The sequence below is a fragment of the Hypanus sabinus genome, chromosome 16 (assembly GCF_030144855.1).
Source record: "Hypanus sabinus isolate sHypSab1 chromosome 16, sHypSab1.hap1, whole genome shotgun sequence".
In the NCBI taxonomy this organism is placed as follows: domain Eukaryota; kingdom Metazoa; phylum Chordata; class Chondrichthyes; order Myliobatiformes; family Dasyatidae; genus Hypanus; species Hypanus sabinus.
The window spans coordinates 8,372,447-8,444,535 of NC_082721.1; the positions used below are offsets into that span (position 1 = coordinate 8,372,447).

At 43.4% G+C, this 72,089-nt stretch overlaps 1 protein-coding gene across 2 annotated transcripts; it reads left to right on the top strand.

Annotated features, from left to right (window-relative positions):
- Positions 1-12,891: 12,891 nt before the first annotated feature.
- On the top strand, positions 12,892-56,752 carry tbxa2r (thromboxane A2 receptor). 2 transcript variants are annotated; one of them, XM_059991069.1, is made up of 3 exons: positions 12,892-13,007; positions 37,524-38,359; positions 53,665-56,752. In XM_059991069.1, the coding sequence occupies exons 2-3, from the start codon at positions 37,568-37,570 to the stop codon at positions 53,914-53,916; spliced, it is 1,044 nt and encodes a 347-aa protein (XP_059847052.1). In that variant the 5' UTR covers positions 12,892-13,007; positions 37,524-37,567; the 3' UTR covers positions 53,917-56,752. The 2 variants fall into 2 exon arrangements, with proteins under 2 accessions (XP_059847052.1, XP_059847051.1); XM_059991068.1 differs by having other exon boundaries at positions 12,939-13,058.
- The last annotated feature ends 15,337 nt before the right edge of the window (positions 56,753-72,089 follow it).

A 72,089-nucleotide genomic window follows, 5' to 3' on the forward strand; every position in this document is an offset into this window, starting at 1 on the left:
CAAATTAAACAATTAATTAAGCTTCCTTTTAGAATTTGACAGACCCAGAAGGTTGTCTTGTGCAAAACATTAGAAGATGTAATAACTCTGCTCTACTCACAATGGCCACTTCATCGGGTACACCTGCTCTTTAATGCAGATATCTGATCAGCCAATCACATGAGGAAAGCCGCATCCACCATTGAGATTCCCACCACCCAGGTCATGCTCTTTTCTTGCTGTTGCTATCAGAAGGAGGTACAGGATTCTCAGGTCCCACACCAACAGCTTCAGGAACAGATATTACACCTCAATCATCAGGCTCCTGAACCAGAGGGAATAACTTCACTCAACTTCACTCACCCTACCACTGAAGTGTTCCCACAATCTATGGACTCACTTTCAAGAACTCTTCGTCTGATGTTCTCAATAGTTATTTATTTATTTATCTATCTATCTATCTATTTATTTATTTGTTTGTTTGTTTGTTTGCCCTGTTTGTTGTCTTTTGCACATTGGTTGCTTGTCTGTCGTTTGATGCGTCCTTTCATTGATTCTATTGTGATTCTTGGATTTACTGAGTATGCCTGCAAGAAAATGAATCTCAGGGTTGTATATGGTGACATATATGTACTTCGATAATAAATTTACTTTGAACTTGGAATAACTCAATGCATAAAAGCATGCAGGCATGATCAAGAGGTTCAGTTGCTGTTCAGACCAAACATCAGAATGGGGAAGAAATGGGACCTAAGTGACTTTGACCGTAGAATGATTGTTGGTGCCGGATGGGATGGTTTGTGCATCGCAGAAACTGATGATCTCCTAGCTAGAGCTTTCACACCCAGCAGTGTCTAGAGAAGAGGGTTACCAAACTTTTTTATGCTCTTGTCCAATACCATTAAGCAAGGGGTCTTTGGACCCCAGGTTGGGAACACACGGTCTAAAATTTACAGAAGATGGTGTGAGAAACAGAAAACATCCAGTGAGCTGCAGTGGACAAAACACCTTGTTAATGAGAGGTCAGAGGAGAATGGCCAGACTGGTTCAAGCTGACAGGAAGGTGACAGTAACTCAAATGACCACACGTTACAACAGTGGTGTGCAGAAGAGCATCTCTGAATGCACAACACGTTGAACCTTGAAGTGGATGGGCCGCAGTAGCAGAAGACCACGAATGTACACTCAGTAGCCGCTTTATTAGGTTCAGGAGGTACCTCATAAAGTGGCTACTAAGTGTTTAGCTCGTGTCTCTAAACTTCTGATTATCCTTATGAAACACTGTCTGCTTGGAATTAAAGCAACAGTAATTATTGTGTACTTGTATCACAATACAATCATTTAACAAAACTACATATTCAGTCTATTGCATGACAGCCATGATACATTTTTTTTACATATTTTGAAGTGGTCAGTGCATTTCTTGTGTATGGTATTCAACTCTGTTTTAACAGGAACCAGATCTCTGCTCTCTATACTACACACAGTTTGCACCTTCTCCTCTTGACTACATGTGCTTCCCCGGGTTTGGATCCCACGATCCAAAGACATGTGGATTATTACTACTGTGATAACCCACACGTTGAGTATGATGTCCTCCTAAAAATGGGAGGCAGTAGAGACCAACTGGGGATCCACAGCTTCTGCCGCAGTGTGGGCACTAGTAAGTGGTGGCTTTGGTTAATGCTTGCATCTTTTGGTTGTTCATTTTCTCCTTTTGTACTTGCTTCTTGTTTTCTGCAGTACAGCAGAGGCCGTCCTCAGGTAACACAGCTTCCTCTTGAATAGATTTCTTCCAGGCATATCTATTGAGTTTAATGTCTTGTCAGCTGATGCACCATCAATAACTCACACTGAGACGTAAGGCGAGATATCGGCTTTTATTGACTGGAAGAAGGAAACAGGAGTGAGTGTCCATCATACCATGTCCTGGAGACTGAGGCCGAGCGTCAGGCCTCAGATCGCCTTTATACAGGGGCCTGTGGGAGGAGCCACAGGAACATTCAGCAGGGGGCGTGTCCAGACAGGCACATAGTTCACCGCATCAGCATCTATAGGAAGAAGTACAGTTGACATTTCAGGCCGAGACTTCGTTAGTCCTGACGAAGGGTCTCAGCCTGAAACGTCAACTGTACTTCTCCCTATAGATGCTGCCTGGCCTGCTGCATTCCATCAGCACTTTGTGTGTGTTGCTTGAATTTCCAGCATCTGCAGATTTCCTTGTGTTTGAGTGCAATGTCTTCCCTGTCTTTAGAAATAGTGTTAAATTTCTACAGGCTGATTTGATATGATGTTTGAAATGTTTTCTTTGCCCACCAGGGGCTTTCCTTTAACTGGGATTAAAAGATTTTTTGGGGGAGATGTGAGTTAGGCATCCAATGGATGGGTTGCACTTGAATCCTAGGGGACCAATATCCCGGCAGAGAGGTTTGCTAAGGCTACTGGGCAGAGTTTAAACTAGGATTGCTGGGGGGTGGGAACCAAACTGATGAGGTGGAGGAAGAGGCAGTTGGCTCACAAATAGAGAAAGCTTGGAGACAATGCGAGAGGGAGCATAGGCGGGTGACAGAGAAGGGACGCAGTCAGTCTGATGGTTTGAGATGTGTCTATTTTAATGCAGAGTATTATGAACAAAATGGATGAACTTGGAGCATGGATCAGTACTTGGAGCTATGATGTCATGGCCATTACAGAGACTTGGATGGATCTGGGGCAGGAATGGTTACTTCGAGTGCCAGGCTTTAGATGTTTCAGAAAGGACAAGGAGGGAGGCAAAAGAGGTGAGGGTGTGGCACTGTTGATCAGAGATAGTGTCACAGCTGCAGAAAAGGAGGAAGACATGGAGGGATTGTCTATGGAGTCTCTGTGGGTGGAAGTTAGGAACAGGAAGGGGTCAATAACTACTGGGTGTTTTTTATAGACCACCCAATAGTAATAGGGACATTGAGGAGAAGATAGGGACACAGATTCTGGGAACATGTAATAATAACATGGTTGTCATAGTGGGAGATTTTTATTTCCCAAATATTGATTGGCATGTCCCTAAAGCGAGGGGTTTAGATGGGGTGGAGTTTGTTAGGTGTGTTCAAGAAGGTTTCTTGACAAAATATGTAGATAAGCCTACAAGAGGAGAGATTCTACTTGATCTGGTATTGGGAAATGGACTTGGTCAGGTGTCAGATTTATCAGTGGGAGAGCATTTTGGAGATAGTGATCAAAATACTATCTCCTTTACCATAGCATTGCAGAGGGATAGGAACAGACAAGTTAGGAGAGCATTTAATTGGAGTAAGGGGAAATATGAGGCTATCAGATAAGAATTTGGAAGCATAAATTGGGAACAGATGTTCTCAGGGAAATGTACAGCAGAAACATGGCAAATGTTCAGGGGATATTTATGTGGAGTTCTGCATAGGTACGTTCCAGTGAGACAGGGAAAGGATGGTAGGGTACAGGAGCCGTGGTGTACAAAGACTGTTGAAAATCTAGTCAGGAAGAAAAGAAGAGCTTATGAAAGGGTCAAAAAACTAGGTAATGATAGAGATCTAGAAGATTGTAAGGCTAACAGGAAGGAGCTTAAGGAAGAAATTAGGACAGCCAGAAGGGACCATGAGAAGGCATTGGCGGAAAGTATTAAGGAAAACTCCAAGGCATTCTACATGTATGTGATAAGCAAGAGGATAAGATGTGAGAGAACAGGACAAATCAAGTGTGACAGTGGAAAAATGTGTATGGAACTGGAGGAGATAGCAGAGGCACTTAATGAATACTTTGCTTCAGTATTCACTACGGGAAAGGATCTTGGTGATTGTAAGGGATGACTTACAGCAGACTGAAAAGCTTGAGCATATAGATATTAAGAAAGAGGATGTGCTGGAGCTTTTGGTAAGCACCCAGTTAGCTAAGTCATCAGGACCGGATGAGATGTACTCCAGGCTACTGTAAGAGGTGATAGATGAAATTGCTGAGCCTCTGCCAATGATTTTTGCATCATCAGTGGGTATGGGAGAGGTTCCGGAAGATTGGAGGGTTGCAGATGTTGTTCCCTTATTCAAGAAAGGGAGTAGAGATAGCCCAGGAAATTATACACCAGTGAGTCTTACTTCAGTGGTTGGTAAGCTGATGGAGAAGATCCTGAGAGGCAGGATTTATGAATATTTGGAGAGGCATAATATGATTAGGATAGTCAGCATGGCTTTGTCAAGGGCAGGTCATGCCTTACAAGCCTGATTGAATTTTTTGAGGATGTGACTAAACACATTGATGAAGGAAGAGCCGTAGATGTAGTGTATATGGATTTCAGCAAGGCATTTGATAAGATACCCCATGCAAGGCATATTGAGAAAGTAAGGAGGCATGAGATCCAAGGGGATATTGCTTTGTGGATCCAGAACTGGCTTGCCTACAGAAGGCAAAGAGTGTTTGTAGATGGGTCATATTCTGCGTGGAGGTCAATGACAAGTGGTGTGTCTCTGGGATCTTTTCTGGGAAGCCTACTCTTCGTGATTTTTATAAATGTCCTGGATGAGGAAGTGGAGGGATAGGTGAGTAAATTTGCTGATGACACAAAGGTTGGAGGTGTTGTGGATAGCGTGGAGGGTTGTCAGAGGTTACAGCGGGACATTGATAGGATGCAAAATTGGGCAGACAAGTGGCAGATGGAGTTCAACACAGATAAGTGTGAGGTGGTTCATTTTGTTAGGTCAAATATGATGAGAGAATATAGTATTAATGGTAGGACTCTTGGCAGTGTGGAGGATCAGAGAGATCTTGGGAACACTCAAAGCTGCTGCGCAGGTTGACTCTGTGGTTAAGAAAGCATATGGTGCATTGGCCTTCATCAATTATGGGATTGAGTTTAGGATCCAAGAGGAAATGTTGCAGCTATATAGGACAGTGGTCATACCCCACTTGGAGTACTGTGCTCAATTCTGGTTGCCTCACTATAGGAAGGATGTGGAAACCATAGAAAGGGTGCAGAGGAGATTTACAAAGATGTTGCCTGGATTGGGGCACATGCCTTATGAGAGTAGGTTGAGCGAACTTGGCCTTTATTCCTCAGACCGACCGAGGATGAGAGGTGACCTGACAGAGGTGTATAAGATGATGAGAGGCATTGATCATGTGGATAGTCAGAGGCATTTTCCCAGGGCTGAAAAGGCTTGCACAAGAGGGCACTGTTTTAAGGTGCTTGGAAGTAGGTACAGAAGAGATGTCAGGGGTAAGTTTTTTACGCAGAGTGGTGAGTGTGTGGAATGGGCTGCTGGCGACGGTGATGAAGGTAGATACAATAGGGTCTTTTAAGTGACTCCTGGATAGGTACATGGAGCTTAGAAAAATAGAGGGTTATGGATAACCATAGGTAATTTCTAAGGTAAGGACATGTTCGGCACAGCTTTGTGGGCCGAAGGGCCTGTATTGTGCTGTAGGCTTTCAACGCTTCTACCTATCTATCAGAGTTGGTGGTGCTTTATGGTGGTGGAGATGCTGTTCATGGCCTCCTCCAGTCTTTTCGTTCTGGTGTGTCTGCCCTTCCAGCTGATCCTCAAAATTTTTCATAAGGATCTGTTGTGGTGGTTCAGTCCGAAGTCCATGGTCCGGCCCATGGACTCCGGACTCCGGGTTTTCCGGCAGCCCCTTGCTGCGGTTGGACTTAACTAGAAACACCTGAGGCTCATATTGGAACTGGGAATATGTGGCCCTGGTATTGAGTGTGGTTGGGGGTTGTCTTGTCAAGATGTTCATGGCTGGTGGAAAGCTAGAATGGACATGCCATCTTTGGGGCCGCGTTGGAGAACCATGGCTTCTGGGAGCCTTGCTGGTAGTAGTTGGAGTGGTCATTGTGGTAGGGATTCAGCTGTTTCCCGGGCCAGCTGGGTGGCTGTCAGCCACTCTGAGCTAGGTAGGATCCAGTTGTTTCTGTAGCCAGCCAAGGCTGCTGGCCATAACGGCTACTCGGAGCTACCCCGATGCAGAGGTGAAACCGTCTGCCGTTCTTTGGTGTTTGTTTCTTCCTGTCCTTGCCCCTGTGGGATAAGTCAAGCTGTTCTGCTGTTGCCTGTGGGAGGATCTGTCATGTCTTTGCCTCTGTTATGTAGGTCAGGCTGTTCTGCTGTTACCTGATGGATGGTCCTGCCCCACCTTGGTGTAGAGTTGTAGATGAGTCCTGACTTGTTAGTGGATAAGCCCTGGCTCCATGTTGATGTACAGTTCCTAGTCTGCCCCTAGCTCCAGCCTCTGAGTTCCCCAAGGCTGCAGCCTCCACCCCCAAGCCTTGAGACCCCAAGTCCCTAGCCAAGCCTTATGTCCTTGCCTGGGTTTGGGGGTCTGAGCCTGAGGCAAGACCCAGGTTCTGGGTCCTTGTCCAGTCTTGGGCTCGGAATCCACCCCAGGCTCCTTGTTCCCAGTCCCTTGTCCTGGTCCTGCTTTCCCTGCCTAGACTGCATCCTGACCCATCCTTGGGTTTTGTCTCATCCTGTTTCTGGGACTCCAGTGTCTATCCTGCAGTTGGGTCCTGATTCAACACCTGACATGACATCTGTGGAGTTATTGTTCCAGGGCTTTCAGGTCCTTTTAATGGGTGGTCCATGATTCTACTCTATATGAGTTGTTAGGTCAATTGGTCACTACAGTGTAATTGGGTGGTGTGGGCTGATTGGGCCAGAAGGGCCTGTTACTATGCTGTATCTCCAAAGAAACTGAACATACCAATGTTCTTATTGTTGGAAGGTGGGAAGAAACTGGAGCACCCATGTATTTACTGAGGGAATGTGTAAACTCCACACAGACAGCAGACTCTAATTAGGCATACATTCACAGGGCTCAGTGGAGGCTCATGAGAGTCATCCCTGGAATGAAAGGGTTGATATGTGAGGAATATTTGATGGCTCTGGGCCTGTACTTGCTGGAGTTTAGAAGAATGAGGGAGGTTCTCATTGAATCCTATTGAATATGAAAAGGCTTAAATAGTGGGCATGGAGAAGATGTTTCCTATAATGGGGGAGTCTAGGACCAGAGAGCACTCTCTCTCACACAATAGAGGATAACAGACATGAGGGGGAATTTCTTTAGCTCGAAGGTAGAGACCATGTCAGTGGAGTTTGATAGCTGTGTGATTAGTCAGGGTGTCAAAAGTTATGGGGAGAAAGCAGGAGAATAGGGTTGAGAGGGATAGAAAATCAGTCATGATTGAATGGTGGAGCAGACTCAATGGGCAGTGGTCTAATTTTGCTCCTTCTGCATATCTTATGGTACAAGTGCCATGAATGTCAGCTTTCTGATGTTGCTGTACTTCGGTGTGTATCTGGAGATGTCCTGGATAACAAGAAAGAGGGTGAAGCTGGGACATACACAGTTGGTAAATCTCCCTGCCCTTTATGTTGAGATTAGAGTTCAGCAAAAGAAATTGTTATGCTTGGGTTCATTGTTTTGACCATAGAACACTACAGCACAGTACAGGCCCTTCAGCCCTCTATGTTGTGCTGACCCATACGAGATTCAAGATTCATAAAATTGTATTGTCATTCTACTGTACATTAGCTCTGCAGGGCAGGATGAGACAGCGTTTCCCAGGAGCAGTGCAATCATAACATAACAAATGCAACACTAAATAATAAACATAACAATAAATAGTAAACCATAACAGCCACATGTTGGTTAAAAACAAGTTGTAAGTGTCCAGTGTAAGTTAAGTGTCCAAAGCAGAGTCAGGTCGAGCAGCTATTTAGCAGTCTGACTGCCTGTGGGAGGAAATTGTTTAGTAGCCTTGTGGTTTTAGTTTTGATGCTCCTGTAATATTTGCCTGATGGCAGAAGAACAGACAGTTCATGGAGAGGGTGTGAGGGATCTTTAATGATGTACCGTGTCTTCTGGAGGCATCAACTCTGAAAGAGGTCTTGGACAGAAGGTAGGGAGATCCCAATAACCTTCTCTGCCCCCCTAACCACCCTCTGCAAGGCTTTTTTGTTGGCAGCACTGCAGCTGGAGTACCAGGTTGTGATGCAAAAGGTCAGCACACTCTCAACCATGCCTCTGTAGAATGTAGTTAAGATGTTAGTGGGGAGTGATGCTTGTTTAAGCTTCCTTAGAAAGTGCAATCTCTGCTGGGCCCGTTTCACAATCCCAGTGGTGTTCCTGGACCAGGTGAGATTGTCCGAGATCTGCACCTCGAGGAACTTGATGTTTTCCACTCTCTCCACTGTGCTGAGGGGTGTGTGCTCAGGCTGAGACCGTCTGAAACCGACGATCATCTCCTTGGTTTTGGTGACATTAAGCATCAAGTTGTTGTCACTGCACCAGCTCTCTAGGTGTTTGACCTCCTCCCTGTACATTGTTTCATCATTTTTGCTGATGAGCCCCACCACTGTCGTATCATCAGCAAATTTAATGATCAGGTTCTCCTTGAATCTGGCTGCACAGTCATGTGTTAGCAGTGTAAACAGCAATGGGCTAAGCACACAGCCTTGTGGGGATCCAGTGCTCAGTGTGATGGAGTCAGAGGTGTTCCTGCCAACACGGACTGACTGTGGTCTCTCTGTCAAGAAACCCAGAATCCAGCGACACATGGCAGTGTTAAGGTCAAGCAGCGACAGTTTCTCCACTAGTCTCTGCGGGATGATGGTATTGAATGCTGAACTGAAATCAATGTACAGGATTCTGGCTTAAGTGTCTTAAATAATAATAATAATAATAATAATAATAATAATAATAATAATCCTTTAAAATAATCATCATAATAAAAATAATAATCCTTTAAAAAGTACTAAGCCCACACTACCCCATAACCCTCCGTTTTTCTTTCATCCATGTGCCTGTCCAAGAGGCTCTTAAATACCACTAGTGTTTTAGCCTCCACCACCATCCCTGGCAAGTCATTCCAGGCACTTACAACCCTGTGTGTAAATTTAAAAAAAACAAAAAAAAAACTTACCCCTGATGTCTCCCCTAAACTTCCCTCCCTTAATTTTGTACATCTGCTCTCTGGTGTTTGCTATTGGTGCCCTGGGAAACATGTACTGACTATCCAACCTCTCCATGCCTCTCATAATCTTGTAGACCTCTATCAAGTCCCCTCTCATTCTTCTACTTTCCAAAGTGAAAAGTCCCATTGCTGCTAACCTTGCTTCATATGACTTGTTCTCCAAGCCAGGCAACATCTTGGTAAATCTCCTCTGCACCCTCTCCATAGCTTCCACATCCTTCCTATAATGAGGTGACCAGAACTGAACACAATGCTCTAAGTGCAGTCTCACCAGAGATTTGTAGAGTTGCAACATGACCTCTCTACTCTTGAACTCACTCCCCCTGTTAATGAAGCCTAGCATCCCATAGGCCTTCCTAACTACCCTATCAACCTGTGCAGCAACCTTGAGGGATGTATGGATTTGAACCCCAAGGTCCCTTTGTTCATCCACACTCTTAAGTAACTGACCATTAATCCTGTACTCAGTCTTCTGGTTTGTCCTTCCAAAATGCATCACCTCACACTTGTCTGGATTGAACTCCATCTGCCATTTTTCTGCCCAACTCTGCAGCCTGTCTATATCTTCTTGTAACCTTCGACAACCTGCAGCTCCATCCACAACTCCTCGAATATTCATGTCATCCGCAAACTTACTCACCCATCCTTCCACCTCTACATCCAGGTCATTTATAAAAGTCACAAATAGCAGGGTTCCCAGGACGGATCCCTGCGGCACTCCACTAGTCACCGATCTCCAGGCAGAATATTTTCCTTCCACAACTACCCTCTGCTTTCTACCTTTAAAACAATTTTTTTTTATCCAAACAGCCAAGGTTCCACTTATCCCATGCCTCATGACTTTCTGGATGAGTCTCTCATGAGGGACCTTGTCAAATGCTTTCCTGAAACCCATGTAGACCACATCCACTGCCCTACCCTCATCAATTTCTTTTGTACCTCTTCAAAAAACTCAATCAGGCTCGTGAGACACGATCTTCCCTTCACAAAGCCATGTTGAATATCCATGAGTAGACTGTACTTCTGCAATGCTGGAAAACAAATCTTCTCCAAAGTCACAATTCTCTTGCAGACTGCATCAGGTTTTCCCCCAGGATTTCCCTGTATTTTGCTGCACTCATTTTACCCTCTACCTTCACAAGCCTTCCAGGGCCTGCTGCAGTGAAGCATCCCCACAGCACAATGCAGCCACCACCATACTTCATGGTAGGAATGATGTGCTTTTGATGATGTGCAGTGTTTTGCTTATGCCAAACATAGCATTCTGTCTGATTGCCAAAAAGCTCAATTTTGGTTTCATCAGATCATAGAACCTACTTCCAGCTGACTTCAGAGTCTCCCACATGCCTTCTGACAAACTCTAACCAAGATTTTATGAGAGTTTCTTTCTACAATGGCTGTCTCATTGCCACTCTCCCATAAAGCTGTGACTGGTGAAGCACCCGGGCAACAGTTGTATGTACACTCTCTCCCATCTCAGGCACTGAGGCTTGTAACTCCTCTAGAGTTGTCATAGGTCTCTTGGTGGCCTCCCTCACTCGTCCCCTTCTTGCATGGTCACTCAGTTTTTAAGGACGGCCTGTTCTAGGCAGATTTACAGCTGTGCCATATCGTTTCCATTTCTTGATGATTGACTTAACTGTACTCAAAGGGATATTCAGTGAATGGAAATGTTATTGCATCCATCTTCTGCGTTGTGCTTTTCAATAACTTTTTGGCAGAGCTGTTTGGAGGGTTCTTTGTCTTCATGGTGTAGTTTTTGTCAGGATACTGACTCACCAGCAGTTGGACCATCCAGATACAAGAGTATTTTTTTTTACTACAATCAATTGAAACACCTTGGCTGCACACAAGGTGATGTCCATTTAACAAATCATGTAATTTCTAAAATCATCTAAAATGGCTGCCAGTGATGATTTGTTGTGTCATATTAGGGGAGCATGAATACTTACGCAATCAATTATTTTGTGTTTTATATTTGTAATTCATTTAGATCACTTTGTAGAGATCTGTTTTCACATTGACACAAAAGGAATTTTTTCTGTTGGCCAGTGTCAAATCCCAAATTAAATCCATTGTGATTCAATATTATAAAACAATAAACATGGCATCTTCCAAGGGGGTGAATACTTTTTATAAGCACTGTATATAAAGTTAAATTAAATAAGTAGTGCAAAAAGAGAAAAAAATGCGGTGAGGTAGTGTCAATGGGTTTAATGTCCATTCCTAAATCAGATGGCAGAGATGAAGAAGGTATTCCTGAATTGTTGTATGTATGCCTTCAGGCTCCTGTGCCTTCTCCCTGATGGTAGCAATGAGAAGAGAGCATTAATTAATATTCCAATTGTGTTCTTTCTGATTAAAACTGTGTATTTTTTTGTTTTTTGTAAATGCTATTTATCTGATGCCATGTCTGTGATGCTACTGCGAGCAAATTTTACTTGTCCTTCTGTATATGAGAATAAACTTGACTTTGACTTTTAGACTATATCACATTAAGATTAGAAATTATTCAGAATTTCTCAAATATGATTGATATTTCTTGACATAATTAACAGATATTCTCATGTTAGTCATCATTTGATTCCTCAATCTCCACCCAGTGGTAAATGATGTGTGTGCTTTTGTCACATGTACTGAGATACAGTGAAAAGCTTGCTTAAGCACCATCTGAGAGGTATAACGAGGTTTGCAGAAACCAATGTGTACAGGATAAAATACGTCTAATTATTGGCAGTTGAGGTAAGATGTGAGATTTGAAATTGCAGCCCCCACAGGCTTGAAATCAAGAACAGAAAGTTGTGAACTCAGTTAGCTCCATCATGGGCACTAACCTCCCCAGTATCCAGGACATCTTCAAAAGGTGATGCCTCAGGAAGGCAGCATCCATGATTAAGGATCCCCATCACTCAGGACATGTCCCCTTCTCATTGTTACCATCAGGGAGGAAGTACAGGAGCCTGAAGACACACAAAGTTTCAGGAACAGCTCCTTCCCCTCTGCCATCAGATTCCTGAATGAACAATGAACCCATGTACACAACCTCACTTTTTTTGCTTTCTCTTTACACTACTTAATTTAATTTTTGTATATATTTCTTATTGCAGTTTTTAGTTTTTTTATTATTATGAATTGCAATGAAAAGATTTCACGACATATGCCAATAATATTAAACTTGATTCTGATTCTAAGTCTGAATATGAGGACGGAGCCATTTTAATTTTTGTTTTAGACCATAGGAACACAAGGCATTGGTGCAGAATTAGTCCATTCAGCCCATCGAGTGTGCCTCACCATTTTGTCAGGGCTGATTTATTATCTCTCTCAACCCCATTTTCATACCTTCTCCCTGTAAACTTTGAAACCCTTACTAATCAAGAACCTATCAACCTCTCCTTTAAATATACCCAGTGACTTGCCTCCACGGCCGTGTGCGACAATGGATTCTGTAGATTCACTATCTTCTGGCTAAAGAAATTCCTCCTTATCTGGGTTCTGAAGGAACGCCTTTGCATTCTGAAACTGTGCCCCCTGGTTGTCAAAGGTGACGGGGAGAAGGCCAGAGATTGGGGTTGAGAGGGAGTGGCAGAGCAGACTCGATGAGCCCGGCGTTCCCCTGTTCCTCGAATGAATAATTCACTTTGGCTAGACAACCGCGGTAGGGTTCTGAGCAGTTTGGAAAGTTCTGACCGCAGCGTTTCCGAACTCTACCGAGAAAAGGCAACAGAAGATTTAAGCCACGCGTGCGGATGGATACCGGCGAGCCGTCCCCATATTTCGAAGGGTTCAGCTTGGCGACGAGGCTCCCTCCTCTCCTTCGCGAGTGAGCGCTTTTCTCACGGGCTCCTTCCCCCCGGTCTCGCCGAGCCACTCGGAAGGGGCGGACAGGAGAGGGGCGGGCGTGGGATGGGAACCGAACTCTTATAGGAGGCTGGCGGCGGGCTGGGAGTCAAACCCTCTCCCATTCCCTCCTCGGACACGCACCGTGTGGATCGTCACCCAACGAGGCAAGGAGTTCGCGTTTTGGAGCAGAGATCCTAACGCTGAGGTAAGATCTGCAGACATCGTCCCTACTCTGTGCACCACACCAGGAAAAGCGGTAGGTTTCTGAGAAACACTTTACTTGTACCCAATGTCCATTTACTTAATACGCATTAGGGTAGGGTGCGAGCGAGGGCTTTGGAGCGAAGGAGGGCGAGGGGCAACTGAAAGAGGTGTCTCAGATGATAGGAGGCATTGATAAGGAGTGGACAGCCAGCGCCATTTCCCCCCAGGGTGGCAAAGCCTGGGACCCGAGGACGTCCTTTTAAAGTGAGTGGAAGTTCCGTGGACCAGGTGCCGGAGGAACTCAGCAGGTCAGGCAGCATCTATGGAAATGAATAAAACGGTCGACGTTTCGGGCCGAGACTTGGGAGCGAGGAGCTCCGTGGAGAGGTGCGGGGTGTTTTATTTTAAACAGAGTTGGAAGTCACTGTACGAGGGCGGTGATCGATAAATTAGGAACTTGAAGAGACTCGTCGGCAGGCACAGATAATGGGAGGAGAGGGTTAGACTGATCGTGGAGACGGCTTTTATAGGACAACACAACATCGTGGCCGAACGGCCCTACTGTGCGGTACTATTCTGTCTATGTTCTATGATCGATACGAGAGGTTTTTTGGATGCTGGTGGCGCTATGGCCGCGAATTTAAAGGCTGCTTCTGTTACGATGCAAGGTGCTACTTCTTAAAGTTCAGCCAAAGTGCCGGAGGAAAAGACAATCTGTTCGTTGCCTTCGATTGCAAGATCTGCAGTCTCTCGTGTCTCCGTTATTTCTAAGCTGTCTGCGGTCTAGCAGTTGCTAGAAGTTAACATTAGTCCAGACATCCCATCATTTAATTTGTTACGGTGGTGCTGGGTGCTTGGAATGCGCTGCCTGGGATGACGATGGGAGCAGATACACCAGAGGCGGTTAAGAGACCTTTAGATAGGCACCTGAGTGCCAAGAAATGGAGGGTTGAGGACGTTGTATAAGAGGAGGGATTAGTTCAGTTAGGCGATGGCAAGATTCAGGAATGTTTAACGTCAATCCCAGTACACAAGTGTAAAGGAGAACGAAATAATTGTTACAACAGATCCGATGCAGCACAAAAAAACCACAATGTGATAAAGAACACAGTAATAATAACAGCACAATAAATACATAAAATAGCTTATATACATTGATTGTATGTCTATAAAATGACCCTGGTCACAGGAATGTCTGTACATAAAGTGACTCTGACAGGAAATGATGAAGTAGTGGTGGTTGGGATATGGTGCTTTCATGTTTGCTGTGGTGTGCTGGGGCAGCAGGCTGAGGGTAGCAGACACCAACAGAATCAACAAACTCATTCGTAAGGCCAGTGATGTCGTGGGTGTGGAACTGGACTCTCTGACGGTGGTGTCTGAAAAGAGGATGCTGTCCAAGTTGCATGCCATCTTGGACAATGACTCCCATCCACTCCATACTGTACTGGTTAGGCACAGGAGTACGTTCAGCCAGAGACTCATTCCACCGAGATGTAACACTGAGCGTCATAGGAAGTCATTCCTGCCTGTGCCCATCAAACTTTACAACTCCTCCTTCGGAGTGTCAGACACCCTGAGCCAATAGGCTGGTCCTGGACTTATTTCCACTTGGAATAATTGACTTCTTATTATTTAATTATTTATGGTTTTATATTGTATTTTTCTACACTAGTCTTGGTTGGTGCGACTGTAACGAAACTCAATTTCCCTCGGGATCAATAAAGTCTGTCTGTCTGAGAAGTGGGTGGAGGTGTTGATCAGCCGTACTGCTTGGGGGAAGTATCTGGTTTTGAGTCTGGTGGTCCTGGTGTGCATGCTACTTGTAGTTTCCTCCCTGAGTGGAGTGGGACAAACAGTTCAAGAGCTGGGTGAATGGGATCCTTCATGATGTTACTAGCCCTTTTCTGGTACAGTACCTTTCTGTATGTATGGCCTTGAAGGCTGGTAGTCTGGTGTTGGTGATGGGATGGGCAGTTTTGACTACCTGTTGTAAAGTCTTCCTGTCCACAGCAGTGCAGTTTCCGTGCCAGGCAGTGATGTGTCTTGTTAGGGCGCTCTCTACTGCACATCTGTAGAATGATGTGAGTATGGATGTGCTCTCTTCAAATTCCTCAGAAAGCAGAGGTGTTCGTGAGCTGTCCTGACCGTGTAAGACTAGTTCTCAATCCTACTCCTGCCTGTGTAATTAGAAGTTTCAGCCAAAAATAGACTGGCTGCAGATGCTAGAAATTTGAAACAACACAAGGGTTGCCACCTGATCTGCAAAGTTCCTCAGTCATTTTGTATAATTTCTACTTTAATTAGTTTTGTACAACATTTCGGGCTGAAGGGCCAGTTTCTGTTCTGTACTATTATGTGTCCTATATTAAGTTGTCATGGTACAGGGAGGAGCACATGTTGATCCAGTGTTGTGTACTCAGTTTAAGTTTCAGTAATCACTTTCACAAGTCAGCACTCTGTGTGATGTAGCAACAATAAAAGGTCACATCTGGGCCCCTTACCTTGAGTGGCAGAGTGGTGATATGTTGCTACCAAAGGGTTGCTACCTTACCTGCTCCTTTCCTCTGCCTAGCTCTGCACCTCTCCTGCAGGCTGGCAGAGTATCTACCAGCAGGTTATAAACAGGATGGCAGATTTGGGCAGAGACATGGCAGATGGAGTTTAATTGGGGAAAGAGTGAAATGATACATGTTAGAAGATCATATTTGAAGGCAGAATACAATGCTAATGACAAGATTATTACCACAAGGAAGAGCGGAGGGATTTTGGGGTGCAAGTCCATAGATCTCTCAAAATTGCCATACAAGTTCACAGTGTGGTTAAGAAGGCATGTGGTACTTTTGGTAGCGGGGTGGAGATGTGTCACTACCAATGGAGGTGTAAGGCACTCCTTCCCTCCGCTAGCCTGCAGCTCACCCTTGGTGTAGCACCTGTTTAGCACCCCCCCCCCCAATCAGGGGGGCAGGAGGATGGTCATATGAGCAGCCTGTTATGGTCACAAGTCCTGGTTATGCAACCACTGATGCCAGGCAGATAATCTCTGAAGATTATCAATAACAGCTGGGGTCACCCGTCTTGTAAAGACACTGCCCAGAAGAGGAGGGCTAATAGGCAGGTGAGAAGAGGTGGGAATGGAAGAAGAGGGGAAAGGGAGGGATTTTTTTTTACCCCCAAAGGAGAAATTGACTAAGATCATGAGTTGTAGAGTGATTGAACCTGAGTCCATAGGTTGTGGAATCTGTTTAGAGTTGAGCTGAGTGATGTAATCCATGTCAGTTCAAGAGCTTGATGGCTGAAGAGTAATAACTGTTCCTGAACTTGGTGGTGTGGGACCTAAGGCTCCTGTACCTCCTGCCTGATGGTAGCAGCGAGAAGAGAACATGGCCTGCTTCAGACTTCCAAATGATCCATGAATACTACCTCATTGTTCCTATTTTTGGCACTATTTATTTATGGTAATTTTATGCTTTTGTACAGTATTGTTGCTGCAAAACAACAAATTTCCCGCCACCTAGGTCAATGATAATAACTCTGATTCTGATTGTTAGAATTATTAACGTTCCTTCCTTCCTTCCTGGGTGTTACAGTGTTCATTCCCAACTGAGAAAATGAAAGATTTCAGGAATGTTTGTATTCAGGAAAAAAAATTTTTGAATATCCCATGCAAATTACAGTCTTGACTATTTAATTGCTTGCAGCACCCGTGGGAACTTTGAATCTGTCCTTGGGCTTGCTGCGTAGTGCAGTTGGCAAGAATATTAAATCTGGCAGCTTTTCTACCTGGTAACTAAGATAAGAAATCCGTTGGTGAGTCTAAATCTGGACTGTGAGGGCAGAAAGCATGCTGCTTTGAATTCAGATGGTAAATCACTACTATTCCAAATATACTTGTATGTACATGTTTTATCGAGTCAAGTCAAGCTTATTGTCATTTAAATATGTACATGAACACCAAATTGGACAATGTTTTGCTGGACCAGGCTGTAAAGCACAGTAATGCACATAACATGTATGATGCCCTGGGAAAGGTTTCCCTGCTAATGTAATAGTTTTTCTGTAGCAGTGTTGTTTGGGTTAAGACTAGAGATAACAGGGGCTTTGGAATGTGCACTGTCCAATGAAGGGAGCTTTTTTTTCTTGTGTGCCTGAGAGCGAGGTGATCTGAGTCTTTTGTTCAGCGAGAGATGAAGAGAGAATTTGTGAGAAAGGGGAGGTCGTAGATAGCCGGACGGAGTGGACTTACAGATAAATAGAACGGATTAACTGGTGACACTTCGAATGCGATGCAGCACTGAGTTCAGAAGCCTGATGTTTCCTGTTTCCTGTCCTGACCGTTCTTGTTTTATGCATGGGAGTCTACTGCCTGATGGTAGAAAGTCAAAGAGGATGCTGGATGGATAGGTGGGATCCTTGGTAATACTAAAGGCCCTGCATATGCAGTTCCTAATAAGTGTCTCCGCTGGATGGTAGGGAGACCCCGATGATTCCCTCAGCCGTTCTCACAGTCCGCCTTAGGGACTCCAGTCTGATGCTCGGCAACTCCCATACCGGATGGAGATGCTCTCTCTCAGTGGTAGGGGTAGGTCTTTTTCTACATCAGGAATGGTGAGTGTGTGAAATTCCCTGCTTGGGTTGCTAGTGGAGACAGAAACATTAGGGGCATTTAATAAACTTTTGCATGATAGAAAAACCAAGGACTATGTAGGAAGGAGGGGTTAGATTGATCCTAGAGTAGGCTGAAACGTCGTCACAGCATCACGGGCTAAAGGGACTGTACTGTGCTGTAGTGTTCCTGTGATAATAATAAACTAGCTCTAATACCAAATTGAGTTAAATAAAACCAGACTGAAATGTTAGTGATGTATGCACAGGACTGGCGTAAAAACCCATCTGATAATAATTCCCACCATGATCTGGTCTAGGTTATACATAACTTCAGACATACCAGTGCAACTGATGCAGAACCCAGTGGGCAAAAAACAATTGTCAAGTGTCATTCTTTCTGGTGACGTTCTCTGCCTGAGAATATCTGGCCCATTCCAAACATCGACTACACTTCATCTAACAAAACATTTGGGATGACATCCATGTGCTATTTTCTGATAGACGAATGAAGGGTTAGATTGATCTTAGAGTAGGTTAAAAGGTTGGCACAACATTATGGACCAAAGGGCTTGTATTGTTCTATGTTCTACCCACTGCCTTCCTGTGGAGCAGACTTGATAGGCCGAATGGCCTAGTTCTGCTTCTATGTCTTATGGTTTTTATAAATTGGTAAATTGTTTTTTGTTGTTACAAGTATTGAGGTACAGTGAACTACTTTGTCTTGAATGCCATCCATACAGATCTTTCCAAGACCATGATTGTTCTACAGCAGTGGTTTGCCATTGCCTTCTTCTGGACAGTGTCTTTGCAAGACGGGTGACCCTGGCCATTATTAGTACTCTTCAGAGATTGTCTGCCTGGCATCGGTGGTCACATAACCAGGACTTGTGATAAGGATCAGATGCTCATACGACCATCCACCATCTGCTCCCATGGCTCCACATGACCCTGATCGGAGGGGGGGGGGGGGGCTAAGCAGGTGCTACAGCTTGCTGATGGTAACCTGCAGGCTTGTGGAGGGAAGGAACACCTTACACCTCCTTTGGTAGAGACATATCTCCACACCGCCACCCAAAAAGAGCTACAAATTTCAATAAGTATTTGAAGATGTTAAATTAAATAAGTAGTTTAGAAAGAGAGGGGGAAGAGTAGTAAGGTAGTGTTCATGGGTTCATTGTCCATTTAGAAATCTGATGGCAGAGCGGAAGAAGCTGTTTCTGAAATATTGAGTGTGTGTCTTCAGGCTCCTGTACCACCTCCTTGATGATAGAATGAGAAGAGAGCATGCCGTGGGTGATGGAGGTCCTTAATGATGGATACTGCCTTTTTGAGGTATCGCCTTCTCGATGCAGGGGAAGCTCGTGCCTACGATGGGACTGGCTGAGTTTGTCTCCCAGTGTCTGCATAGATTTCTGTTAGGTGTTCCAGTTTCCTTGCACGTCTCCTCGACAAGCTGCTGGGACCTCCCAGTGTAGCCAAATGCACACGCAGGGAATGGAGAGATATGATCAGATAGGGTTGGTTTAATTTGGCATCATGCTTGGCATAGACATTGTGGGCTGAAGGGCCTGTTCCTGAGCTGTACTGTTCTGTGCTCTATGTTCTAGTTGATGGAAATTGCATGAGAGTGAGGAATTTGTAGGGACACAGGGAATGAGGCAGGTGGGATTGTTCTGATAGTAGCTGGAATTGGACCAATTAGTTTCTTTCTGTTTCTGTAAGATTCCACATAGGATATCGTGTATGGCTGTGGTCTCCTTATTTCAATGAATAATTATTCATCGTCATTGTTATGTGCAGTGTCATATGACGTAGGTGATCATGCCATAAAGTGATGCTAGGCACAGGGGTGTCTGTACATAAGGTGACTCTGACAGGAAATGATAAAGTAGTGGTGGTTGGGGGAGTGGATGAGTGGGTGGAAGTGTTGATCAGCCCTACTGCTTGGGGGGAAGTTACTGTTCCTGAATCTGCTGGTCCTGGTGTAGACACTATGTAGCTCTTTCAAGGACTCTTAACTCGCCGTCAGTATTTTTTATTTGCATGATTTTTTCTTTTGCTCATTAGTTGTCAGTTCTTTATGTATAGTTTTTCATAAATTCTATTGTATTTATTTTCCTGTAATTGCCTGCAAGAAAGTGAATCTCAAGATATATGGTAACATATACACACTTTGATAATAAATTTTACTTACTTTGACATGTTAGAGTTAGTAAAGTAATTGTCTAGTAGTTTAAAGCTCCAAAGGACAGCACGTAGTGGTTAGCACAATGCCTTACAGTAGCAGCGACCGGGTTCAATTCCTGCTGTTTGTGTTTTCTCCCGTGACTGTGTGGGTTTCCTCTGAGGGCTCTGGTTTCCTCCCACGGTCAAAAGATGTACCTGTTGGTAGGTTAATTGGTCATTGTAAATTGTCCCATGATTAAGCTCGGATTAAATTGGGGGTTGCTAATACAGTGCAGAGCTCAATCAATAAATAAATGTTCAAATTCAATTTATTATCAAAGTACCTATGTCACCAAATACCACCCTGAAATTCATTTTCTTGCAGCATTCAGAGTAAAATAAAGAAATACATTAGAATCAATGAAAAGCTCCACACACAAAGACTGACGGCCAAAGTGAAAAAGCTAGAAACAGAAAAAAATCTAATAATAATAAGTAAATAAATAATACTGAGAACATGAGTTGTAGAGTATGTGAAAGTGAGTTCATAGGTCGTGTTCACTTCAGTTAGTGTGTTCATTTGCATCCTCGTCTTGTGACCACATGCCAAATGGCTCCAGTCCGCTCAAAGGGAAGCTTTGCTCTTCAAAGACCTTTCTTGCCTGGATTGACTGCACTCTGTATGTAAACTATTGTAGCCTGCACATTATCTTGGCTCTTGTCACGACATCCACACCCTCCATGTACAAACCCTGGCTGTTGTAAATCAAAGAGACGGGATATGTCCCATTAACTCTTGTTTCTACTCCGTACCTGATCCAGTGCTTTCTATCCCCATGAAGAGAACTGTATTACTAGATTATTTTACCGTACTGAGTTTCTCCTCCTTGCTTTTGTGTTTGATAAAACTTGCTGATAAGTGTGAGCTTGTTGAATGGTACTGTGTGAAATGAGTTTTGTTTAAAGCTAAAGATTAAAGAGATAAAGATTATTTATTTGTCTACATGTGTATCAGAATGTTAAAACGTACAGTGAAGTGCAGTGTTTGTATCATCATTTGCGATGTGTTGAGAGCAGTATGCAAGCGTAGCATCTCCCTGATGGCAAATTGGTGAATAGCAGACTGTTGGGGAGGATGGAGGTTCAGTTCCTCTCCGCGCCTTATGGTGCATCGGGCAGAAAACTTGCCATTTCTTTAGCATTAATCTGCCTTTTACGAGGCCAAATTGCTGAGCTGGATGTTCAACCCAGCACGGATGGAAAGCATGCAAGGGACCAAACCCGGGGCCACTTGCCTTGAAATCTGGTGCGGACGTCTCTACACTGCCAGCCAGTGACGTTAGCGGCAATTTTTCTTGCTCTGCTCTTCAATGTGGTGATGAACAGGTCTTTTAATGTTGGCAGCTGACAACCAATGATCTTCTCTGCTGAGTGGACCACTCACTGCAACCTGGATTTGGAGAGGGAGGAGGAGGAGGTGTGAAACCAAACAGTGATAGAGGTCACACACAATGCTGGAGGAACTCAGCAGGCCAGGCAGCATCTCCTGGTGACAAAAAGTGCAGTTGGCATCTCAGTCCAGGACTTTAATCAGAGAACTGGTTTTCCATCGACGCTGTCTGGCCTGCTGAGTTCCTCCAGCATTTTTTGTGTGTTGCAGTGATAGAGGTGGTCACAACACTGAATGATGGCTGAGCAAAAACTGATCGGGATACGCACTGAGATGACTTGTAGTTCTGGTGACGATAGACTTGTAGCATCTCCCTGATAGCAAGTTGGAGAATAGCTAACTGTTTAGGGTGGGTGGTCAGCAGTGGATTTTTTTCCACCTCTTTCCTTCTCTCTGGTGAAGATTTTGCAATGGGTAGAGTGCTGCCAAGTATCTTAAGCCTTTTTAAGGTTATGTTAATCATCAGGATTGCAGTCACTTGATTGATGAAGACACTGAAATGATTCATGTTCCAGTTTGAAACAAAACAAGTGTAGGGTATACAGTATGCGATGAAGTATAACAATTATGCAATCAGCCCATGACCAGCCAGCATTTTGCTTGCTGTGTAATGGATCATAGAGTTTGCTGAATCCATCAGATTTGGAGAAAATCCAAAAAAATACTCAACTTCCAATTCGTTTTTGAGATCTTCTGGAAAGATGACGGTGCGTTCAGACACAGTGGCTTCTGGGGGGGGCCAAACAAAGGTTTTTTTTCTTTGTTAATGTGTTTTTTTATGATTGCAAGACTATGCTAGACTCCCCAAAACTTTGGGAACAGCCTGTCTACCGCATCATGGGGTTGCTCGTTAATCAGATTAGCTGGCTGGGGTGTCGAGGGAGCCGGATTGCGTTCGGAAGTGCTCACCCGGGTGCAGACCGTGTTGCTGCCTGCTACTCGAAGGCATCAGAGTTGGTATGTGAAGGCGACGTGGGTGATTGTCTTGGACATTTCTCTTGCGATCGCAAGACCCTGATAATGTAAGATACCACAGGCCTGTTTCCCTTGTTTGGTGGAGAGGCAGGCAGCATGGGGCTGTGTAGCCTTGGTTGTAGCAAGGACTAGGCCTCGCCATGGGCTTCCCTGCTGCTGCAGTCCAGGTGTCGGTGCTTGGTTGTGGGCTTGCCTCTTCCGTCGGTGTTGCCCTCTAGCGTTTGGATGGTGGAATGACAGGCCAGATTGTCGGGTGCTGTACCATTAATTTGTGGGACATGTCGCTCATGGTTTTGGACTATATATATATCTCTTTTTGCATGACTATGCTTTTTGCTCTCTATATTGAATGTGCTGTATACATTTGGCCCCAGAGGAACACTGTTTTGTGTGGCTGCATCCATGAATGTTTGAATGATAATTAACTTTATTTGATCTCATTTCCTTTAGCTGATACCAGTAGGTTTGGGACTTTCCAAATGATGCTGCCCACCAACATGATTAAAGCATAGCTAATGAACAGAAAAGCCCTAGATTTCTCAACCTGCCCTCATAAGACATGCTTTCCCCTTGCACCCACTGTAAAGCTTCAGCATCCTAAGTTGTGGGAGGAAGTCAGAGAGTTGGCTATAGAATCAAAGGAAGTGGAGGGAAATGAGGTAGTGGCAAACAGGCAGAAGCAGATTTTCAAGCTTTGAGATAATTTTGAATAAAGGTGTTGGTGAGCCATGGATAAACCATGGAACTCAGTAGGAATGTACAAGGAGGGAAATCACTATTAATTCATGGTATTGTTGCAAACAATTTAAATACGATCTGAACAATTTGTAGAAGGAAGGTGATAAGAGCAGATAGAAACCTTAATCAGATTGAAAGCTTTCACTAACTCTCCCCTCAATACCCCCAACCAGCACAACTTTTATCATTTCCTGTCAGATACCTTGTGTATGGATACTCCTATGCCTAGCACTACCTTAGCATACAAACGATCTATGTACTATATATAAGCTATCTTGCGTATTTATATTTATTGTGTTTTCTAAAATAATTATTGCATTTTTTTATCTTTGTTTTTTATGCTGCATCGGATCCTGACTAACAATTATTTTGTTCTCCTTTACCCTTACGGACACTTGGAAAGCCATGGCCTGATTAGGGCGAGCCAGCATGGCTTTGTGCAGGGCGAGTTGTGTCTTACCAACTTGACTGAGTTTTCTGACAAGGTGACAGGAGAAATTAATGAAGAAGGAGCAGTGGAGGTTGTCTGTATGGATTTTAGTAAGACATTTGACAATGTCCTTCATGGGAGGCAGATGCAGGAGGTTAGGATGCATTGGGTCTGTGGAGAATTGCTGTTTGGATTCAGATCTAGTTTGAGCTTAGAAGACTAAATAGAAGGGACTATTCGAGCTGGAAGTCTATAATTAGGGTGCTCCACAGGGACCTCTGTTGTGTGTGGTGTATATAAATGACATGGATGAAAATGTAGATGGGTTGGTTGGTAAGTTTGTGGATGATATTGAAATTGGTGAAGTTATGGATAGTGTAGAAGACTAGCAAATAATACAGCACAATATAGATCAGTTGTGGATATGGGCAGAGAAATGGCGGATGGAGTTTAAACTACATAAATGTGAGGTGTTTCACCTTGGTAGGACTAATACAAGGAGACAGTACACTTTTAAGGGCAAGACCCTCAACAGTGTTGCTGAGTAGAGAGATCTTGGTCCAAGTTCATAGCTCTTTGAAAGTGGTCGCACAGGACCATAAGGTGGCTAAGAAGGCTTATGGAATTGTTGCTTTTATTAGTCAAGGCACTGAGTTCAAAAGTCAAGTTGCAACTTTATAGAACTCTGGAGTATTGATACAGTTCTGGTTGCCCCACGATAGGAAGGATGTTGAGGCTTTGGAGCAGGTGCAGAAGAGGTTTACCAAGATTCTGTCTAGTTTAGAGAGCAAGCACTGTCACGAGAGGCTGGATAAACTTGGGTTGTTTTTTTCTGGAGTGACAGAGGCTAAGGGGGGATCTGACAGAGGTTTATAAGATTATGGGAGGCCTAGTTAGAGTTTTTCCCAGAGTTGGAATGTCTAATACCAGAGGGCATGCTTTGAAGATGAGAGGAGGTTATGTTCAAGGAGGATGTGTTTTTTTACTCAGAGTGATGGATGCCTGATAAGGTGGTAGAGGCAAATACCAGCTGATAGGCACATGAATGTGAGAAAGATGGAAGGATATGGACATTGCGTAGGTAAGAAGGATTAGTTTTCAGGTGTTTTTTTGATTTGTTTTTTTAGCTGGTTCAGCATAACATTGTGGGCTGAATGGCCTGTTCTGTGCTGTACTGTTTATGTTTTATGTTCTATGTTCTGTGACTTTAAACAATTTTGAATCTTGAATCCCAGAGTGTAGGAGAATGAGGGGACAGAGGGCTGTGGTCCAAGCGCAAGTTGATGGGTCTAGGCAGAATAATAGTCGGCCATTGGCTGGGTTAGCTAAAGGGTCTGTTTCTGTGACTCTCTAACAGGGTTGGCAATCTGCCACGAAGTTCAAGAACTTTACTCATTAATGTAATCCTCTCTGATTATTCCGTGTGAATCTTCATGATTTTGTACTGGTCTTGCCAAGAATCCAGTCAACACTGATGCTAATCACTGTCCCTGGTGAGAAGACCAGCAGTCGACGACCTCTCTCACAGAACCCAATGATGTCGCTGAACCTTAATTAATGATTGCACGTACAAGGGAATCATATAGCAAAGCTAGGAGAGGAAGATCATGCATGCACAGTATAAGTGTTTTCCAAATAAATCTCTGCATACGAACCGTGCATTGGAAGCTGACCACTAGACTAAATGTGGACAACACTTTGAATAACTTGAATTAAAGAGATACTACAGACTGTAATATCAAAACAGCAAGCAGTTGATTCCCTTTCTTGATGTGGAAGAGGTGACAACTCCCTCTTCCCGAGGGAGAGGGAGGGAGAGAGGGAGAGAGACTGTGGCATGTTGGGTTATGGACCGTAGATTTTGATGGACCTAGATCATGGTCTCTTTGGGTGTTTTGGTGAGTGGTGGTGATGGGAAGGGGGAATGCTGACATTTCCTGATGGAATAAGTAGGGGAAAGGGGGAGGGTTGATGCTTTGTTGCTGCTTGTGCATAGGAGGGGAAGGGGGAGCTTTGGGGTTCTAACATTTTTCTCTCATTCATTCTTTGGGGTTTTACTCTGTTTCATGAATGTCTGTGAAGAGTAAGAATTTCAGGTTGTATACTGTATACATACTCTGATTTTAAATGGAACCATTGAACCACTGAAGTTTTGAAAGGTATTAGTGTGCCCCTTATTTCTTTCTCAAACTACACCCGTTAACTCATCAACCAGATCTACAACTTATTTCCACAGCAACTCCTTAAGAACAATAGATGTAGGAGCATTGAGTGTGCTCCGCCATTTCATCATTGCTAATTTTATTCCCTTTCAAACTATTCTCCTGCCTTCTCCCCATAACCTATGATGTTCTTGCTAATCAAGAGCCAATCAACCTGTATTTAAATACACCCAATGACATGTTCTCCATAGCTGTCTATGGTAATGAATTGCACAGCTTAACCACCCTCTGGCTAAAGAAATTTTCCTCAACTCTGTTCTAAATGGACGTCCTTCTCTTCTGAGGTTGTGTCCTCAGATCCTGGACTCCCCAGCTATTGGAAACATCCTCTCCACGTCTACTCTCTCCGGGCCTTCTGTAAATTTCAATGAAAAAGGATTTAAAAAAAGATTAGCTTTATTTGTCATGTGTACATCAAAACATGCAGTGAAATACATCATTTGCATTAAATCAAATTAACAAGGATTGTGCTGGGCAGCCTGCTAGTGTCACAATTTACTAATCATAACCCGTACATCTTTGAAATGTGGGAAGAATGTGGAGCACCCAGAGCAAACCGACACGGTCATGCAGAGAACATACTAACTCCTTACGGACAGTGGCAGGAATCAAGCTGATCATACTGCTGGCACTGTGAAGCAATAGGCTAACCTCTACTCTTCTGTACCACCCTGTGAGATGCATCCTCATTCTTCTAAACTCCAGTGAGTATAGGGCAAGAGGCATCAAACTGTTGCATTCCTGGCCTCACCCTATCAAGGATAAACACTTTGTCCTAGCCACCCCATCCCAATTTCTCTGTAGTTTAAAACAGATTTTTTTCCTTTTCCCCAGTTGTGAAGAGGGATCGTAACTCTGTTTCTCATTCCTGCCGCTGTCTGTAAGGAGTTTGTATGCTCTCCCTCCCTGCTGCCTGACCTATTGAGTGTTTTCAACATAGTCTATTTTGTTTCAGGCATAGATAGTCCAGGTGACAAAATATTCCATGTAGCACACATTGCTCCCAAACAAACCGGAGGCACATAACGTAGTGGTTAGCACAAAGCTTTACAGTACTTGCGGCCTGGGTTCAATTCCCACCGCTGTCTGTAAGCAGTTTGTACATTCTTCCTGTGACAGTGTAGGTTTCCTCTGGGTGCTCCGGTTTCCTCCCACAGTCCAAAGACGTACCGGTTGGTAGGGTAAATCGGTCATTGTAAATTTTCCCAAGATTAGGCTACAATTAAATTGGGGAATTGCCAGGTGGCGTGGCTCAAAGCTGGAAGGGCCTATTCCGCACTGTATCAATAAATAACATTTATGTGCCAAATTACACAAATTTAGCAAATTTTCTATAATAAGTCAATTTTAATATAATAGAGTAAACTGGGTAATTTAGCTAGATGAGTGAGATTCTCCATCAGCTTTATAAAACTCTAGTTGGCCACGCATGGCGTATTACATACACAGTTCTGGTCACCACATTATAGGAAGGATGTCGAGACTTTGGAAAGGTTGCAGAAGAAGTCTACCAGGATATTGCCTCAGTCAGAGGTTTTGTGCTACAGCAAGAGGGTGGACAAACTCGGATGGCTTTCCGTTGAGTACTGTAGGCTGAGGGGAGGTCTGCCAAAGGTCTAAGAAATTATGAGAGGCATAGATAGACAGACAATATCTTTTTCCAAGATTTGAAATGTCTAATACCAGAGGTCATGTATTTAAAGTGGGAGGGGGTAATTTCAAAGGAGGTGTGAGGGACAAGGTTGTCACACAAATTAGTGGGTGGCTGAAATGCGCTGCCTGGGGTGGTGGCAGAGGCAGATACATTAGAGACCTGTAAGAGACGCTTAGATGAATGTGAGGGAGATGGAAGGATATTTTGCAGGGAGAAGAGATTAGTTTAGTTGGCCATTTGATTACTAATTTAATTGGTTCAGCACAATGTTGGGGACCCAAGGACCTTTTCCTGTGCTGTGATGTTCTGTGTTCTATCCATTAGATTACAAGCTTCTGCAGAGAGATGTTTCTACCTCTTGAATGTTAGAGCATTAAAGGAGTACGGGCCAAATGCAGGCAAAGGTGGCTACCTCAGGTTTGGCACCTCGGTTAGTATGGATGAGTTGGGCTGAAGGGCCTATTCCCATGTAGAAACAGGCCTTTCAGCCCAATTCATCCAAAGTTCAAACTATGACCATAACAGTGCAGATCATGGTGGGGGGGTGCACTCCATCTGCCAAAAGTGGAACTTCCCAGTGGCCAAACATTTTAAGTCTGATTCCCATAACCATTCCAACCTGTCAGTCCATGGCCATGTCTTGTGCCAAGATGAGGCCAACCTCCATCTGAGTAGCCCCCAACCTGACGGCATAAATGTCAATTTCTCCTTCTGATTTCCTCACTCTGGCCTTTTTACCTCTTTTCCCCTGCCTATCACTTCTCCCGGGTCCCCTCCTCCTTCCCTTTCTCCCATGGCCCACTCTCCTCTCTTATCAGATTCTTTCTTCTCCAGCCCTTTACCTTTCCCACCCAGCTGTCCTCCTTTCTGGCATCTTCCCCCTTGCTTTCCAGTCCTGAAGAAGGGTCTCAGCCCCAAAAGCTGATTGCTTATTCCTTTCCATTAGATGCTGCCTGACCTGCTGAGTTCCTCCAGCATTTTGTGTTGTGTTGCAGGCCATAGGTTTTGTACGTACACACACACACACACACACACTCACTCTGAATGGACCTCTTCTCTGATGAGGTGGGCTCTTGCACTTACCTGTACTTGGTCCTTCCAGTGCAGATGACATCAAATGCAGTGAATTACAAAGGCCTGACTCAAGGCCAGCTGTAGTAAGAATATTAAATGGTTCCTGATGTGGTAAGATACACCCTTGCCCTCACAAGCCATCTCATTATCTTGCACTTTATCATTTATCTGCACTGCGCTTTCTCTGCAGCTGTTACACTTTATTCTACATTGTTATTTTTAGGTATTTTTAGGTTTTTTTTTAGATATTTTAAGATAATGATTTAAGTATTTAAAATTGAGGGGGATAGATCAAGTTGATGTGGAAAGGCTTTTTCCATTGAGAGTAAGGGAGATTCAAACAAGAGGACATGAGTTGAGAGTTAGGGGGCAAAAGTTTAAGGGTAACATGAGGGGAATTTCTTTACTCAGAGAGTGGTAGCTGTGTGGAACGGGCTTCCAGTAGAAGTGGTAGAGGCAGGTTCGGTATTGTCATTTAAAGTAAAATTGGATAGGTATATGGACAGGAAAGGAATGGAGGGTTGTGGGCTGAACGGTCAGTGGGACTAGGTGAGAGTAAGTGTTCGGCATGGACTAGAAGGGCCAAGATGGCCTGTTTCCGTGCTGTAATTGCTATATGGTTATATATGGTTATGGTTTTTACCTCATTCTACCTCATTGCACTGTGTGTAATTATTTGATCTGTACAAACAGTGAGCAAGCAGGGTAATCATTAATCTTTAAATTTTCAAGATCTATAAACTCTTCTTCATCTGCCTTTCATAATCTTGTGGTATTGGACAGAAGCCATTGGGATATAGACTCGGCTGGTTCTGGAAAAGAATAGTCACAGTGCTCACAATGTCCTGTTCTTTCTGTACAGCCCTAAACTCATTCCTTCCTCACTATTTATCCAACTCCCTTTTAAGTGCTACTGCTGAGTCCGTTCCAGCAATTCTAGATCATTTGCTTATCTAAAACAGGGCTTCCTGTAACGTATAGAACTGTTTCTTTGAGAGCAATGACGACCCACCCTCCCCTTAGCATTACGTAATGATCTGCTACAATCTCAATACACCAGTTTAAACCATCTCACACATGCAAGCTTTTATTCAAACTGATATCTAGCTGTGCCCATACACAACAAATTGGCAACGAGTACGAATCTGTGTGTCAGAAAATATCTTGAACTGTACAGACAGTTGCAGCACAATTACAGGATGAAACAACAAGAGTTATACAGTACAGAGAAGGCTGTCATGGACACTAAGTGAAAGACTCACTGAACTTAAAGTGAAAATAATGCGTCGATGGCTTCAGTCGGGAATGATGACGAATTGGATAGTGCTAATGAAGGCTGGGAGTCACATATCGAGAGGGTGGAACTGTACTGTAACGTGAACAATGTAGAGGAGCAAAAGAAAGTCTCTACACTTATTAGCTTAATGGGTGCAAGAACGTACTGTCTCTCTTGCAACCTAGTAAACCATGCAAAGTCAGCAAGCAAGACATTCGACAAAATTGCTACAATTTTATATGATCATTTGAGCCCTAAACTGCTGGCAATAGCTGAGAGACTTAGATTTTACAAAAGGAACTAGTCAAAAGATGAAAACCTTCCTGAAAACATTGCAAAACTGCACACATTTTCCCAGTACAGTGACTTGAGAGATGGACTTTCTGGTGCATTAAGGGACAGGCTTGTACGTGACATGCATAGGCAAAGCCCTCAAACGAGGCTGCTGGGCAAAGAGATCTAACCTTAGAACGGGCATTGACCATTGCAATATTAGAGACTGCAGCATAGGATGCGGCAGAACTACAGAAAAGGAGGTTAGAACGTGAAATGCACAAAACGTCCCTGAATGGTGCAAAAAGTCAAAAATGTTATCGATGTGGCAAATCCTCCCATGGTGCAAACGACTGTTGGTTCGAAGATAAGTCTGCGGAAAGTGTGACCTTGTCTGCAGATTAAAAACCACAACTGAATGAGAAGTCTCAAAACACAAAACAAAGCAAATACATGAAGTTACCAAATGTAAAATAGAATCAGACAGAGGTGAACTGTCATGTGTAGAACTGCATAGTACACCTGAAGCAGGTCACAAAATCATCTGGATCACAATAGATGTGTCCGGTGTAAGCTGAAAATGGAACTGGACACAGGGCAGCTTTGTCCATAATTCCAGAGGCTGATTACAACAGTCTGTTTCTAAGATATCATTAGAGAAGACCTCAATGATACTACAGACCTACACAGGCAAAGAAGTATTTCCCGAAGGCAAACTGAAAAAAAACTGTGACATATGGAGGCAACAGTTAGTTTTATGCTTTGAAAGGTGGACAGCCAGCACATTTCAGACATGAATGACTGAGAAAAATCCAACTAGACTGGCACTCAGTCAAAGCTCTCAGTGTGGCTTCAACAGGCAGCCCAAGTGACAGCACTAACCAGAGATTGGCACAGCTGCTCAATGCTAATGAGAAAGTGTTTGAAAAGGGAATAGATAAACAGATCGAAGACTTGTCAAAAGCTGTTTGGGATACCAAAATATTCAAAATGCACCCCCACTGGCACTGTTACACCCATGGGAGTGGCCATCTTCACCATGGCAAAGAGTGCATATTGACTTTGCTGGGCCATTCATGGACTCCATGTTCCTGATTGCTGTGGATGCTCGTTCAAAGTGGCCGGAGGTTATACCAATGAAGTCAACCACCTCAGCAAAGACTGTCTCCACCCTGAAGACTATCTTCGCCAGAAGCAGCTGACCAGAACAAATTGTGAGGGACAACAGATCACAATACACATCAGAAGAATTCTGACTGTTGGTGGGACAGTTCTCTACAGCACAAGGTGAACAACTTCATTTTTGTGTATTAGAACTCTGTTTATGTGATGACAAATCCAACACCTGCAATGCTGTTCATGAGCAAGAATCTGAGATCTCACATAGACCTCCTGAAGCCAGATTTAAGGAGGGAAGTATAGAATAAACAACTCAGCCAGTTGTCAGGTGAATCCACATTTATCATCTTAATTGGTCTCTTGTTATGTATTTTTGATACATTTTTGCATTACCACTTGCTCCTGTATTGCCACAAGGAACTGCTCTGTTTCTGGGAAGAGATCTCCAACTCTGAACCAAACGTTCGATGGTTCCTTGTCGACACCTAGTCTGCTCAGATTGAGGGGTTCAGGGGTCATGCTCTTCAATTAATTAACTTTTCCTTCTGCAGTGGTAATTCCTTCATTTTTCTGGATTGTGCTTATCAGAATTGGTATGTTTGCATGGAGTGCTGAATCCTGTTTTCATTGATGAAAATATATCATTAGAAATTTTATCTGACTGCTGTTTATGTCTGATATGGTTCTTCTGCCTTCTGTCCTTGGTAGTGTTAATCTAACAGCATTTGAGTATACATGGTGTTTTCTAAAATTTGTCATATCCGTTCTTATTTTTCTTTGTGAATTTTCCAGCTCAGTTTTGGACCAAGATATGATGCCAAATTAATACGTTAATGTCAGTATAGCAAGTGTTTACGTCTTTGTTATATTTTTACTATTGAGCTCTGTTTAGTAGATTTTCTTAAACCTTGAAGTAAATTCAGTTGAAAGTTTTCTCTTTATTGCATTAAGATCTATTTTTGTTGTTTGTTGACATTCCAGATACTTACAAGTTTCAGACTCATCCATCAGTTGTATAGTTCTATTATTTGAATTAATTGCTTTAGCTTTACTGATGGAGTGTATAATTTCAAATAGTCCTTTTATAGGTGTGTCAAGGTATAATTAGTTTGGTTATCTCTGATTTGCTATCCTACCTAACCAACAGAGAGTGGGTTTAAAGCTAGACAGAGCAGTAGTGGGTTTAGTGAGTCCCACTGGAAAATGCCTCAGTTTATTTTGGTAATGGTGGTTGTTCTTTGTTTAGTTTTTAACAGAAGGGGTGATTATAGTATGCCTATCCTTTGTCAGAATTTCACAGTACTGTATTGGATATGGTTTATATATACTAAGAGCTTCTACTAAACATGAGTATGGGACGGAATCCAATCCCTTTTGGCTGTCAATATAACAATATGAAATATTTCTGATTTTCTGTTGCAGAAATATAATTATTTCCTCCTTTTTTTGTAATTGCCCAGTTTGTTGCCTTTTCAACATTGGTGTTTGTCCATCTTGTTGGGTACAGTGTTTTGTTTACTCTGTAGTGTTTTTGTTGTTTTTAGTGTCTATGCCTGCAAGAAAATGAATCTCAGGCTTATATGTGGTGACATATATGTGCTTTGAAAATAAATTTACTTTGAACTTCAAAAATGTATTTGTATAATTTTCAATTTATTGAGACCAAATGAAAATGGGTCTCTCTTCAAATGATCAAAACAGTCAACTGTGCCAAACAATAACGAAAAGTCCTTGAAAGCTCAAGGTCGAGAAAGTCCAAATTAGGAAAAGCATCTTGTTTCAAATGAAGTTAGTCTCATGGTACAAAACTGTACTTTGATTTAGGCAAGGATATCGAGCTTTCAGTCCTCGTCTTCATATCAGGAGCTGCATTTGTCAGAAGGTGGAAATCCTTCTAAGTATATAGATTGTTCTTAAAAGTGTCAGTGTTAAAGACTATCCAAATGGGTTTGCTGGCATGATTGTTTAGAACATCATCCTTTTTATCCTTCTTCCAAACTCAATGAATAATGTCCCTTAATTATCATTCAGTTTAAATTAGTCCACCAGCAGGTTCCATTCTGTCTAGTTCCATGAAACAGAGTAAGGAGCGTGGGTTACTATCTTCTGTAGAACAGGACAAATGCCAATTTCCAGAACTGGCGGAGTAGCTTGACAGAGATAACAAGGAATTTCTTTTTTCAAGAAACTGTGGTTCTGTGGATTGCAATAAATCACCAAACATATCAGCTTGCAATAACGTCTGTTTGGTCTTGATGGGGATCAAGGGTTATGGGAAAAGGCCAGTTCATTTATTTTATTATTTATTTCTTGAGCTACAGAGTGGAACAGGCCCTTCTGGCCCTTCGAGCCACACTGCCCAGCAAACCCCAATTTAACCCGAGCCTAATCATGGGACAGTTTTCAATGACCAGATAACCTACTAACCGGTACGTCTCTGGACTGTGGGAGAAAACCAGAGCACTTGGAGAAAACCTACACATTCTACAGGGACGATGTACAGACTCCTTACAGATGATATCGAAATTGAACTCTGAACTGTGATGCCCAGAGCTGTAATAACATCGTGCTGACTGCTACACTACTGAATGATAGACCAAGCAACAAACTGCTGTTCTGCCCTGAGTTTTATATTAATATGTAATACATGAATGATATGAGTCAATGGATTACTTGTTAATCATGCACCGGACCTCCTCTCTGGTCCAGTTTACAATGCAGTGGAGAATTACAATTGTGATAGGCATTAAATATTTGGAATTGTAATTAAACTTGTTTGAGATCAGGGTTTCCCAGCCTGGGGTCATCAGACTCCTCAGGTAATGGGCAAGGTCCATGGCATTATAAAAAGGTTGGGAACTGTTGTGTCCGTGCACAACTACATATCAATTAAATAAAAGCATGCATGGGAGAGAGAGGGACGGAGGGAGAGAGCATTAATCTCCCCCTTTAGATTAATGCAACATAAAACTCTATATGTACAAAACATTCATTTTCCCTTTCATAAACCCACACTCCAAATAAGCTCACTTTCACAATAACAGTCCATAACCAACTTCACAGTTCTAAAGGTTCAGTCTTTTGTGTGGCGCTCTGTTGCTTTCAGGATAGCCTCTCTGGACCTGTGGAGTGGCATCAGGTATGGTAGGTGTCTTGTCTAAGACAATGTCCTCAATTTCCGGTGTCACATTGCTGTCAGTGACGTCATCACCGAGAGGTGAGCCCAGTGACTGTCCATCTTGCTGAATACAGCCGATTCCGGTGTGTTCTTCGATTGAGCATCCGGTATCTGGTCCACATGACGTCTCCGCGTCTGATCTCCAACATCCACTGTGTACATTAGTGGTTCAGTTCTTGTAGCTATCCCACTGGGTGTCCACTTGTCTTCTCAGTAATCACGCACTAGGTCTTTTAAATAATAATAATAAATAAGCAATAAATATTGAGAACATGATATGAAGAGTCCTTGAAAGTGAATCCATAGGTTGTGAGAGCAGTTCTGTGCTGGGTTGAGTGAAGTTAGGTGAAGTTATCCCCTCTAGTTCAAGAGCCTGATGATTAAGGGGTAATAACTTCCTGAAACTGATAGAGTGAGTCCTGAGGCTCTTGTACCTCCTTCCTGATGGCAGCAGCAAGAAGAGAGCATGACCTGGGTGCTGGGATCCTTGATGGTTGATGTTGCCTTCCTGTGGCAGCACTCCACGTAGAGGTGCTCAATGGCACGGAGGGTTTTACCTGTTGTGAACTGGGCCGTATCCAGTACTTTTTGTAGGCTTTTCCATTGGTGTTTCCATACAAGGCCATGACGCAACCTGTCAATATGCTTTCCACCGCATATCTATGGAAGTCTGTCAGAGTTTTAGATGATATGCTGAATATTTGCAACCTTCTAAGGAAGTAGAGGTATTGCCGTGCTTTCTTTGTGATGAATCTTATATGCTGTGCTGGCACGTGGTCAAGTGGTTAAGGCGTTCGTCTAGTGATCTGAAGGTCGCTAGTTCAAGCCTTGGCTGAGGCTGCGGGTGTGTCCTTGAGCAAGATACCTGCTTTCAGGTTCACCGTCTCTATTTAAAATCCTATTATAGAGCTGTTATAAGACTATTGAATGGCTCTCAAGCAGCATCCACCGTCACAGGCCCCCACCATGCAGGCCAGGCTCTCTTCTCACTGCTGCCATCAGGAAGGACGTACAGCAGCCTTAGTCCCACCCCACCAGGTTCAGGAACAGTTATTACCCCTCAACCATCAGGCTCTTGAACCAGTGTGGACAACTTCACTTGCCCCATCACTGAACTGACTTCTAAACACAACCTATAAACTCACTCTACAACTCATGTTCTCGATGTTATTTATAATTTATTTATTTATCATTATTATATGCTTTTTATTTGTATTTACATACTTTGTCTTTTGCACATTGTTTTCTCGTCTGCCTTTGTGTTAAGTTTTTCACAGATTCCAATGTATTTATTTGCATCGACTGTGAATGCCCACAAGAAAATGAATCTCTGAGTAGTATATGGTGACGTATATATCCTTTGATAATAAACATACTTTGAACTTTGACCTCAGAATCTATCTCGTTACGATCTTGTACCTTGTTGTCTGCCTGCACTGCACTTTCTCTGTAACTGTAACACTTTAATCTGCATTCTGTTACTGCCTTTCCTCTCTACCACCTTAACGTGCAAAGATCATGATATGATCTATATGGATAACATGCAAAATCAAGCTCTTCACTGTAGCTCAGTGCATGTGACACCAATAAACCAATTTGCCTAGTTATTTCACAAACAAGAGAAAATCTGCAGATGCTGGAAATCAAAAGTAACACACACAAAATGCTGGAGGAACTCAGCAGGTCAGGCAGCATCTATGGAAATGAATAGGCAATTGACGTTTCAGACCAAGACCCTTCATCACTTCTGAAAAGACCTGTCTTGCTGAGTTCCTCCAGCATTTTGTGTGTATTACCTATTTACTATGTCATTAAAATCTTCACTTCATTTCATGTGAACAGAAATATCTTGTTCACTCTACCCCAACATGTGCGTGTGCGTGTGTGTGTCTTGTGTCCCTTGTGTTTATGATTTGCTGCTCCATTGCATACTATTCATACAGATCGGATCGTTACACAGAGCATTGACGTAGAACAAGGAGCCCTCCAGGGAATTAAATGCCTTGTGGATAATAGAAATCATATTTGAATTTGACATTGGTAACAGTTTTGTAATTGTCTGATCATTGTGTGTATTTTGTGAGTGAATATCCTTTTGTAGTTTTGTTTTTTTAATAAAAGGTAGTAAAAGGTAAAACAATGACAATGCAGTGCAGAATATAGTGTAAAAGTTACAGTGCAGGGAGACAAGAACTACATTTCGGAGTATCTGAACCCACTGCTGTCCATGTGATTTTGTACATTCTCCCCGTGACCATGCGGGTTTCCTCCCACAGTCCAGAGACATACTGCTTAATTGGTCATTTGAAATTGTTCTGTGATTTGGGTTAAATCAGGGATTGCTGAACAGCACAGCTTGAAGGGCCTATTCCGTGCTTTATATGAATAAATAAATTTTTAAAACTTCCACAGAAACAGGCCCTTTGGCCTATCTAGTCCATGCTGAAACATTTAAACTGCCTAGTCCCACCAACCTGCATCCAGACCATAGCCCTCCATACCCCTACCATCCATGTACTTATCCAAACTTCTCTTAAACTTTGAAATCGAGCTTGCATGCACCACTTACAGTGGTAGCTCGTTCCACACTCTCATGACCCTCTGAGTGAAGTTTCCGCTCATGTTCCCCTTAAACTTCTTACCTTTCACCCTTCACGCGTTCTAGTCTCACCCATCCTCAACAGAAAAAGCCTGCTTGCATTTACACTATCTATACCCCTCATAATTTTGTATGCCTCTATCAAATCCCCTCTCAGTCTTCTACATTCTAAGGAAGAAAGTCCTAACCTATTCAACTTTACCATGTAACTCATGTCCTCAAGTCGTGGCAACATCCTTGTAACTTTTCTCTGCGCACTTTCAATATTATTGATCATCTTTCCTGTAGATAGATAACCAAAACCGCACACAATACTCCTCACCAAAGTCTTATACAACTTCAACGTAACATTCCATCTGCTGTACTCAGTACATTGACTTATGAAGACCATTGTGCCAAAAGCTTTCTTTACGATCCTTTCTACCTGTGCCACCATTTTCAATGAATTATGAACCTGTATTTCCAGATCCCTTTGTTCCACTGCACTCCACAGTTCCCTGCCGTTCACTGTGTAAGACCTACCCTGGTTGGTCCTACTGAAGTACAAAACATGGCACTTGTCTGCATTAAATTCCATCTGCTATTTCAGCCAAATATGCCCATCCCTTTCCCATCGTATATTGGCAGAGCCTACAAATGGACAAAAGTAATTAGTGTTTCTTATTCAGTCTTTGGGTTTTAATTCTTATTTTCTTTGTTATTGCAGTTCAAACACCAATACTGATGCACGCTAAATTTACTCTGATCTCTTGCAGGGATACTGAACATAAACGGTAGGAACTGAAGACAACTCGGAAACATGAGTGAGGCCTCAGTGAAATCCTACACGTGTAACTCCACCACGCAGGACCGAAACATCAGCTCCAGTTGCAGTACACATGCGTCCCCTTGGTTTTCAACGGTATTTGCAGCTGCTGGAGTCCTGTCTAATCTGATTGCGTTGGCAGTGCTAGTCAGCGCTTACAGAAAGGCTCGGAGTAGGTCTCGTTCCTCCTTCTTGATTTTCCTCTGCGGCCTGGTTTTAACAGACTTCTTAGGGCTTGGTACGACAGCACTGATCGTCGTGACGTACCATCACACTAAATTCAGCTGGGAGAAAGTTGACCCTGACAACCACCTCTGCAGATTTCTGGGATTTTCCATGGTGTTTTTTGGACTCACTCCTCTGCTGCTGGGAGCCACCATGGCTGTGGAGCGTTTCCTAGGAATCAACAAGCCGTTCCTGCGCTCTACCAATGCCTCAAAACGTCGTGCTTGGTACACCGTCTTCCTCGTTTGGCTGTTTGCGTTCTGCATTGGGTTCTTCCCTATCTGTGGCTTTGGACATTACACACGTCAGTGGCCCAATTCCTGGTGTTTCTTCAACATGATAAACAGCACCAGTGATGCTGCATTTTCAATGGTGTTTTCCAGTGTGGGATTGTTATCTCTCGCACTGTCTGTTTTCCTGAATACAATCAGCGTGGTTACACTCCTCAAAGTCTGCTTCAAGAGGCTGAGCGTCGAAAGGAGCAGAGATCACGAAGTAGAAATGATGGTCCAGCTCTTGGGTATAATGATAATTGCCACAGTGTGCTGGGCTCCATTACTGGTACGTATTAATTAATTAGGTCTGTTGTAAAACCATTAATTACTGGATACATTATGACCATAAGAAACTGGAACAGAAATAGGCCATTGGGCCTATCGAGTCTGCTCCGCTATTCCATTATGGCTAATTATTATCCCTCTCAACCCCATTCTCCTGCCCTCTCCCTATAACCTTTCACACCCTTACTAATCAAGGACCTATCAACCTCCATTTTAAATATAGCCAATAACTTGGCCTTCGCAGCCATCTGTTCAAGTTCAAGTTTAATGCCCATGAATTCAGCCAAACATAAGAGAGTTTTTCTGGGGCCAAAGTGAGCGCTCAGTACCAATCATCGTACACAGCACAATGCACAAACATGTACAAGATAGCAAGCACATATAAGGTATCATTAAAATACAATCACTCACAAAAAAACAGTCCCAGACCCTGAGTCCATGAATATCACAGACATCTGCAGTCGAACACAGTGCAGCTTGTCTTCTGCTGAGCGAATGCAGACGGGTGGGGGTGTGCAGGTTACTCCAGCGGGGTTACTCCAGCTTGGACGCTGCGCAGCACCGCCCCCAGCGCTCTGGTGGAGCGCACCGACTCCGGTGCCTCTCTCCTGGGCAGCTGCAAACACGGCTTCAGGCCCAGTCCTCACTACAACCAAGGACATGCAGCTCCACCGACAGCCGCCCTTGCCGCCCGCCAATGAATCAGTGAATTGGGCCTACAGTGTTTCACGTTAACAATTCCTCTTCATCTTTGTCTAAAGGGTTGTCATTCTGAGGCTGTGCCCTCTCGTCCTAGACTCCCTGACTATAGAAAACAACCGCCCACGTCTACAATATCTAGGCCTTTCGATATTCGATAGGTCTCAATGAGATTCCCTGTCATTCTTCTAAACCCCAGCAAGTACAGGCCCGGAGCCACCCAGTGCTCAACAGATGTAACCCTTTCATTCCTGAAATCACTCCTGTGAACCTCTTCTGGATCCTCTCCAATGCCAGCACATCCTTTCTTAGACAAGGGGCCCAAAAGTGCTCACAGTATCCTAACTGCGATCTGACCAATGCCTTATAAAGCCTTATTTGAACTATCCAATGCAGATTCCATTGAACTTAGAATATAAAACATGGAACAGTACAGGCCTTTCATCCCACAAAATCTTGTGTTGAAGATCAACCTAACCATTCCCTCCCACATAACCCTCCATTTTTCTTTCACCCATGTGGCTATGAATCTCTTAAATGTCTGTAATGTAGCCACCTCTACCACCACCCACCACTCTCTGTATAAAAACAAAATTACCTCTGATGTCCCCATACACTTTTTTCCAAACCCCTTAAGAGGATTAGTCATTTCCACTCTGGGGAAAAAGGTAATTATTTAGAAACATAGAAAGCCTATTGTACAATACAGGCCCTTCACCCAGAATGTTGTGCCAAACATGTCCCTACCTTTGAAATTACTAGGCTTACCCATAGCCTTCCACTTTTCTAAGCTCCATGTACCTATCCAAAAGTCTCTTAAACGACCCTATCGTATCCGCCTCCACCACCGTTACCGGCAGCCTATTCTACGCACTCTCTGTGTCAAAAAACTTACCCTGACATCTCCTCTGTACCTACTCCCCAGCACCTTAAAACTGTGTCCTCTTGTGGCAACCATTGGAAAAAGCCTCTGACTATCCACACGATCAATGCCTGTCATCATCTTATACACCTCTGTCAGGTCACCTCCGTGGCTCCAAGGAGAAAAGGCCAAGTTCACTCAACCTGTTTTAATAGACATACTCCCCAATCCAGGCAACATCCTTGTAAATCTCCTCTGCACCCTTTCTATGGTTTCCACATCCTTCCTGTAGTGAGGCAACCAGAACTGAGCACAGTACTCCAAGTGGGGTCTGACCAGGGTCCTACATAGCTGCAACATTACCTCTCGGCTCCTAAATTCAATTCCACGATTGATGAAGGCCAATACACCATATACCTTCTTAACCACAGAGTCAACCTGCGTAGCTGCTTTGAGCATCCTATGGACTCGGACCCCAAGAGCCCTCTGATCCTCCACACTGCCAAGAGTCTTAACATTAATACTACATTCTGCCATCATGTTGACCTACCAAAATGAACCATTTCACACTTATCTGGGTTAAACTCCATCTGCCACTTCTCAGCCCAGTTTTGCATCCTATCAATGTCCCACTGTAACCTCTGACAGCCCTCCACTGTCACAACACCTCCAACCTTTGTGTCATCAGCAAACTTACTAACCCATCCCTCCACTTTCTCATCCAGGTCACTTATAATAATCACGAAGAGTAAGGGTCCCAGAACAGATCCCTGAGGCACACCACTGGTGACCGACCTCCGTGCAGAATATGACCCGTCTACAACCACTCTTTGACTTCTGTGGGCAAGTCAGTTCTGGATCCCCAAAGCAATGTCCCCTTGGATCCCATGTCTCCTTACTTTCTCAATAAGTCTTGCATGGGGTACCTTATCAAATACCTTGCTGAAATCCATATGCACTACATCTACTACTCTTCCTTCATCACTGTGTTTAGTCACATCCTCAAGTAATTCAATCAGGCTCGTAAGGCACGACTTGCCCTTTACAAAGCCATGCTGACTATTCTTAATCTTATTACACCTCTCCAAAAGTTCATAAATCCTGCCTTTCAGGATCTTTTCCATCAACTTACCAACCACGGAGGTAAGACTCACTGGTCTATAATTTCCTGGGCTCTCCCTACTCCCTTTCTTGAATAAGGGAACAATATCCACAACCCTCCAACCCTCCGGAACCTCTCCCGTCCCCACTGATGATGCAAAGATCATCGCCAGAGGCTCAGCAATCTCCTTCCTCACGTCCCACTGTAGCCTAGGGTACATCTTATCTGGTTCTGGCAACTTATCCAACTTGATGCTTTGCAAAAACTCCAGCACATCCTCATTCTCAATATCTACATGCTCAAGCTTTTCAGTCTGCTGCAAGTCATCATTACAATCACCAAATAAAAACACAAAATGCTGGCAGAACTCAGCAGGCCAGACAGCATCTATGGGAGCAGGTAGTGACGACGTTTCAGGCCGAAACCCTTCATCAGGAGGATTCATCAACCCTGATGAAGGGTTTCGGCCCGAAACATCGTCACTACCTCCTCCCATAGATGCTGTCTGGCCTGCTGAGTTCTGCCAGCATTTTGTGTTTTTATTTATTTCCAGCATCTGCAGATTAACTCGTGTGCACTACAATCACCAAGATCCTTTTCCATAGTGAATACTGAAGTAAAGTATCCATTTAGTACCTCTGCTATTTCCTCCGGTTCTATACACACTTTCCCACTGTCTCACTTGATAGGTCCTATTCTTTCACATCTTATCCTCTTGCTCTTCACATACTTGTAGAATGCCTTGGGGTTCTCCTTAATCTTACCCACCAAGGCCTCCTCATAGCCCCTTCTGGCTCTCCCAATTTCCTTCTTGAGCTCCTTCCTGTTAGCCTTATAATCTTTTAGCTCTCTAACGTTACCTAGCTCTCTGAACCTTGTGTAAGCTTTTCGTCTTGACTAGATTTATTACAGCCTTTGTACACCACGGTTCCTGTACCTTACGATAACTTCCCTGTCTCATTGGAACATACCTATGCAGAACTCCACATAAATATCCCCCAAACATTTGCCACATTTCTTCCATACTTTTCCCTCAGAACATCTGTTCCCAATTTAAACTTCCAATTTCCTGCCTGATAGCCTCATAATTCCCCTTACTCCAATTAAACACTTTTCTAACTTGTCTGTTCATATCTCTTTCCAATGTTATTGTAAAGGAAATAGAATAATGATCACTATCTCCAAAATGCTCTCCCACTGAGAGAACTGACACGTGAACAGGTTCATTTCCCGAAATTAAATCAAGTACAGTCTCTCCTCTTGTAGACTTATCTAAAGCCCTTGTTCTAGGGAGAAGCCAATCGATATTTGGAAAATTAATATCTCCCATTACGACAACTCTATTATTATTACACCTTTCCAGGATTTGTTTCCCTATCTGTTCCTTGATATCCCTGTTACTATTGGGCGGCCTATAAAAAAAACACCCACTAAAGTTTTTGACCCCTTGCTGTTCCAAACCACCACCCACAGAGACTCCATAGACAATCCCTCCATGACCTCCACCTTTTCTGCAGCTGTGACACTATCTGCGATCAACAGTGCCACGCCCTCACCTCTTTTGCCAAACATGTCCCTACCTTAGAAATTACTAGGCTTGCATATAGCCCTCTATTTTACTAAGCTCCGTGTACCTATCTAAATGTCTCTTGTATGCCTTTCTGAAACATCTGAAACCCAGCACTTGAAGTAACCATTCCTGTCCCTGAACCATCCAAGTCTCTGTAATGGCCACCACATCATAGCTCCAAGTTCTGATCCACGCTCTAAGCTAATCCGTTTTGTTCACAATACTCCTCGCATTAAAATAGACATATCTCAAACCGTCGGTCTGAGCACGTCCCTTCTCTATCACCTACCTATCCTCCCTCTCACACTGTCTCCAGGCTTTCTCTGTTTGTGAGCCAACTGCCTCTTCCCCAGTCTCTTCAGTTTGGTTCCCACCCCCCAACAATTTTAGTTTAAACTCTCCCCAGTAGCCTTAGCAAACCTCCCCACCAGGATATTGGTCCCCCTGGGATTCAAGTGCAACCCGTCCTTTTTGAACAGGTCACTCCTGCCCTAAAAGAAATCCCTATGATCCAGAGATCTGAAGCCCTGCCCCTGGCTGTCCGCTCTATCTTTGCCTCTTATCATCTTATACACCTTGATCAAGTCACCTCTCATCTTCCTTCACTCCAAAGAGAAAAGCTCACTCAGCCTATCCGAGTAAAACATGTTCTCTAATCCAGGCAGTAGCTTGGTTAGTTTCCTCTGCGCCCTCCCTAAAACCTCCACATCCTTCCTATAATGAGGCAAGCAGAACTGAACACGATACTCTAATCAGTAAATATTCTTGGAGGTTTTTTTTAGAGATTCAAGGCATGGTAACAGTCCCTTCCAGCTCGAAGAGCCAGTTACACCTGTGCAGCCAATTTACCTGCTGACCCATATGATTTTGGAATTTGGGAGGAAACGAGAGCATCAGGGAGAAACCCAGGTGGTCACAGAGAGAACATACAAACTCTTTATGTGGCAGAATTGAACCTGGCGCTCCAAAGCGTTGTTGTGTTGCTTCCCGTGTTTGTCGACTAGAAGCAAAGAGGCTGTGGAAAGGGGGATGTTGGTGCTTGATGGGATGCAGGACAAGGTAAGAATTACTGGTGTGTTTGGCTGAATAGAATCCTTCAGTACTCATCACTTCTGTCTCTCCCTGAAATGTAAATCAGATACTGCCTGACATATTGGGTGCTTCCAGTATTTTCTGTTTCATTTAAGATTGTCTAAATTTGCAACCTTTAATGCTGCAAACGTTAAAGGAAGAATACTTGTCAACAAGGTAGCAGCACAGTTAGCGCAACACTTTACTGCGTGAGCTGTGGGTTCGATTCCCGCCTGTCTCTGTCAGGAGTTTGTATGTCTCCCCTTGACCATGTGGGTTTCCCCTCAGTGCTTCAGTTTCCTCCCACAGTCCATACAGATACATGGTTAGGATTATTGAATTGTGCACATGCTATTTGGTGCCAGAAACAGTGACCAGCACAATCCTCACTGATTTGATCTGTCACAAACAACGCATGTCACTGATGTTTTGAATTACATGTGACAAATACAGCTAATCTCTTTATCGCTCTGGCTTTGAAAAAAAAGTATTGGCCATTATCACATCCTGGTGCGTATAAACCAGCTTCAGTTTCCCCTGCACTATAAGAGTTACTCCCTCAGGAGTTTAACGCCATAAGACATAGAAGCAGAATTTGGCCCCTTTGCCAAAAAAGTCTGCTCTGCAATTCCATCATGGCTGCGTTACTATTACTCTTAACCCTATTCTTCCCCTAACCTTTAAAGCCCTGTCTAATGAAGAACCTATCAACCTCTGTTCTAAATAGTCCTGGTGTCTGCAGCCATCTGTGGCAATGAGTTCCACAGATTCACACCCTCTGGCTGAAGAAATTCCTCCTCATCTCTGTTCTAAATGGACATCCCTCTATTCTAAGGTTGTGCCCCGATCCTAAACTCACTCACTGATCCTCTCTACGTCCACTCTGTGAAGACCTTTCAATATTTGATGGGCTTCAATGAGATTCTTCTCTCATATTTCTAAACTACAGCAAGTATAGCCCCCAAACCATCAAATGCTCCTCATACGTTAATCCTTTCATTCCAAAATCATTCTCATGAACCTCCTCTGGACCCCCTCCAATTCCAGCGCATCTTTTCTTAGATAAGGTGCCAGAACTGTGCACAGTATTCCAAGTGTGGGCTGACAAATGCCTTTTAAGGTTTCAGCATCACATCCAGCTCTTATGTTATAGACCTCTTCAGATTCAGTTTATTGTCATTTATAAACCACAAATACAATGCAGTTAAAAAATGAGACAACGTTCTCCGGAATGATATCATGAAAAAGCACAAAACAGACCACACAAGAAAAACCACGTAACATCTGGTAATCCCCAATCCAGAGTCCGGACAGGCCGCTGCGTATCGATGTCGCGCTACCATCTTAGCACGTTCCCCGGAAAGGAACTACAAACCCATCAGACAAACCTAAAGCTACAAGACCTACACAAAACCACATAGATTACATATAGTTATAGTTAACATATAGTTTCAATGGTGCAGACAAAACCATAATTGATAAAAGACTAACTGACAAAGACCATATAATTATAACACATAGTTTCAACAGTGCAAAGCGTAATCTGATAAAGAGCAGTCCATGGCATGGTTTAAAAGAAAGTCTCAAAGTCCCGACAGCCCATCATCTCACGCAGACGGTAGAAGGAAGAAAAACTCTTCCTGCCATGAACCTCCAGCGCTTTGGGAGCTCCGACCACAGCCAACTCCAAGTCCGTCCGAAAACTTCGAGCCTCCAACCAGCCCTCCGACACCGAGCACCATCTCTGCTGAGCGCTTCGACCCCGGCCCCGGCCGCCAAGCGACAGGCAAAGCCAAGGATTCGGGGCCTTCCTCTCCGGAAATTTTTCCGATCACACAGTAGCAGCGGCAGCGGAACAGGCATTTCAAAAGTTTCACCAGATGTTCCTCCGTGCTTCACACGTCTGTCTCCATCAAATCAGGATTGTACACGGCCCCTACTTACTTACTTATGAATGATAAAATTGCATCTGCCTTCCTTGCCGCTGACAAAACTTGTAAGTTAACCTTTACCGAATCCAGCACAAGGATTCCAAAGACCCTCTGCAACTTTGATTTTTGCATTTTCTCCCCATTTAAGAAATAGCTTTTATTTCTCCTACCAAAGTGCAGGATCCTGCACTTCCCTACACTATATCCCACCTGCCTCTTCTTTCCCCATTCTCTCAGACTGTTCAAGCCCTCCTGTGGTTTCCCTGCATCCTCGACACTGCCTGCCACTCCACCTATCCTTGCATCATCTGCAAATCTGGCCAAGATGTCCTCAACTCCATTATCCAAATCATTGACATGTAACGTGGAAAGAAGTGATCCCAACACAGGCCCCTGTGGAACACCACTAGTCATCAGCAGCCTACCAGAATAGGCCCCTTTTATTCCGACTCCTGCCCATTAGCCGATCTTCCATCCATTTTAGTACATTTCCTTTAATACCCTGGGCCCTTAATAAGCTGCCTCACAGGCAGCACTTTGTCAAAGACCTTCTAAAATCCAAGTGAAAAACACCCACTGACACTCCTTTCTCTGTACTGACTGTTATTTCCTCAAAGAATTCAACAGATTGGTCAGGCAAGATTTCCCCTTCAGGAAACCAAGTTGAATTTGGCCTACATTATGATGCACCTCAAATGCCCTGCAACTACATCCTTGATAATGGACTCCAACATCTTCCCAACTACTGAAGTAAGGCTAACTGGCCTACAATTTCCTTCCTTTTGCCTCCCTCCCTTTTTAAAGAGTGGATTGGCATTGCAATTTTTCATCCTCCAGAACCATGCCAGAATTAATTGATTCTTGAAAGATCATTGCTAATGCCTCCGCAATCTCTTCAACCATCTCTTTAGAACCCTGGGGTGTAGTCCATCTGGTCCAGGTGATAGATCTACCTTCAGGCCTTTCAACTTCCCAAGCACCTTTTCCTTAGTAGTAGCAACTACTGCCCTTGACACTCTTGAATTTCTGGCATAGTGCTAGTATCTTCCTTAGTGCAGACTGATGCAAAATACTTATTAAGTTTGTCTGCCATTTCTTTGTCCCCCATTACTACAGTGCAGTGTCATTTTCCAGTGGTCTAATATCTATTCTTGCTTCTGTTTTACTCTTTATATATCTGATAAAAACAAAAGGTTTTAGTGGTATATTCTGAAAGTATCTGTTAGCTTACAGATACTATCAGAATCAGCTAACAGCTAAGCAGAATCAGGTTTAATATCACTGGCATATATCACAAAATTTGTTGACTTTGCGGCCGCAGTACGATGCAATACATAATAAAAGAACTGTAATTTACAGTGAGGTAGTGTTTATGGGTTCAATGTCCATTCAAAAATCCGATGGCAGAGGGGAAGAATCATTCCTGAATCATTGGGTGTGTGCCTTCAGGCTGCTAGACCTCCTCCTTTTCCTGATGGTAGCAGTGAGAAGAGGGCATGTCCTGGGTAATGGGGTCCTTAATGATGGATGACGCCTTTTTGAGACATTGTTCCTTGAAGATAGGAACATAGAAAACCTACTGCACAATACAGGCCCTTCGGCCCACAAAGCTGTGCTGAATATGGCCTTACCTTAGAAATTACCTACGGTTACCCATAGCCTTCCTTATCCATGAGGGATTGGTTCCGGGACCTCCTGTGGATACCAAAAAATGCGGATGCTCAAGTCCCTTATATAAAATGGCATAGTATTTGCATATAACCTATGCACATCTTTTCATATACTTTAAATCATCTCGAGATTACTTATAATACCTAATACAATGTAAATGTTATGTAAATAGTTGTTATACTGTAATGTTTACGGAATATTGACAAGAAAAAAAAACTGTTCATGTTCCTCTTGCTCGCGACACGCAGCGAACAAATGAGACGTGAGGTGAACAATGAACAAACAACGAGTAAAACTTGTAATGCCTGTACAGTAGTTGTTACACTGTCTTGTTTAGGGAATAAGGACGCTTTGGAGGAGGCTCAATAATACCAAAGTCAGGAACTGTGGAGGTTGAGGGTGAGGATCTTCAAGCACTGAACGTCGAGGCTTCAGAATTACAGAATTGCAGCTCCTCTGGGAATGCTGCTGCAGCCTCACCATTAGCCACTGCCAATTCTCTGGTGATTTTTATGTTCCTGAGGCTGTAGTGCCTTTCAGAGCCAGCCAGCCAGCCATACCTTACTAGCCTTAAACTCTTTTCTCTCACTCTCATCAACCCCATCACAGTAGTGCTGATAGAGATTAAGAGCTTTTTCACGTATAATTTGGCCATCAACAGGGATATGCTTCTGTGACATGTCCTCTAGCCACACACTTAATGTTTTCTCAGTCTTCGCAAGCACTTTATCACGAACCGGAGAGACCATTTTTGCTGTTGTAGGGGCAGCACTAACACTTCCACGAATTTCGGCTTCTTTCTGCTTTATTGTGCGAATGCTCGATCCATTCTTACCGACCTCACGGCCCACTTCGGAATGCGACATGCCACTGTTCAAAAGATCTAATATTTCTACTTTCTCGGCGAGGGATAGCACTTTACGCTCCCTCTTAGCCTTTAAGGAGTTGCTTTGACCACCTAATTGTTTTTTAGGAGCCACTTTTTCACAAGAACAAAGTAGCGAACAATGCTCGAACGAGTGCTGGAAGAGCACTTCGGGTTTTCTCGATTCGCGGTGGTTGAATTCGCGCATACGGAACTCGCAGATAAGGAGGGCCAACTGTATTTTCCTAAGCTCCATGTACCTATCCAGGAGTCTCTTAAAAGACCCTATTGTATCCACCTCCACCACTGTCACCAGCAGCCCATTCCACGCACTCAGCACTCTCTGCGTAAAAAAAACTTAACCCTGACATCTCCTCTGTACCTACTTCCCAGCACCTTAAAACTATGCCCTCTTGTGCTAGCCATTTCAGCCCTGGGAAAAAGCCTCTGACCATCCACACAATCAATGCCTCAAGATGTCCTGGATACTACAGAGGCTAGTGCCCATGATGGAGCTGACTAAGTTTACAACTCTCTGCACCTTATTTTGATCCTATTACTAACTGCCCCTCCCACCGCCCCAGTGATGCAGCTAGTTAGTATGCTCTGCATGGTACATCTGTAGAAATTTGCGAGCGTCTTTGGTGACATACCGAATCTCCTCAAACTCCTAATAAGTATAGTTGCTATCTTACCTTTTTTGTAGCTGTATCAGAACTTTGATATTGACACCCAGAAACTTGAAATTGCTCACCTTTTCCACTTCATCCATTGAAGTGCCACACAATTATATTGTCAGCTTGGCTGAACAGTAAAAAAAATAGCCCAGAAATTCACACCATTATACATATATAGGCAAATGGATTGGGTTTGTAGGTTGTGGGCTTGCTTTGTTGATGCCAGAAGTGTACTGGCAAGTTGCCCAGCACAATACTTGTCTATTTAATTTGACATCAATGACACACTTCACTGTATGTTTTGATGTTTCGACATATCTGTGCAGGCTGATGGAAAGTCAACATCTCGGGTTGAGAACCGGCAATAGAGGAGGAATTATTGTTAGGAGTTGGTATGTTCTCCCAGTGACCATGATGGTTTCCTCTGGGCACTGTGGTTTCCTCCTAAACTCCCAAGACATGTAGGTTGGTAGTTGCATGGATGTAATTGGGCAGTGTGGGCTCGTTGGATGGGAAGGGCTCGTTGCTGTGCTTTATCTCACCTGTTATGGTGCGTCTCCGGCAACAATGAATATAGAATTGAGACAGGTTTTTTTTTATATAAACAAATAAACTATTCATTAAACTCTGCTCAACAAAAAAAGGAATGAAAAGTAAACAAATGACTAACTTAACAGGAAGTTAACTGCTATACGGTAACTCGAACAGTTCTTAAAGCGATAAATGCGAACACAGTTCTTGGGAAAGTGGTAAATGCGAAAGTCCAAATGATTTATGTAGTCAATTAGGAGAGACTTCCCTGAAGTAACAAATTCTTCGACGACGTGATATTACTGCTGATCCCAGCCGAAATATGCCTTGCCCGAAAGACTCACGATGAAGGAAATAAAAACAGCTTAAAGGAACTGACCTCTTCCTTGACGAATAACACTGCACCAACCCTTTCTGCTCTTACAGCAGGGGTTATCTCAGATGCAGGTTACTATTTCCTGAATGAAGATCCAATAAGGTCGATCCTGTATTAAACCACCGACGACACCAACTTTACTCAATCCTTCAGGTTTCCGTGCTTCGTTAAATGCTTCACTCTCCAACTGAATTGCAAAGGAAGAAAACCAAAACTGGCAGTGTTTGGCAAAACTGCTGGCAATAGCCTTTGAGACTTAAGATAGAAAGTAAAACAACACTTTAAAACAAAACTGCATCGTGAGATGAATACATGGCATAACGGAGTAACTGACGACTCAAATGATGTCTCAACACAAAAAACTCCTGCGTCAGAGCAAGGCTTTCCAGTTTTATACCCGTTGAGAACAGGTCATCACGTGACCTCCCACTGGCGGGAAAATTATATCATGTGACCTCACACTGGCAGGAAATTACATCACCCCACCATCACAAGATCATTACATCATGCTCACCAGATACTCAATTACATCATGGTCATAAGACAGTCACAATACCCATGGGGTATATAACACACCTTCCAACAACCCAAACAGCCCAACCAGCTGAAGCAGTTGAGTTGCTCACCTATGACTGGAATTTGTTAAATATTATCACATGTACTGAGATACAGTGAAAAGCTTGTCATGCACGCTGTTCAAGACAACGGATGAAGTCTTGGGCGATATCTAATTTTCATCAAAATTTGTGCTAATTTTGGTTGTTGTTGACCTCAAGCAAAAAGAACCAATGCTGAAACTCTGCAAAATAACAAAACAACTGTGAATTGGTTTCAAACCCAGTTCACAGCTCTCTCAGCTGTATACTTGGAAGGTTCAAACAGCTCTTGATAATCTTCCCTGATAATGAAGAACTGTGACCAGAAGCTCTGACTAAGCTGGACCATTAATGTTGTCTGTAATCACTCCTAAATTGCTTTTTATAAATGCACTATTTATTTTTGGTGAGACTATTTTCATTTGTTTGGAAGAGAAATTGCCAACGAGATGTTAAGCTGAAGCCTCGTCTGAAGAAATAATGGATGTATAGTTATCCACAAACAATAAAGCAAAAGACAGTAGAATTCAGAAAGTTCAGATCATCACACAGTGCATTGAGGTAGAACAAGGTAAAGCAATAACCATGCAGCATAAAGTAACAGCTACAGAGAAAGTACAGTGCAGGAAAGCAATAATGTGCAAGATCATAACAAGATAGACTGTGAGGACAAGAGTTCATATGATTTTATTAAGAATGATTTAATACTCTTAATTCATCTTGTATGGGGGGGGGGCGGGCTAGTGCACGATATTGAAATAAGCTGCAGAGAGTTATAAACTTAGTCATCTCCATCATGGGAACTAGTCTCCGTAGTATCCAGGACGTCCTCATGGAACAATGCTTCAAAATGGTGACATCCATTATTAAGAACCCTCATCACCCAGGTCCTGCCTTTTTCTCATTGCTACCATCAGGAAGGAAGTTCAGAAGCCTAAAGGCAAACAGGCCACCCACCTGAACTTAATCACCAGAGAAGAATGGCACTTGTAAGAGAGGCTACTGTGACGCCAATAGTCACTCTGAGTGAGCTGCAGAAGTCATTGGCTGCAACCAGAGATGAAGTTCAAGCCTCCACAATTTCTAAAGCCTTTCACAAAAAGGGTATTTATGGACAAGTGACAAGGAAGAACCCCTGGCTTTAACAAAAAAGCAGCATATCCTTGCCCATAAAGACTTTGCAAAGCATCACCTAGAAGATATGATAAAGACGTGGAAGAAGGTATTGTGGTCATTTGAGACTAAAGTGGAAGTTTTTGGCTTCAACACTAAGAGGTACATGTGATGTAAATCTAATACTGTGCAACAGTCAGGTAACACCATCCCCACCGTAAAGTATGGTGGGGACAGCATCATGCTGTAGGGATACTTTTCAGCAGCAGGGACTGGAAATCTAGTCAAGATTATTGGGAAGATGAATGCTCTAAATATTGAGAGATCCTGAATAAAAACCTGCTAGCCTCTGCAAGAAAGCTTAAACTGGGGTGATAACTTATGGCCTTATGGTTTTTTTTATGGGCATTCACAGTAGGTACTGGGGAGAAAGTTAATCTTTCAACAGGAGAACGACCCAAAGCACACTGCCAGAGCAACCATGGAGTGGCTTCAAATTAAGAAAATTAATGTCCTTAAGTGGCCCAGTCAGAGTCCCGACCTTAACCCGATCAAACATCTCTGGCAAGACTTTCGTTTGCTCTCCACTGCCACACCCCAATTAACCTGGCAAAGCTTCAGCAATTTTGCAAGGAGGAATGGGCACATCTTGCTCCATCACATTGTGGAAAGCTGATAGAGACTTATCCAAAAAGACGACTGCTGTAATAGCTGAGAGAGCTGGTTCAACAAAGTACAGGGGGAATGAGTACTTTTGTACTGCTGATCTTTCAGTTTTTGAATTTTTAGTTTTTCATGCTTGCCAATTTCCCTGCTTTTTGGGCTCTACTGTATTATAATACTTATGTGAACAAAGGGTTGGGTGCTGAATTTACAAGGCACTGTAAGGTGAAAGGGGAAATGTTTACATAAGATATAGGAGCAAAATTAGGCCATTTGGCCCATCAAGCCTGTTCTGCTATTCAATCATAGCTGATTTATTATCCCTCTCAACTCCATTCTCCTGCCTTCTCTCTATAACCTTTGACACCCTAACTAACCAAGAACCCATCAACCTCCATTTTAAATACACCTATTGACTTGGTCTGGCTAAAGAAATTCCTCCTCCACTCTGTTCTAAAGTGACGTCCTTCTATTTTGAGACTGTGCCCTCTGGTCCTAGACTTAGTCAAGGCGATGTGTGGGGCAAGTAATTTTATACAGACAGTAGTGGGTGCCTTGCAGGTTGTGGTGGAAGCCAGTACGATAATGGCACCTAGGAGACTGTTAGACTGACTCATGATAATGAATGTGGTCACATGACTGTTAGACTGACTCATGATAATGAATGTGGTCACATGACCGTTAGACTGACTCATGATAATGAATGTGGTCACATGACTGTTAGACTGACTCATGATAATGAATGTGGTCACATGACTGTTAGATGGACTCATGATAATGAATGTGGTCACATGACTGTTAGATGGACACATGAATGGAGGGGTAGGGAACAAGTGAAGACAGAAGAGATTTAATTTAATTTAACGCCGTGTTTGGGGTGGATACAGTGGACTGAGAGACCTCTTTCTGTGCTGTGCTGTTCTGTTCCATGTTGCGTGTAAAAATAAAGGCTAGAAAATCTATCACACCTAAGCAAGGTTGCACAGTAGCGTAGCGGTTAGCATTGTATCTTAGAGTGGCAGCTATAAGTTCGGGGTTCGATTCCCTCTGTCTATAAGGAGTTTGTACATTCACCCTGCAACCATATGGGTTTCCTCCGGGCACCCTGGTTTCCTTTCACATTCCAAAGATACACGGGTCAGTGTCAGTAAGTCGTGGGCATGCTATGTTGACGCCAGGAGCATGTGACACTTGTGGGCTGGCCCCCCAGCACATCTCTGACTGTGTTGGTAGTTGGCCCAAAGCAAAGTATTTCACCGTATGTTTCTGTGCTTCGATTTACAGTACATGTGGCAAATGCAGTCTTTAGGTTTACATACTACAACTCTGAAAGAGGCCCTTCAGCCCATCAATTCAATGCTGGAATGATTCCCCGCTTTCCAAGCGAACAGAATGAGCCAAACTCTACTTGACTCAGCCCGCTGTCTGAGCTCATCGCAATCCTGACTCCCAAGCTTACTAGCCTCTTTATTCCACTGGCCCAGACACGATGGGCTGAACAACCTCTTTCTGATTGATCATTGTACCCTTAATTCTGTGTCTGTTTGAAATAATACCTCCTGTCTCTTGATTCCCACAGATACTTATCTTCAGAAAGACCCTGGTGGATTTGCCAGATAACGAACAACTGAAAAAAACCCTCGTCATTTGCATCCGAATTGCCACATGGAACCAAATCCTCGATCCTTGGGTCTACATATTGTTCCGAAGATCAGTTTTGAAAAAGTTCAACTCAAGTTTACGGTCCAGACCTTCGATATCCTCATTGTACCCCTCTATAAATGCATCGTATAGCAGAAGATTTACACAGGGCTCAGTAACGATCTCTTAGTACATAGTTCAGACTGAATTCCACTGACTTTGACCAAACTAGGCTTAGTTGTAAATAATGTATTTTATGTTGTATTAAAGCTTGCTTCTTTGTAGTATATGTAATATTGGTTGTAGACAATAATTGTTTCTTTAAGACCATCATTTCTGTAAGAACTGCGTCATGTGACCAACTGCTCAGAGGGTTACAGCATTATATATAAAACATAGAAGAGTACAGCACCAGAACAGTCCCTTCGGCCGGCAATGTTGTGCTATATTAAGTACACCCAAAATCTAATCCCTTGTACCTACACAATGTCCTTATCCCTCTATCATCCTTACATCCATGTTCCTACCTAAACATTTCTTAAAAGCCTCTAATGGATTTGCCTCTGCCCCCCTACCAGGCAGCGCATTCCAGGCATCCACTACTCTCCAAGTAAAAAATTTACCCCTCACATCCCCTTTGAACTCAGCCCCTCTCACCTTCAATACCTGGGAAATTTCAACCCTGGGAAACAGATACCCACAGCTGGCCGTAGGGAGTTTATACGTTCTCCCTGTGCTTGTGTGGGTCTCCTCCAGGTGCTTCAGTTTCCTCCCACAGTCCAAAGACGTACCGGTTGGTAGGTCAATTGGTCATTGTAAATGGTTCCATTATTAGGCCAAAGTTAAGTCGGGCGTTACAGGGCATTGTGGTTTGAAGGGCCGGAAGGATGTTGATAAATAAATAATCTCTGACCACTCTGTCTGTGCCTCACATAATCTTGTAAACCTCCATCAGGTCAACCCTCAGCCTCCAGCGCTCTGAGAAAACAAGCCAAGTTTATCCAGCCTCTAGTGATAGTGCATGCTGATATGGGGTGTCTTGAGGCAGTTGGGTTCTTGATAAACAAAACATAGCTTATTTTGACCACCTTGTGTCGTAACTGTACACCATGATGGAGCTGATTGGACAAACACATTAACCATCTATGTTTTATCAACCATTGTTAAAAGTATGGAGTGACCTGGTGTCCTGCATAAAAACACATGGGCTTTTGACTGTAGAATTGATCTTGAATACATTAAAAGTGCTGTATTTAAATTCAGTTAACGTTGGGTTAATTTTACGCAAAGGAAACATGGTATAATTTGCTGTCGGCCGTTCAGTCTTGGTCTGAGGCAAAGATGAACAGTGACAGCAATGCTCACAAAACGCTGGAGGAACTCAGCAGGCTAGACAGCATCAATGGAAAGGAGTAAACAGTCGACATTTCGGATCAAGACCCTTCATCAGGACCACCAGCATCTACAGATTTTTTCATGTTTGTGATGAACAGTGAAAGCTCATTAAAAATGTTGGACAGCATGACTTCGGTTTTGCGGCACATCAAAGTAATTGGAAGAAGAAAAATTGCCATTAAAGCAAATACTTTGTCAAGAGGAACGCACACAAAAAGCTGGAGGAACTGAGCATCTATCGAAATGTCAATATTTCAGGCCAAGATCTTTCAACAGCACTGGAAAGGAAGGAAGAAGATGCCAAAATAAGAAGGTGAGGGAAGGGGAAGGAAGACAAGCTAGAAGGTGATAGGCGGAGCCAGGAGAGGGGAGATGAAGTAAGAAGCTGGAAGGTGATAGGTAGAAAAGGGTAAAGGGCTGAAGAAGAAGGAATCTGATAGGATAGGAGAGTGGACCATGGGAGAAAGGGAAGAAGGAGGATCTAAGGGAGAAGAGGTAAGAGGCCAGAGTGGGGAGTAGGAGAAGAGAGAAGGGGGATGGGAAAATTACCAGAAGTTCAAGGAAACAATGTTCATACCATCAAGTTAGAGGCTACAAAAAAACTGAGGTGCAAAAGGACTTAGGACTTCTTGTGCAGGATTCCCTAAAGGTTAATTTGCAGGTTGAGTCTGTGGTAAGAAAGGCAAATGTGATGTTAACATTCATTTCAAGGGGAGTAGAATATAAAAGCAAGGATGTAACGTTAAGTTTTTATAAAACAATGGTGAGGCCTCACATGGAGTATTGTGAGCAGTTTTGGGCCCCTTAGAAAGGATGTGCTGCCACTGGAGGGGCTTCAAAGGAGGTTCACAAAAATGATTCCAAGATTTAATGGCTTGTCATATGAAGTGTGTTTGATGGCGCTGGGCCTGTATTCAGAAGAATGAGGGGTGACCTCATTGAAACCTATGGAATGGTGAAAGGACTTGATAGAGTGGATGGAGAGGGATCTTTCCTATGATGGGAAAGTCTAAGAACAGAGGACTCAGTCTCAGAACAGAGCAGCATCCATTTAGAATGGAGCTGAGAAGGAATTTCTTTTCCCAGTGATTGGTAAAACTGTGGAATTCTTTGCCACAAGCAACTGTGGAGGCTAAGTCTGTTTGTCTGTCTGTCCATCTATTTATCTATCTATCTATCTATATCTATATATATATATATATATGTATAGGCAAAGGTTGATAGATTTCTGATTGGTCAGGGCATGAAGGGATACAGGGAGAAGGCAGAAGATTGGGGCTGAGAGGAAAATTGGATCAGCCATGACTGAATGGTGGAGCAGGCTCGATGGGCCAAATGGCCTAATTCTGATCCTGTATCTTATGGTCTTTGTCAAAAAAAATTGGCAGATAAAAGTGAATTCAGTATATGAAAACTTAATTATTTGTTGCAGTAACTATATTTATGGAAATAAGCCAAAAATGATGTGGAAGTTCCAAGATTCTTGTATTGATGATGTGTTTGGCTCTTCCTCAAGCTTTTAGACTGCATTTGATTTAATTTTGAATATTTCACTCACTACTATTCATGGTCATATTGCAAAATCACTTAGTTTCCATTTGAGTGTAACTACTGCCAGACCAAAAATACACTTTGTGCTCTCAGTGTCTCTGGAGTTGATTTTAACTTGCCAAACTCAGATTGATGTGGTGCATATTATTCCAGTGTGGTTTTTTTAAACTTGCTGTGCTTTTTTTGTGCTGGTTTCGAGCTTGTGCCACTTGGATATGGGGCCAGAACCAAATCAAATCAAATCAATTTCAAGTTTAATTATCACTCAACCATACATGAATGAATACAGCCGAATGAAACAGCATCTTTCCGGGGCCAAGGAGTAAACACGCCATATTCAAAATAGCAAGAAAATTAACATAGTCACATGAAAAGCACACGTATATAGCCCATGACCCTGATGGTACTGTTCTTGGTAGTTCTTGGCCACTGCCATCTAACCTGTCATTCCCTCGATCAAACACTTGAGGGCAGCACCAGTGGGAGAGGCAAGCCTCCAACAGAGCTAGCTTCAATTAGTCCATGGCTTCAGGAAAAGAGGGCTCTATCTACGTGCTCTATAGGAATTGCCAGTCAGCCTTGGTACATATTCCGCACTCCAGAGTAACACACAGAAAGTACTGGAGGAAATCAGCTGGTCAGGCAGCATCTCAGGAGGGGAATAAACTGTCAATATTTCAGGCCAAGAACCTTCATCAGGACTGGAAAGGAATGGGACAGAAGCCAGAATAAGAAGGGGCAGAGGAGGGTAGATGGGTGGGAGAGGGGAGATGAAGTGAGAAGCTGGCAGGTGATTGGTGGAAAAGATAAAGGGCTGAAGAAGAAGGAAGCTGATAGGAGAGGAGAGTGAGAAGGAGGATCTGGAATCGGGGAGGCGATAGGCAGGTGAGGAGAAGAGAAGAGGTAAGGGGTAACTGAGGAGGAATAGAAGAAGATGGAAGGAGGAGGTGGAAAAATTACCAGAGTTGGACAAATCGATGTTCATGCCATCAGTTTGGAGTGAGATCCCTCACTCCAGAGTTTTTCTTGTCCAGTCACTGTCTTACCTCCTGGCCCCCAGGTTGACTTGAAATTGTACTTTGGTGGGCAGCTCCCCAGTCCTACTTCACCGCACCTTCTCCCCTGAAACAGGTTTGATGCGTACCGGTGGGTAATCAAATTGCTCCAGGTTCTCACCCATTATCCAACTCATCTTTGGACCAAGACTCTCCAATCAGACTTCAGTGAGTGAGCCTCTCACCCACCACCCTGTAGGTTTTCCCATTCACCTCTGAAGGCAGAGCGTACATGAAGAACAACACTTTAACAGCCTGCTGTACCATATCGATTCGATTGTGTGGCAGGTGGCTGGCTAATCACTCAGTGAAATGAATGGGCCTCATACACATGAAGGACTCAGTTTATCACTCCCAGCGTGTACCATTACCAATATTGTTAAAAAAAAATTTAATGATTCTCAGAATATCTGTAGATGCTGGAAATCCAAAGCAACATGCAGAAGATGATGGTGGAACTCAGCAGCTCGAGCAGCATCTATGGAGAAGAATACAGACTGAGACCCTTCTTCAGGACTGGAAAAAAAGATGAGAAGTCAGAGTGAGAAGGTGGAGGGAGGGGAGGAAGGTAACGAGTCTGGGTCATCATGTGGTTGAAGAGTTGGAGGGTCGCACAGATCACAGAGGAGGAGCAGAGAAAGAGAATATCGCAGGACACCCGTCAAAGGGACGACTTAGACTTATTCAAAGTAGGCATCCCTCGAAGAGACTTTGTAGTATAGCAGTAGAATCACATATGAGAAAATCTGCAGATGCTGGAAATCCAAAATAACACACAAAAATTGCTGAAGGAACTCAGCAGGCCAGGCAGCATCTATGGAAAATAGTAAACAGTCTACGTTTTGGGCCAAGACCCTTCATCAGGACTGGAAAAAGATGAGAACTCCCCCTCTGTGATCTCTGTGGCCCTCTGGCTCATCGACCATATGCACACCCAGATCTGCTACCTTCCTTCCTCCAACTCCACCACCTTCTGACCTTGATTTCATCTTGTTCCCAATCCTGCTAAAGTATCTCGGGCCAAAGCATCATTTACTCTTTTCCATAGGTGCTGCCTGACCTGCTGAATTGCTCCAGCCTTTTGTATTTCATTACTTTGTAATAAAAGAAGCCATTTCTGGCTGGCTGTCGGTGACTAGTGATGTTCCTCAGGGATCGATTCTTTTTATGTTATAGGTCAATGATTTGGATGATGGTTTTGATGGCTTTGTTGCAAATTTTGCAGATAATATGAAGATAGATGGAGGGGCAGGTAGTTTTGAGGAAGTAGCGAGGCTACAGAAGGACTTAGACAGATTCAGAGAATGGGATAAGAAGTGCCAGATGAAATACAGTATTGGGAAGTAAATGGACATGCACCTTGATAGAGGAAATGAAAGGGTTGACAATTTTTTTTAAGTGGAGAGAAAATACAAAAAAGAACAAGGTGCAAATGGTATTGGGAGTACTTGTGCAGGATTCCCTAAAAGTTAATTTGCAGATTGAGTCAGATACAATGGAATGAAAGTGTTATCATATGAGGAACGTCTGGCAGATCTTGATGTGTATTCCCTTGAGTTCAGGAGAATGAGAGGGGATCTCATAGAAACATTCTGAATGTTAAAAGGCCTGAACAGATAAGATATGGCCAAGTTATTTTCCATGGTAGGGGAGCCTAGGACAAGAGGGCATGAGTTCAGAATCGAAGGACGTCTATAATATAATAGAACTGAGATGCAGAGAAATTACTTTAGTCAGAGGGTGGTAAATCTGTGGAATTTGTTCCCATGAGTGGCTGTGGGGGCCAAGTCATTGGGTGCATTTAAGGCAGAGATAGATAGGTTCTTGATTAGCCAGGACATCAAAGGGTATGGAGAGAAGGCAGGGGAGTGGGGATGACTGGAAGAATTGGATCAGCCTGTGATTGAATGGCAGGGCAGACTTGATGGGCCAAATGGCCTACTTCTGCTCCTATATCTTATGGTCTTATGGGTTTTTTTTTTGGATATTCACAGTAAATACAAAGAATCACTAGAATCAATGAAAAACCTCATATAGCCAAGATGGGGAAATAACCAGGGTGCATAAGACAACAAACTGTACAAGTGCAAGGAGAAAAATATAAATAAATATGCAACAAATATGGAGAACACGAGTTGTAGAATCCTTAAAAGTGAGTCCATAGATAGTGGAATCAGTCCTGTGTTGGGGTGAGTGTAGTTACCCACTCTGGTTTAGAAGCCTGATAGTTGAGGGGTAACAACTGTTTCTGAATGTGGAGGTGTGGGGCCTAAAGCCCCTGTACCTCTTCCTGATGACAGCAGCAGGAAGATGGCCTGGATGGAGGTAAGCTGACCTTGGGATTAAAGTTAGAACATTTAAGAAGAGAGGAGGAGTACTTGAACGGACGGTGGCTCTGGGGAAGGCACGTAGGGAAGCAGCAGAACGTTTGAATCAAACTGGTGAATGCAGCGTTAAGGAGTTGCTCTTCAAACTTAACTTGAACTTCACTGAAGCACTGGAAATCAATGGGATAGAAGTCAACGGGGTATGTTTTGCATGCAAAGCAAGTTGTGTGTGTTTTTAGAGATATGGCATAGTAACAGGTCATCCTGGCCCGACAAACCCACACCACCCAATTACACCTGTGTGGCCAATTGATCTGGAGGCTGAAACCCTTTGGAATGTGGAAGGAAAGTGAAGCAGCCGCAGGAAACGCACATGGTCACGGGAGACCACACAAACTCCTTACAGACAGTGGTGGGAATTGAACTGTGGTCACTGGCACTGTAATGGTGATACTCTAACCATTACACTACACTGCGTCCTGTGTAAGATATACCCAGGCTGAATCTGATCTCCCTGTTGTAGAGGATACTGTAACATGAGCAATAAAGACAACGTACCAAAATAATGAACAGTTTCATCAAACGTATATCAGTACAGCACAGCACAGCACAGGCTCATGGGCTCATAATGTGCCGTCCTTTTAACCTACTCCAAGATCAATCTAACAGCTCCCTCCCACAGAGTCCTCCAGAGTCCCATCGCTTGCATGCCTTGCGGTCGATAACAAAAACCAATGCTGTAAGGTCAATAGAAAGTCGAGAAGTCAGTGGCCGATAACTGTTGGTTGCTAATGCAGACAACATATTTCACTGTGTGTTTCAATGTCCACGTGATAAATACACGAATCAGAGTCTGAATATGAAACCAGTTACAGGAGTGTAGTGGTTAGGGTGACACTGTTACAGTTCGTGGCATTCCAAGGTTTGGAGTTTAATTCCACCGCTGTTCTGTAAGGGGTTTGTACATCCTCCCCATGGGATGCAGTCGTGCTCCTGATTCCTCCCACAGTCAAAGGACCGACTGGTTAGTAGGTTAATTGGCCATTGTAAATTTCCCCGTGATCTAAGTGGGGTCTGACCAGGGTCCTATATAACTGCAGCATTACCTCTTGGAGTGGGGTCTGATCAGGGTCATATATAACTGCACCATTACCTCTTGGTGTGGGGTCTGACCAGGGTCCTATATAACTGCAACATTACCTCTTCGAGTGGGGTCTGACCAGGGTCCTATATAACTCAACATTACCTCTCGGAGTGGGGTCTGATCAGGGTCGTCTATAACAATAGACAATAGACAATAGGTGCAGAAGTAGATCATTCGGCCCTTCGAGCCTGCACTGCCATTCTGAGATCTTGGCTGATCATCTACTATCAATACCCGGTTCCTGCCTTGTCCCCATATCCCTTGATTCTCCTATCCATAAGATACCTATCTAGCTCCTTCTTGAAAGCATCCAGAGAATTGGCCTCCACTGCCTTCCGAGACAGTGCATTCCAGACCCCCACAACTCTCTGGGAGAAGAAGTTTTTCCTTAACTCCGTCCTAAATGACCTACCCCTTATTCTCAACCCATGCCCTCTGGTACTGGACTCTCCCAGCATCTGGAACATATTTCCTGCCTCTATCTTGTCCAATCCCTTAATAATCTTATATGTTGCAATCAGCTCCCCTCTCAATCTCCTTAATTCCAGCATGTACGAGCCCATTCTCTCTAACCTCTCTGCGTAAGACAGTCCTGACATCCCAGGAATTATCCTTGTGAATCTATGCTGCTCTTCCTCTACAGCCAGGCTGTCCTTCCTTAACCCTGGAGACCAAAGCTGTACGCAATACCCGTGATCTCACCAGGGCCCTGTACAAATGCAAGAGGATTTCCTTGCTCTTGTACTCAATTCCCTTTGTAATAAAGGCCTACATTCCATTAGCCTTCTTCACTGCCTGCTGCACTTGCTCATTCACCTTCAGTGACTGATGAACAAGGACTCCTAGATCTCTTTGTATTTCTCCCTTACCTAACTTTACACCGTTCAGATAATAATCTGCCTTCCTGTTCTTACTCCCAAGGTGGATAATCTCACACTTTTTCACGTTAAACGTCATCTGCCAAGTATCTGCCCACTCACCCAGCCTATTCAAGTCACCCAGAATTCTCCTAACATCCTCATCACATGTCACACTGCCACCCAGCTTAGTATCATCAGCAAACTTGCTGATGTTATTCTCAATGCCTTCATCTAAATCTTTGACGTAAATCGTCAACATTACCTCTTGGGGTGGGGTCTGAACAGGGTCATATATAACTGCAACATTACCCCTTGGAGTGGGGTCTGGCCAGGGTCCTATATAACTCAACATTACCTCTTGGTGTGGGGTCTGATCAGGGTCATATATAACTGCAACATTACCCCTTGGAGTGGGGTCTGGCCAGGGTCATTTATAGCTGCAACACCACCTCTCTCTATATCCTTGTAAATTTTCTCGGCTCCTCCAACCTTATCCACTTCTTTCCTGTAGGTGAATGACCAAAGCTGGACTCAGTTTTTTAATCCCCGTATTAAATCGGTTGGTTGCTGGGCAGCGTGGCTCGAAGGGACAGAATGGTCCATTCTGCGCTGCATCTCCAAATATATAAATATTACATCGCAGAAGCAATGACCTAAGTTGTCCCCCCGAAGGCTTTGCAATTTGCAGCCAGAAAAAAAAATAACACGAGGACAGAAAAGGGCTGTAACCATCTCTGACACTCAGTCGAACCACAATCCGTTAGATCATTCACCACATTCTACTTTCTTGTCTAACTCCGTTACCCCTTATTCACCAGTTGTCCAAAAAGTTCTCTCTCTATCAGCTATGAATGCCTGAAGAATTTTCTTTAAAGGGTGCACTGTCCACTGATAATTGACCACTGCACTAATTGGCTCAACTGATAAATAAATTAATTAATTGATTCATACAATCCACCAAAAATGTATCTATCAATCTATCTGTTTGCTTATTTATTTAGAGACACTGTGCCGAGCAGGCCTCTCCAGCCCAATCAACCACGGTTCCCAGTAATCCACCGGTTTAACCCTAACCTAATCACAGGACAATTTACAATTAACCTACTAACTGGTACATCTGTGGGAGGAAGCTGGAGCAGCCAGAGGAAACCCATCTTATTCATGTGGAGAACGTAGAAATTCATTAAAGATGGTGCTGGAAGTCAGCTCCAAACTCCAAAGTGACCCTAGCTGTAATAACTTGCCGTACTGTGGAGACCTGAAATTGACAACTTCAAAAGAGTTTATTTCCCAGTCGTTAGTGAGTTTCTTTCAAAGACTTTCACCAGATTCACTGTCCTTTTTCATCCTTATTTGATATTTGAATTCAGCTGTCATGGTGGGGTGTAAACATAAAACGATGAGACTATAGGACATCGGAGCAGATTGAGGCCATTAAGCCCATCAACTCTGCTCTGCCATTCCATCATGGCTAGTTTATTATGCCTCCTAACCCTTTCTCCTAATGTCCTAAGCTATTCAACTTTTCCCTATAACTCAGGTCTTCAACACCCAGCTATAGAAATATCAAAACACAGAAAACCCACAGCACAATACAGGCCCTTCAGGCCCACAGTGCTGTGCCGAACATGTTACTTACTTTAGAAATTACCTAGGCTTACCCATAGCCCTCTATTTTTCTAAGCTCCATGTACCTATCCAGGAGTCTCTTAAAAGACCCTATCGTATCCGCCTCTACCACTGTCGCTGGCAGCCCATTCCACGCACTCACCACTCTCTGAGTAAAAAGCTTACCCCTGACATCTCCCCTGTATCTACTTCCAAGCATCTTAAAACTGTCCCCTCTTGTGTTGGCTGTTTCAGCCCTGAGAAAAGGCCTCTGATTATCCACACAATCAATGCCTCTCATCATCTTATAAACCTCTATCAGGTCACCTCTCATCCTCCGTCACTCCAAGGAGAAAAGGCTGAATTCACTCAACCTATTCTCAAAAGGTTTTCTCCCCAATCCAGGCAATGTCCTTGTAAATCTCCTCTGCACCCTTTCTATGGCTTCCACATCCTTCCTGTAGTGAGGCGACCAGAACTGAGTACAGTACTCCAAGTGGGGTCTGACCAGGGTCGTATATAACTGCAACATTACCTCTTCGAGTGGGGTCTGACCAGGGTCCTATATAACTCAACATTACCTCTTGGAGTGGGGTCTGACCAGGGTCCTATATAACTGCAACATTACCTCTTCGAGTGGGGTCTGACCAGGGTCCTATATAACTCAACATTACCTCTTGGAGTGGGGTCTGACCAGGGACCTATATAACTGCAACATTACCTCTTGGAGTGGGGTCTGACCAGGGACCTATATAACTGCAACATTACCTCTTGGGGTGGGTCTGACCAGGGTCCTATATAACTGCAACATTACCTCTTGGAGTGGGATCTGACCAGGGTCATATATAACTCAACACCACCTCTCTCTATATCCTTGTAAATTTTCTCTGCTCTTTCAACCTTATCCGCATCTTTCCTGTAGGTGAATGACCAAAGCTGGACTCAGTTTTTTAAACTAGGCCTCAACAAAGTCTTACGCAATTTCAACATAACATCCCAACTCTTGTATTCAATGCATTGACTTATGAAGGCCAATGTGCCAAAAGTTTTCTTTATGACCCCATGTACGTGCGACACTACTTCAAAGGAATTATGAATCTGTATTGCCAGATCCCTTTGTTCAACCACACCCCTCCGTACTTTACTGCTCGCCGAGTAAGACCTACCCTGATTGGTCCTACTGAGCTGCAACACATCACAATTTTCTGCATTGAATTCCATCTGCCATTTCAGCCCATTTATCCAACTGGTACAGATCTCACTGCAAGCTTTGACTCTCTTCCTCGCTGCCCACTACACCTCTAATCTTGGTATCTTCTGCAAATTTGCTGAGCCAGTTTAACACATTATCATCCAGACCATTCAATAGATGATAAACAACAATGGACCCAGCACCAATTCCTGTGGCACACGTGGGTCCAGTCAGCCATGTAACCATCTACTACCACTCTCTGACTTCTCCCACATAGCTGATGTCTAATCCAATTTACTACCAATCATTTGAACCTTCCCAACCAACCTCCCATACGGGACTTTGTCAAATGCCTTTCTAAAGTCCATGTAAACAACATCCACTGCTTTGCCTTTATCAACTTTCCTGGTATCTTCCTCAAAAACCTTGATAAGGTTGATTAGACATGACCTACCACACACAAAGCCAGGTTCACTATCCCTAATTAGTCCCTGTCTATCCAAATACTTATTTATTCAGTCCCTATAATACCTTCCAACAACTTTCCTGCTACCTTGTCAGGCTCACTAGTCTATAATTCCCTGGCTGTTTCTTAGGGCTTTCCATAAACAATGAGACACATTAGCTGTCCTCCAATCCTCCAGGTCCTCACCTCTTCCAAGGATGTTTTACGTATCTCTGCTAGGGCCCCTCCAATTTCTGCACTAACCTCCTACAGAGGCTGAGGGAACACAAAATCAAGTCCTGGGGATTTATCCACCCAAATTTGCTAAAGACAGCAGACACCTGTTCCTTCGTAAAGTGAATCGAGTCCATTACCTCACTGCTGCATTGCCTCACATCGATAGACTCTGTGTCCATCTCCGTATAAATACAGATGCAAAAAATCCATTTATGATCTCTCCATCTCTTCTGGTTCCATGCATTGATTACCACTCTCATCTTCCAGAGGACCAATTTTGTCACTTGCTACCCTTTAACTCTTAATATATCTGTAGAAGCCGTTAGGATTCTCCTTCACCTTGTCTGCTGGAGCAACCTCATGTCTTCTTTTAACCCTCCTAATTTCCTTCTTAAGTGTTCTCTTGCATTTCCTATACTCCTCAAGTACCTCATTTGTTTAAGCCTGCCTGTGCCTGCTATGCACTTCCTTCTTTTTCTTAACCAGGGCCTCAATATCTCTCAAAAACCAACGTTTCCTAAACTTGTTATCCTTGCCTTTTATTCTAACAGGAACATGCAAACTTTGTACTCTCAAAATTTCACTTTTGAAGGCCTCCCAGTTACCAAGTGCATCTTTGCCAGAAAACGACCTGTCCCAATCCACACTTGCCACATCCTTTTTAACGCCATCGAAACTGACCTTTCTCCAATTTAGAATCTTAACCTGTGGACCAGGCCTATCCTTTTCCATAATTACCTTGAAACTATAGGCATTGTGTTTCCCTACACAAACTTCTGTCACCTGCCCTGTCTTGTTCCCTAATAGGAGTCTAGTCTCACACTCTCTCTAGTTGGGACTTCTGTGTACTGATTAAGGAAACTTCCCTGAACAAATTGGACAAACTTTTTCCCATCCAGCCTTTTACAGTATGGGAGATCCAGTTAATTTGTGGAAAGTTAAAATCACCCATATCACAAACTTATGTTTCTTGCAACAGTCTGCAATCTTTCTACAAATTTATTCCTCTAAGTCTATAATATAATCCCATTAACATGGTCATACTGTGGTGAACTACATATACCCTGCTGACTGCTCCTGTGGCCCCTCCCACAGACCCCGGTATAAAGGCAATTGAGGCCTGAGCCCGGCCTATCAGTCTCCAGGATGTAGTATGGTGGTCACTCACTGCTTGTTCCTTCTTCCAGTCAATGAAAGCTGATATCTCGCCTTTACGTCTCAGAGTGAGTTATTGATGGTGCATCACATACCTTTCTTATTCCTCAGTTCTACTAATTAAACCTCGGCAGATGGGGTTTCCGGTCTGTACTGCCGTGAAAATTTCCCTTTTTTTCTTCGCCGTGCAGTTTTAGATTTGACCAGAAGGATTTTTCCTTTTTTTTTAATAGTATCTTCAAAATGGAATGCCCAGCCCCCTTTTCTTTGTTTTAGATTAGTTTAGTGTTTTTTTTCTCCATATCAGAAATTTTGAGTCATTTTTTCTATGAACTGTTAAGAGGAGATGTGGTTCTTTTTTTTCTTTATATTAGCTTAATACTACATATGATTTTGACAATGTATATTCCTTTCTTTGTTTGTACTATTATTGAAATATGTATTTAAGGTAACCTCTCCTCTGATTTGTGTTTATCCTTATAAATCAATAAAAAAGATTGAAAAAGAAAGAGAAAGAAAGTTTCCCTGACTATTAATGTCACTCCTCCCCATTTCATCCCTCCCGCTCTGTCATGTCTAAAACAATGGAACCCCGGAATACTGAGTTGCCAGTCCTGCCCCTCCTGCAACCAGCTCTCACTAGTGATTACAATGCCATAATTACACATGCTGATCCATGTCCTTAGGCTCTTCCATATTTCCTACAACACTCCTTGCATTGAAGTATATTCAGCTCAGATCCTTAGTTCTGTCAGGCTCAACCGTTTGACTTCTGACCTGTATTTGAGTGTGTGTGCATGTCTGTGAGCTCGTCTGTATGTGCATGCATGAAATTGTGTGTGTGTGTATTTGACTGTGTATGTATGTGTCTATGTGTCCATGTTTGTATGTATCTGTGTCTGTATGTGTGCATGCATCCATGTGTGTGTAGGTCTGTGCGTGTCCATGTTTATACGTGTGTATGTGTATTTGTACACACACGTGTACGTCTGTGTGTGTTTATGTGTGAGTGTGTGTACATGTGCGTATGTATTTGTATGCATGTATGTGTATCTGTGTGAGTGTGTAAGTGTGTGTGGTGTGTGTATGTCTGTGTGTGTATTTGTGCATGTCTGTGAGGGAGTATTTGTGTGTGAGAGAGAGAGTATGTAAGCGTGTGTATATGTCCATGTGTGGTCCTTGCCTACTATACTGAGACATCCAGAAATTCACTTTGTGATAAAGTTCAGTAACTTCACAAACGTGGAGTTCATTAAACAAACTTATACTTTATCCGAACCCTCCACCATCCACGGAAATCTTTCAATTGTTCAACCTTCCCTTTCCATTTTAGGAACTCCTAGAAAGTCATTAATATTGAGGAAATATTGGTCAAATTAATTTCCCTTGGTCTGATTGGAAGGATTTTTTTTTAGTCTGTGGCAGACTACCCCATTCATACTTTCATCAGGGTCCACGGTCCATTTAATAGAAGATAAAATCTAAACTGTTGGGAAAAAACCCATATTAAGATTTCTCTAACCTCCTTTTCCTTTTAAATTCTAAACTTCAGCTGGGCTGTGACTGACAGTGCACATGTCTCCACATGGTCTGCTAGAAGGACTGCCAAAAAAATATTTACTTAGTCTCAGTCTAAGGCCATCAGTCAATATAAATGCCCACCACGTGCTACAAAGAAAATTAAGGTTGGCAACTTCACAAAGATGCTATGTGATGCGGGGAATAGGAACCATTCCTTCTGTATTTAATGGAATTGATTTTGGTTAAGCTATAATGCTGGGCCAGAATACAAGGGTCCTTATTCCTGGCGATCATTGTAGAGTCATCCAGCACATAGGATAGAAGTAAAGATTAGCTTTACTTGTCGCAGTGAAACTTCAAAATATACAGTGAACTGTAGCAGTGCTAATGACCAACGCAGCCCCAGGATTTGATGAGGACAGCCTAGAAGTCGGATCCACTTCACGTTCAGTGACCAGATCCGAGGGCTTCTCGGTACACAGGATGGACTGAACTGCTGATTCGGAGAAGGCAAAAGCTGGGGGTCTGCGTTTCATGTTAAACTCTCCCTGCTACTCAGATGTGTCAGTTTTGTCCGACTCTTGTTCCCCTGATCTAGGATGTCTAACGATTAGATGCCAACCATTCTGCTTCCTGAGAGAGTCCTCCTTGATCCTGACCGCAGTTTACATACTGCCAAAAGCTGATGGTAACCAGCCACTCGAGACATTGAATGCTGCCATCATCAAACAAGTAACAGTCCACCTCAACACATTTCAAATCATAGTCGAGGACCTCAATTAAGCTTGTTTGAAGAAATCTCTGTCCAGTTATCATTAGCATATAACCTGCAGCACCAACACACCAGACTGCTGCTATACGACAATAAGGAATACCTACTGTTCCATGCCTAGACCACATTTCAGGAAATCTGATCACTTGACTGTCCTCCTACCTGCAGGAGGAGGCTAAAGAGCAAGGCTCCAGACATAAGGACAAAAAGAGGTGGTTATAGGAGGCAGAGGAGTAGCTGTGGGGTCGCTTTGAGTCTGCGGGCTGGACTGTGTTCAAGGAATCAGCAGAGGATCTGAATGAATACACCATGGTTGTCACAGACTTCACAAAAACAATCGTAGATGAGAACATCCCCACAAAATAATTTGGAGTCTTCCCCAACCAGAAGCCCTGGCTGAGCCCTGAGATCCCCAACATTGGCATTCAGGTCAGTGGCATTCAGGTCTGGTGACCACGTTTGGGTTGAGACCCCGCAACAAAGTTGAAAGTTCAAAGTAAATTTATTATCAAAATACATAGCCTCATGTATTAGCCTTCTTTCACAGTAAATACAAAGACACACAACTGAATCAATGAAAAACCACACACAGCAATGCAGAAAAACAGCCAATATGTAAATATTTTTACAAAGCAGACTCAATAGACCGAACGGCCTAATTCTGCTCCTATTACTTATGGTCTTAAAATAGAATAAACTGTGCAAATACAAAAAAAAAGTCAAAATAATAATGAATACCATAAATTCCAGTGTATAAGCCGACCCGGAGTATAAGACAACCCCCCCATTTTCAAAGTTAAAAAAGTGACTTTTTCATGTTACCTTTGTATAAACCGACCCCTTTGAGGTGGAATATGTGGAATGCTCTGCCCCAGAAGGCAGTGAAGGCCAAGTCTCTGAATGCATTCAAGAGAGAGTTAGATAGAGCTCTTATAGATAGCGGGGTCAAGGGATATGAGGAGAGGGCAGAAACGGGGTACTGATTGTGTATGATCAGCCATGATCACAGTGAATGGCGGTGCTGGCTCGAAGGGCCGAATGACCTACTCCTGCACCTACTGTCTATTGTCTTTTGTAGAAGTTTTTGGTTTAACCAGAAAAGATCACAAGATCTCACATGCCGGTACTCAGCTTTGCCGAATCCGGAACATGGAAATTTTGTGAACCAGTGCCTGCTAAGAAAACAGGCCTACACGTAGAGCGGTATAAATAAATCAGGGAGGGAAGTTTTGGATTAGGTTCCCAATGGTAAAGAATCCTCTGAAATGTAACTTCCATGAAACCATTTAGCGCCCATCGTTACCTTGTTAAAACATAACACGGGGTGGCGGGATCAGTACGTGTACTCAGTATTGAGTTTGCAACCGCCATGTGCAAAAGATTAAAACCAATGCGATATGATGCTGGCTTCAAGCTGAAGGTTGTTGGTTTTGCTAAAAGAATGAATAATTATGCAGCTGCTAAGAAGTTTAGTGTGAACGAGAAACAAGTGAGAGAGTGGGGAAAGGCAGAGGACACACTGAGGGAAATGCCAAAGACGAAATGTGCAAACCGCTGGAAAACACGCCAGTGGCCAGAACTGGAAGAAAAAGTGAATCACCAGCGATCGTCCAGATACATTGTTACCAGAGAAATGATTCGAGTTCAAGTGCTGAAATGGGCCAAAAAACACCATGAGGTCAGCGAAAATTTCAAAGCTACGCAAAGTTGGGGCACTCGATTTATGAATAGAGGTGATCTTGTGTTGAGACAGAAAAACAGAGATTGCTCAGAAAATTCCCATGGGGTGTTGTTTCCGTTCAAGAGCGCTGCTGGATGGATGAAGTGAGTTGCTTGAAGAAGATTAAAGAGGTGTGGCATTGACGTCCCGAAGGTTTCAGGAAGGAAAAGTCACTACTTGTCTGGGACATACTCAAAGCGCACTTGTCAGGTGAGACAAAAGCAGCACTGAAAGCTGAAAATACAGACACTGCAGTCATCCCCGGTGGTTTGATGTCAGTGCTTCAGCCACTAGATGTGATTTTAAACAAACCATTCAAAGAATTCATGCATTGACAGTGGAACGAATTTGACTCAAAAACAGCCAATAAATACGACCTGTTTTCCAGGTATTCGTCTTTCCAAAGTTGGCACCCTCTGTATAAGCTGACCCCCTAATTTTAGGACCAAAATTTAGGACCAAATTCTCAGCTTATACACCCGAATTCACGGTAAGCAGTATGTATTGAGAACATAAGATGAAGATTCCTTGAAAGCGAGTGCATGGGTTGTGGGAAGAGTTTGGCATAGAGGTGAGTAAAGTTGACTGTAGTTATCCCCTCTGGTTCAAGAGCCGGATGGTTGAGGGGTAATAACTGTTCCTGAACCTAGTGGTGTGAGTCCTGAGTCTCCTGTACCTTATTCCCAATGGCAGCAGCGAGGGGCTTATTAGGGGAAGAATTATTTGTAAGGAGTTTGGGCATTCTCCCTGTGTAGATTTCTTATTTTTAGCAATGCAGCAAGTTAACGGGCCCTTTTGGCCCAGACAGCCTGTGCTACCCAATTACACCCGTGACCAACTAACCTATCAACTTGTACATCTTTGTACTGTGGGAGCAAAGAGAGCACCCGGAGGAAACCTGCACAATCACAGGGGGTACAATCTCCTTCCAGGCATCACGGCTTCCTCTGGATTCTCCAGTTTTCTCCCACATTCCAAAGACCTACAGCTAAGTGCATAGTGGGCATGCCACATAAAGCATGGCTGCACTTGTGGGCTGCCCCCTGTGCATCTTCAGACTGTGTTGGTCGTTGACACAAACAACGCATTTCACTGTGTGTCTCAATGTGCATACGTGCACTGAATAAAGCTTTTAAAATACAGGAGCAGAATTAGGCCATTTAGGCCATTTCACCATGACTGATCCATTTCCCTCTCAGCCACAAACTCATGCCTTCTCCCTGAATCCCTTCATTGTCTGACTAATCAAGAATGTATCAAACTACACTTTAAATTTACCCAATTAACTTGGGCCTTCACAGCCGCCTGTGACAACAAATTCCATAGATTCAACACTTTATGACTAAAGAAAGTCCTCATCTCCATTCTAAAAGGATGCCCC

What these genes read in the sequence shown, in the direction of transcription:
- tbxa2r (XM_059991069.1), top strand. Translation starts at nt 37,568, where the DNA reads ATGAGTGAGGCCTCAGTGAAATCCTACACGTGTAACTCCACCACGCAG. An exon ending in TGTGCTGGGCTCCATTACTG is followed by an intron (nt 38,360 to 53,664) that starts GTACGTATTAAT and finishes TGATTCCCACAG; the next exon opens with ATACTTATCTTCAGAAAGAC.